Source organism: Semicossyphus pulcher, unplaced genomic scaffold (genome assembly GCF_022749685.1).
Source record: "Semicossyphus pulcher isolate SPU_LCO1_2020_fin unplaced genomic scaffold, fSemPul1.0.p SCAF_17, whole genome shotgun sequence".
NCBI lineage: Eukaryota > Metazoa > Chordata > Actinopteri > Labriformes > Labridae > Semicossyphus > Semicossyphus pulcher.
The window spans coordinates 16,399,208-16,459,634 of record NW_027211681.1 but is presented as its reverse complement, the minus strand read 5'-3'; the positions used below and the strand labels follow the sequence as shown (position 1 = coordinate 16,459,634).

General features: G+C 40.0%; 4 protein-coding genes across 6 annotated transcripts; 3 read left to right on the top strand and 1 right to left on the bottom strand.

Moving 5' to 3' along the window:
- The first annotated feature begins 13,257 nt into the window (after positions 1 to 13,257).
- coro2aa (coronin 2Aa) lies at positions 13,258 to 37,010 on the top strand. The gene is made up of 12 exons (XM_069665914.1): positions 13,258 to 13,572; positions 20,574 to 20,774; positions 25,515 to 25,631; positions 27,187 to 27,336; positions 27,593 to 27,772; positions 28,419 to 28,535; positions 30,169 to 30,273; positions 30,360 to 30,456; positions 32,906 to 33,018; positions 33,131 to 33,221; positions 34,519 to 34,766; positions 36,286 to 37,010. The coding sequence occupies exons 2-12, from the start codon at positions 20,574 to 20,576 to the stop codon at positions 36,433 to 36,435; spliced, it is 1,569 nt and encodes a 522-aa protein (XP_069522015.1). The 5' UTR covers positions 13,258 to 13,572; the 3' UTR covers positions 36,436 to 37,010.
- A 5,803-nt stretch (positions 37,011 to 42,813) lies between these two features.
- anp32b (acidic (leucine-rich) nuclear phosphoprotein 32 family, member B) lies at positions 42,814 to 50,424 on the bottom strand. Of its 2 annotated transcripts, none has more exons than XM_069665449.1 (7): positions 50,216 to 50,424; positions 47,412 to 47,561; positions 47,191 to 47,313; positions 46,082 to 46,274; positions 45,764 to 45,885; positions 45,591 to 45,657; positions 42,814 to 42,997 (listed from the first exon to the last, which is right to left on the bottom strand). In XM_069665449.1, exons 1-7 carry the CDS (start codon positions 50,267 to 50,269, stop codon positions 42,915 to 42,917), a joined length of 792 nt encoding a protein of 263 aa, XP_069521550.1. In that variant the 5' UTR covers positions 50,270 to 50,424; the 3' UTR covers positions 42,814 to 42,914. The 2 variants fall into 2 exon arrangements, with proteins under 2 accessions (XP_069521550.1, XP_069521551.1); XM_069665450.1 differs by having other exon boundaries at positions 42,814 to 42,994.
- Positions 50,425 to 53,587: 3,163 nt separating this feature from the next.
- On the top strand, positions 53,588 to 55,753 carry hemgn (hemogen). 2 transcript variants are annotated; one of them, XM_069666587.1, is made up of 4 exons: positions 53,588 to 53,720; positions 54,113 to 54,191; positions 54,592 to 55,235; positions 55,321 to 55,753. In XM_069666587.1, the coding sequence occupies exons 1-4, from the start codon at positions 53,666 to 53,668 to the stop codon at positions 55,431 to 55,433; spliced, it is 891 nt and encodes a 296-aa protein (XP_069522688.1). In that variant the 5' UTR covers positions 53,588 to 53,665; the 3' UTR covers positions 55,434 to 55,753. The 2 variants fall into 2 exon arrangements, with proteins under 2 accessions (XP_069522688.1, XP_069522687.1); XM_069666586.1 differs by having other exon boundaries at positions 54,113 to 54,203.
- Positions 55,754 to 56,830: 1,077 nt separating this feature from the next.
- On the top strand, positions 56,831 to 60,016 carry trmo (tRNA methyltransferase O). Its single transcript, XM_069666428.1, has 6 exons — positions 56,831 to 56,994; positions 57,242 to 57,411; positions 58,158 to 58,332; positions 58,546 to 58,703; positions 58,927 to 59,481; positions 59,652 to 60,016. The coding sequence occupies exons 1-6, from the start codon at positions 56,906 to 56,908 to the stop codon at positions 59,885 to 59,887; spliced, it is 1,383 nt and encodes a 460-aa protein (XP_069522529.1). The 5' UTR covers positions 56,831 to 56,905; the 3' UTR covers positions 59,888 to 60,016.
- Positions 60,017 to 60,427: the final 411 nt, after the last annotated feature.

Genomic DNA, 60,427 nt, shown 5'->3' with positions numbered 1-60,427 from the left:
GGACGTTAGCAAGCTACCCTGCTAGAGTGACGAAGAAGGCTATCATCATTAACATATAACTTCAGCAAGTTACATTATAACTGTGGACATATATATAACATTGTTTCTTATAACCTTATCTTATAACAGAGCAAGACTCTTGGTCATGTTTTCCACTTATTGAATGTAAATCAATATAAAGCAGAATAAATGTGAATCTTCTCATATTTTATCAGCTGTTACTTTATAAATTGTAACAAGTTACTAAATTGTGTGTACATTAGTCACACTGCTTTAGTAACCAGTAAGAAGAAGATGAAAGTTGAGTGAGACGTTTAACATCCTCCGTTGCTTCACTTTTGGTGGTGGAGAACCGGATGCTCCCACTAAACGATGCCTCATACATGACTTTACCTCCGGAACAAAGCCCACAGGAGCACCACCTCCACAGCCTCCACTCCCCATGTGGTTCATTCATCACTTAACCTGATGAAGAGTTTCCTCCCTGCCCAGCAGGCTGAGTGACTTCATGGTGTTTGTGCCTTTTTACTTTTGAGCCCTTTTTACTGTCAGTGAATCACTAAGCTGTCGGAAGTTTAACAAAATATCTGGGAACTTGTTTAATAATGTTTATTGTTATTTTTTTCTGTCTTTCTGTCATAATGTAAGCTGCTTGTTCTTCCTATTTTCTGTCTTGACTGTTGTGCTGTTAATGTTTACTGTTCTGTCATGAACACAACGAGGTAAATTCTAACTAAATTGTGGCAATAAAGGATAAAATCTTGAATATTCACTGTTCGAAAAATGATTAAAAAAGCCAATCATCAAATTTAAGAAGCAATTGACACTAAAAGATGTACTCAAATGATTTTTCATTATCAGAATAGTGTCTGATTGATGGTTAATTTTCTAGCTCTGTTTTGCCTGATTCAAACCCTCTACTTTTACTACAAGAAACAGCTGATCTGCAATTTTATTTTAACACTCTTAAAGTGCAGCAGACGTTTCAATACATTAATTTAACAGTGTATTTCTATACTTATGAACCACTTTGTAATTGATTCAATTGAGGTAACAACCAAACTGGCTCAAACCAATCGTCCATATTTAAGTGCACAGGCTTTAGGCAACACTCTGCTGGTGGATGTTGAGGATGATTACTGTACATGTCCTGACAATGGTTTGGAAATCCTAAAATGCTCTTATGTAAGCAGAGAGTCTGCACGTGACCGCACAACCTCTCACAGTTATTGTCACACACACACACACACAGGCCGCCTAAAGACCACCAGCCTCCCCCGATAAACCAGCTCCTGCTGCTTCTGTCCCCGCAGGGCAGGTTCATTTACACAGCAGAGCATAATGACTTTTTTCAACAATAGCTTAAAAACCTGTTTGCATTTCCAGTCTTGTTCTGTTACATCACTGTCACTCAGATCAGGTCATCCTGCACGTTTCTGACATGACAGCTGTCCGACTGGTTGGGGGATTATCTGCTGCTGCGCCCACGTGGGGCAAACAGGGAGGGGATTACTTAAAAAAATACACGGAGAGAGAGAGTCTGTGGATTTGCTCTTACGTACGAGTTTTTCAGGCTGCAGGGGACACACACACACACACACACACACACACACACACACACACACACACACACACACACACACAAACTGTAAAAGCCACCAGAAAGAGGAAACATCAGCGCTCCACAAGGACACTGAGGGAAACTAGTGTCTAAAATCTGACACTGCAAGCTTAATTTTTTGCGTCCAACGTGTTTACTTTACATTAAAGTTCACAGACCTGCTGCAAATACATGGGGACCTTTGGAAAAATGTACCCCTGTAATAAAGACATTTTAAGAAACCTCAAATATTCTGGATAACAAAAAATTGGTAGCACATTTTTGACCCTTTCCCCAAGTTATGTCTGTTTACTGTAGGGATGCACGATATTATCGGCACGTTATCGGTATCGGCTGATATTGGCTTAAAAATGAACTCTCGGATATCTGCAAACACGGCGATATCCGCCGATATAATTAACCGATAAAATAATGGGCTGCTGCATACTTGATTAAATGCCCGACCTCGGCGCAATGTCCCCGGCGCGAAGAAGACCTGCGCGCCGCAGCGGGATGACGTCACGTGTGTCTACCTACAGCATGAGAGAGTTAGAAGCCAAAATGTCCGTGGTGTGGAAGTTTTTCAAAGTGTCCGAAATAGATAGCAAAACTGCTATTTGCAATGACTGCTCAGCTTCAGTGATGCGAGGAGGAGCCAAGGCAAAGTCTTTCAACACTACAAACTTGATTAACCATCTCAAGACCCGTCACCCCGACCGTTGTAAGAAATGTGATAAGAGTATCACCATTATACTGTACGCTAATTCCAATACAGAAGAGAGTTGATGATCGGTAATCGGCTAAATGAGTTGTACAATATCGGCATATCGGATATCGGCAAAAAATCCAATATCGTGCATCCCTAGTTTACTGTATGGGAATTTGCTTACTGTATCTCCTTGCTTGTGTTATATGACATAGTACTGTTAATAAATATTCTTAATTAGATTATATAACCCAATTAAAAGTAAAATAGCCAGGTGATTCAAAAATTCATATGCAGTTGTGAAAAAATCTGCACGACAAAGCTAGCTCTCACATTGGCGCACATCAGTCTTTTCATTGTATGAAAAAATAAAAGTAGATCAAACTGAAACAACCTCAGGGTCCCAATTTGGGAATTGGTTGAAAGTGTTGTAATGGTTTATAATGGAATAGAATTTTTAGAGTCTGTGAATATCCTCGAAATGTCTTCTTGGTTTTGAATGTGGTCACTTTTGTTGTTATGTGTTTTTTTGGAGCATGTTCTAAAATTATATTTATATGTTATAATACAGAAATAGTCAAGTTAAATGAGTTCATATACACAGTCTTGCTGCTGAACTTAACAACACTATTGCATGGAAAGTTAGAAGGAAAAATGTAGAATTATAATACAGACAATAATCATGAAAATCTTAAAATGTCATCAGGTCGGCTACAGGATAAGGCAACATGTTTTTGCTACCACTCGTCAAAGCCATATATGAGCTACAAACACTTGCAGAGTGAATTTCCACCATCTGGGAGGATTCATTTTACTTTATGGGCAAGACTGTGTGTCACAAAATGCAGAGGCAAAGTTATCGTCTATTGATTTTTTGCTGATCAAGTGATGAGCGGCTTCAATGTGTTAATTTAAGCAGCAGTGTTTCAGTGTGAGCTCCTGTTATTGTTGCTGGAGTCAGAGGTCTTCATCATGAACAGATGGGTCAGCAGAGTCTGATTCATTATTAATGAAGAGAAGTAGATGGCCTCTTACTCTGAAGTGTGTGTGTGTGTTCACCATATTGATTCCAGAGCCTTAATGTAGCCTTAATGGTTGTACCTCATGAAAAATGCTGTCGGAGCAAATGTATGTTTGTGGTCTGATGAGGCGAGAGGCAATTGTGTACATTTTGTTTATTAGACCCAACTAGTTGCGAGTTGCAGATTGATTTACAAGTGAATTAGAGTAAATGCTTCCAACAACAGAATGTTTACAGGAGCCTTCAAAGGGAGGGACAAAGCAGCTCATGTTATACTGTAAAATACATGTAAGAAGGCCTTCGTTTTGTCCACCACGGGCATAGAAGGAAATATCTCAGCGACCTATTGGATGAATTTATTAAAAACATCATTATTTTGCATTCTGACCGAAAACCTCCGACCGCAAACAAGCCTTATAGTTTGTTCACGGCCAATTTGCAGATGTTAGCATGCTAACACGCTAAAATAAGATAGTAAACATGGCAAATGTCATACCTGCTAAACACCATTATCTTACCTTGTCATGATTGAACTTGGCAGCACGCTGATGTTGGCATTTGGCTTGAAGACAGTGGTGCTAAGCTAAATGCTAATGTCTAAAGGCTGCCTGGCTGTGCCTGCTGAGCTGCTAGCATGGCTGTATACTCTCCAAAAACATAATTACATGTTGAGTAATAACTGAATAGCAGTGTGGTTTTAGTTTTTTTGTTTTTAATTGTGTGCTCCTCAAAGTATTCTAAAATGGTAAACAACGTAAGTTCATACCAGTATTTTAGCATTACAATGAGGGAGCTGGGTAGCATGCTGTTGTTAGCACTTAGCTTAAAGCAACACTGTAGCTGTGTCCTAATTCACAAATCCTCTGTAGACCAGACTCTCATTTCAGTTCAGCCTTAGCGGCCTACACAGCCTACGAATGACGCATCCTTCGTACCCTGCGTCCTTCAAAGGATGCAGCCCCAGAATTGAGACACAGCTTGTATCAAAGTGCAGCCGGACTGAGCTAGCTGAGCTGCCCTTCAGAAGCATCATTTCTTACAGTGCTGTGATGTTAGTAGTGCTGTGTAATTTTAAGCCAGTTTTTGGCTTTTTTTGTGCGCTCCTGAAAGTAGTCTCAAGTGGAGCTAATTTTGCTTGCCGTGAGATGTCCCAGACAAAGCACTTAGGCAATAGCGTGTCAGTGTGCTGCACGTTCTGTGTGTCCAGTATCACGGCACGTTAATGCAGTTAGCTAATGGAGATGATCTGATAAGCAGCGGCCTCCCTGAGCCTGAAAACAGGGCGTGCACTGCAGCAGTACGGTGTCTGTGTATTGTTTACAGAGAGACTGAGCCTATATAAAGGCAAGCTAATCCCCCTGAGTCTCAGAAAGTGAAACTCACCTTGACTGCAGTTACTATGGTTAGGATGGATGGATGGCCTTAGCTGGTGTGGCTCACTGACACTGTTTTATTTCAGGTGATAAGGATCCCTGTGTCTTGTTTGGTCTGCTCCGAGGAACAAGCTCATTGCCTTTGCTGAATAATTAATCGTCCTTCAGCCAATCTGTCATTTAATATTCATTACAAATATTTAACACGTAGTAAATTCTGCAATAAAATGCATCTCTTTGCCATATCAATTCCCGAGGCAGTGCTTCGTGAACTATTTTTAGCACATCAAACCACATATTTTTGCTCTTGGACTTATTTTCCCTCTCGCTTCTTCTCTTTGATGCTGAACATTTTTAATTGTGTCAGGAGCTTGTGCTGCTTGCGGAAGCTGTCGGTGGAGTGGCTCTGCTTAGTTGCAATTAATGCAAGATAACAGAAACCCTCTAGACACTCAGACCTGATATATATATACTCCACCACTATACCATGTGTCACTACCCAAAACTATAAATACCTAAAATGATGTGGGGGTTATTTTTTTTTATGTTTAAGTGTTCCACAGATTCTTAATAGAACACCTCCATATGAAGTGCTTCTATTTTAGTTTGTCTGAAAAATTCTGTTCTGTGCTATGAAGAGACATGCAAAATATTTCACGTCATCCAGTTACTCCTACACATACAGGTGCAGCTGTATATGTGAATAGTTTTTATATATATTATGATATACACTCAACAACCACTTCATTAGGTACACCTGTTCAACTGCTCGTTAATGCAAATATCTTATCAGCCGATTACATACCAGCTACTCAATGCATTTAGGTATGTAGACATGGTCAAGATGATCTGCTGAAGTTCAAACCGAGCATCAGAATTGGGAAGGAAGGTGATTTAAGTGACTTTGAACGTGGAATGGTTGTTGTTGTTGGTGGTAATAGTGTGGGGGATATTTTCTTGGCACACTTTGGGCCCCTTAGTAACAATTGAGCATTGTTTAAAAGCCACAGCCTACCTGAGTATTGTTGCTGACCATGTCCATCCCTTTATGACCTTTACGACCTTATGTCCTTTCACTAATTTCACTCATCTCACCTGAGCATATATATAATTTCCTTTGTTCTCCTCAGTATGCTGGAGACGGCATAGAGCCGATACCCGTACGTCTATGAATGCCGGAGCTTTTGTTTTTCTAGATTTGATTTTCTACCGAGCACCCGAAACGATATTTTGAATCATAGTTTGGAGTTGTGCACGCTTACAATTAGGGATAGACCGATTATCGGCCCGGCCAATTATCGGCACCGATATTCCAGAGTTTGTATTATTCAAAATTTTGACGCCAATATTTTAACTTTTAATGCAAATGAATATCGGCTCCAAATATCGGTTATCGGCCTCCTTGACTACTAATAATCGGTATCGGTATCGGCCCTGAAAAAGCCATATCGGTCTATCTCTACTAACAATGCTGTATTCATCCCTTTATGACCACATCATATCCATCTTCTAATGGCTATTTCCAGCAGGGTTACATGCCATGTCACAAAGCTCAAATCATCTCAAACTGGTTCTTTGAACATGACAATGGGTTCACTGTACCCAAATGGCCTCCACAGTCACCAGATCACGATCCAATAGAGCACCTTTGGGATGAGGTGGAACGGGAGATTTGCATCATGGATGTGCAGCTGACAAATCAGCAGCAACTGTGTGATGCTATCCTGACAATATGGACCACACACTCTGAGCAAAGTTTCCAGCACTTTGTTGAATCTATGCCATGAAGAATGAAGTCGGTTCGGCCGGAGAGTGTATACTTTTCACCACTGCATATGTAGCTATCAAGATATGAAATACCCATTTCTGGAGTTATTTTAAAAGTAGTCACTAAGAGTCAAACAGCAAGTTGGGAAAGCTAACATTAGTTAGCTAGCTAGCTACAGTAAAGATCATAGAATATGGTAGTTATTTCTGCTAGCAAAATCAACATTTACTGGCTGGAAATGACAAACGTGCTTTTTTAAATAAACCAGAGACTTTATAAAAACCTTTGTGTGGTAAATCAAGTGCTGTTCACCATTAACTACCAAATATGGTTGAAATCTTGACTGGCATAGCAACAGTAACTGAGGGTGGGCGGGGCTTAGCAAATGGTCAGTTGCTTTCAAATTACACAGCCCTTAACAGAGAAACCTTCCCAAGAATTTGCAGTCACATATAAGTAACCCTTGTTCACAATGATCAGGAAACTACATGGCTAAAATGAGGTGTGGTTTAACCTCTTCTGGTGGTCTTATTTAAAGTGAAGCTGTCTCTCTCTGATGTAAACGTGCTGGGTGCAAAGCAGTCTCTCTACAGCTCGTCTTCAGGCTGGACTCTCGTACTGTAATCCAATAAAGAAAGAAACTGATTCGGTTTCCAGCTCGTCAAAACCAGACGATGTTTGTAGTCCACCTGGATGCCAGGCATTATGGGTTTTTGTCTGAAAGATTTAATTATTTATGTCTATAATCTTCATAGTGTAGCCTAGTTTATGTCTAAAGCGTTTCTTTGATGTGAATTCAGGGATTATTGGCTGTACAAACTGTCTTCTGCTGCCAAAGTTGATGTCAGCAGGTAGGTACGGCTGTGACATCACTGAATGGGATCTGTTTCAAACAGCTGTGCGAATGCAGATACTGGAGACATGAAAGAACAGGCATGCTAACACGTTTTTCATGTAGCATTTAAGCTAACTGGGAGTTGATCTCACCATCACACGATGTACCTTAGTCATCCATGTGATGAAATGTGCCCATTTGTTTTAAAACGCTGCATACGTCAGCAACATAGTTTTAAAATGACGATTGATTATCTTACCAAATACTTTCTTCCCCACATCACTTCCTGTCTGATTGTCATCACCTCTCTGCCTCTGATTTGTGTTTGCAAGTAGAGGCACTTCCACACAGTGACTGGGATGCCAAAGGTGTAACCCAGTGATTGTATCAGTGTACTCAGTCACACCTTAACCTGTTGAGACACATCAGCTGATCATAATCCAACTTGAAGATAGATTAATCATAGTCATTTTCATTTTGTGTATGACTGTTTGTGTTGCTGTGGTTCTTTTAATAAGCGTTTGCTCAGGCTGTATTATGTGTGTGATTAAGTATTCATAATGTTGATAAAGAATGTGTTTACAGATCAAATGACACTCAGACATGTCTATTCTTGGCTTATCTAATGAATTTAATACCTCAAATATCAAGGTAATTTATTATATGATAAAAATTCTGCGCATCACATATTTTAAATGCTTCGTTTCCTGCCTGAAAAGTAGTAACAGAACCAGCTAAGCTGCACTGTATTGAAATAACATCACCAAAAACATGTAGTTCTCATTACATGAATGTTTCTCATTAGTTTCTGTTGCACAAGTTGCCGAACACAAGGCTCAGCTATGCTTAAAATGTACTCAAGAGCAGGAATTTGTATTTGATTAGATTTTAGATCACCTATTTTTTCCTCCCTTACAAAACTATAACCATCTGTACCTAACTGAATAAACCTTGCTAACTCTACACTGCACTAGCCTTACAGTATATCACTCTTATCATGTGTGAGATGTTCTTGCAGTGTTCTGCAGACCTGCTTATCTGATCAACTTATCAATACATCTATCATGTGAGAAAACAATCAGATGAGCAGTCTTTGAAAGATGCAGAAGAGAGTTATAGGCCCATAAATACAGACAGGGGGACAGCGTATAAAGGAAGGCCTTTATAGATAAATGAAACTGCTGGAGCCACTTTAAGTCCAAATCGCACCAAATTTTTCACACTCTCTCAGGCATCATCTCTTCACATATCCACCAAATGTGGTTCCAATAGCCCAAAGCATTCAAGAGAAAGGACATTTCTTATTATATAAACCATCCCCTCTGCATTTCAGCAAACCTTAAGGGCCAGGTATAACAGAACTGTTTGGATTATCAAAAATCAGAAAAAGTAACTTGTTCGGGGTCGGCCTAGAGAGGTTATGTACCAAAATTTGTGAACAATAGCTCGACATTTGTAGGAGTAGCAGCAAAAAGATTTGGACAAATTTCAAGTGGCCGAAAATCTCAAAAGGGGCGTGGCTTTTAGTGAAAGATTAATTTGGACTTTAGAATTTAAGACTACTGGTTCAAAAGTTATTCTAATAGCGCCATCATCTGGACCTGTTGCACCAAATTAGCCTCTGCACCCCCTTGGGTTGTCATTAATGCACAGGCAAAGTTTGAAGTCGTCCAGATGAATTGTTCACGAGATATACTAATGAAAGACAGGCAGTGAGAGATCTTCCTTTCGTGGTCAGATTGATATAGAAATACATGCCCACATTATGAATTTTATTAAAGCTTTCGCTGACTATCTGACTGTGTGCTGACTTTACAAATCAGTATCTTACCTGTGTTTCTGGGCAGGTGTGGCTCCTCATTTGCACAGTAAAGCAACACAACCAGAGCGTAAAGCAACATGCAAATGAATGATGACTAGAAACAAAAAGGCTTGGCCTTGCTTTTGTCATGTTTTCATATCCAGTGCTGCTCAGTGCAGACATAATGGTGCTATAAAGTGAATGTATTACTACAGCAGGAAGTCATCGCCCTGACGGGTGATTCAGACGGTTATTTGCTCTTTGAATGACGTGTAAATTAATTCGTCTTTATGGTGGTGTCTGTGTACTCTAGCTCCAGATGACTTATTCACTTATCCACTGCACCTGTCCATTCATACTAGAAAAGGACTGCACTCTTTGCCACCACAGTGAAAACCTTGGAAACCTTTACTAGAGCAGTTCAGGCTCCAGAGTGACACACAGGATTTTTCTTGGCACGGAAACCAGGTGTTTTACAGTCAAAACACAGTCAGACAGATAATCGGGAATGACAAAGTGAGGAGGGGAAGGTCATTGTGTCTCTGTGGTGTCAAAGACTTCGGCCTGTTTTCTCACAGCAGCCGGCTATTAGTCTGCGTCTGCGTGTGATCCGTGATTAGAGAGCGCGCCTTGTGGTTTGGGCTCTTTGGAAGGAGTCACAAGCTTTTAGGACTTCTGCCCTGTCCTTATTGATAATTACCACTGACAACGCCAAGGCTGGACCCAGAGCCAAGAGGGAAAATACAGTGTTCAGATACAAGTGGAGCTTTTTGGCTGCCAGAGAAGAGTCTATAAATTAAGGCCGTCGATATGAGGAGTGTATACATAGTGACACTGGCCAATCGATCCACTGGCTGGCTGTCTGGTTGATATCTTTAGCACACATTGCTGCACTGGGATGCTGGCCTGAACGTTATATTGGGAAGCTTGTGTGTGTGTGCCATGTTTGGTTAGAGTATATCAACCTAAACAGGGCTGCCTTTTAAAAGTCGATACCTCGAATAATCATTGAAAGAGATCCCGAGCTGGCTTGCATTTTGCCAGTGAATTTCTGTTTCTTGTTTTTTAACTCCATCTTTGTAAACAGAGGGAAATGCAGGAGATGAAGAGCTGCTTGTTGTAAACATCAACAAACATTAGAATTGTTCTGATACCAATTCTGGCCTCTGATACTGATGAAAAAGTATGTCAGTCACTGGATTTATTAGCTGCTGTAATGTTATTTCAGCTGTGTTTTTTCAACCAATAATTGGCATGTATTTTTTTGCAAGGTATCTGAGGGGTACTCTGTATCGCCCAATACTTAAGTTTAGGTATCCGGGAGGAAGAAATGGTATCAGAACGATGGCATCACCTGTGGCTCAGTGGTCGGTCTCTCAAGAAGGTTTACAGTCACATGTCGAAGTGTCCTAGTGCAAGACACTGAACCCTAAATTGCTCCAGAAGAATGTCCATAAATCCTGATTGGCCTGACTTAGGCCTGAAAGTTAGTGTGAAAGGGTGAATGTGACATGCAATGTATAAGAGTGGTTGGAATACTAGAGAAGCGCTACATAAGTACAGTCCGTTTAACATCTCTACATATTTTACGAGGTTTTAACTGGAAGCCGAATTATCTGCCAATGTCTCCTCCTCCACAAAACAAACAGACCTGGTGATTAAATGCATAAAATCAAGAATAAAACATTTGTAGTTGAAAAATCAGTATTTCGCCAATGCTCTTTGGTGCACACAGGAAGCAGGAGATTCTACAAGCTAAACTAGCTGCTGCTAGCTTGTTTCTAAGCGCTCGGCTTGTTTCAGGTTATTTCCTAGATGTCTACTCCCTTCAAAAACAAACACAACAGGTAATTAAAAGTGATTAAAAACACTGAATACAGCAGTTTCACGCAAAAAATCAGTGTTTCCCTGACGCTTTTCAGAGGGAACATGAGCTGTGAGTCGAGCTTTCACTCGCTTCAGTGCCCTAGCTGTTTAAAATCCTTCATCCAGTTAAATGATGACTATGAAAGTAGTTGACTAGAAATGTTTTAATGTCCCGTTGCATGATGCTGGTTCAAAGTTTACATTATTTAAATTGAATGTGATTTCACTGTCTATTAAGGTTAGAATTTGGTGTGAATTGTTTGTTGCAGCTGACTGAAATGGTCGAGAAAGATTTGTTGTTTCAAACTCCTGCCCTTTGATAAACCAATCTGTCCCAGTTTATGTCCCGTGTGTTATCTCAGAGTCTGAGTGAGTGTGACCGTTGGACTTTGTTGTGTAATTGGGGAGGAGGATGTGATTGTGGAGAGCTTTATCAATAGTGTATATGTGTGTGTGTGTGTGTGTGTGTGTAATGGGTAACTACATTTATACAAGCACTTTTAAATCATAAAACCCTAAAAATAGTTGTTGAGTGTTTCTGTTTACCATGTTTATTCTACCTCATGCTTTTGTTCTTTACTCCTCTACACTTATCAGACACACACCCTTTCTGGTCACTTCACATATCAAGATTTTACACACAAAACATCTGCTCACCTTCTTAAAGTTTGATGCTCCCCATAGATTAAAGTGCACAGATTATTGTGTTATTAGTGTGTTTTATAGTTAAAATGATCTTCCCCTTGACAGCTACATTAGATTGCTGCTTTTATTTATTCATCATTAGAAATAATCAGTAGCTCTAACATTCCTGATGTTTTTACATCATGTTATGTTTAACATCTGAAACACAACAACCTTTGATAAAAGTTGACCTTATAGACCTGCAGCTCACTCAGATCGAAACCCCGCAGCCTCAGGAACATCCATGAGAATCTCAATATTTTACTGCTGGCGTGCAGCGTGCACGTTTGTGCAGTAATGATCGATCCGCCCCTCAGCTACTCTCCCCGATTGACCGCGTGAAGGCCAGTTGTGAGTGGCCTGCTTTTTACACTTATCGACCCGTTAGCCTCTGCTAGCTTCCAGTGCTAATGCTGCGTTACATAATGCCTCAGTTTACTTTGAGTGATTGCACCGCTGTCCAGCTGAAGCCATGTGAAGCGCTGAGTGGGTTTTGTAGCAGCTGATGGGCTTTCTGCCAAACAATCAAACCAATTTAACTTTGAGTGCAGGTTTCCCTCTTTGGTTTTCAGTGTGAGGAGTCTGAGGAGACAAAGAGTGAACTTAGCTGTTATAAAGAGTCTTTAAAAACAGGGTAACAGTCATGCAAATTGCCTTTTTCAAATGTACATTAAAAACTTTTAAGAGTTTTTCAGCTTGGTTGGGGTATAATTCTGAATCATTGTAGTAGCCCTTTAAAGGCCTGCATTTGTGATGTATTATTTCCTCTACTGCACTTTTGTTTTCTCTTTTTTAAACCTGGAGCAGCGCAACATTGCAGAGTCATAGCACAGAAAGTCCATCCATCCATTATCTATACAGCTTATCCTGGTCAGGGTCGCGGGGGGCTGGAGTCTATCCCAGCTGTCATTGGGTGAGAGGCGGGGGTACACCCTGGACTGATCGGCAGTCAATCACAGGGCTGACACATAGAGACAGACAACCTTTCATGCTCACATTCACACCTACGGGCAATTTAGAGTCACCAATGAGCCTAACGAGCATGACGAAGAAGCCGGAGTACCCTGAGGGAACCGACGCATGCACGGGGAGAACATGCAAGTATTTAACTGATTCTGTATAGATTTCACAAGCTGTTTAGATGCATGTCTTCACCAACAAATTGAACTGACTCTGTGTTTAAAAAGTGCCACACCAGTAAACGTGCCATGCCTTGGATAAACTTCCATCACACTATCCAGGAAGAGCCTTTTAAAATCAAGGAGAGAGACGCAGAAGAGATGAGGTTCATAAGCTTTGAATTCAGTAAAAAGACACATCTGCTGAGGAGGAAATGTATTATTGAGCAACAAAGGTGAAGGAGAGCGTCTCCTCCTTCTCCTTAAAGATCCAACGAGAAATCCTGATTGAGCAAACTGTGGAGGAGCGACGAGAGGGAGCGGCACTCTGAGGAGGAGAGAGAGTGATTACCTGCTCTCTCTCTCTCTCTTTCTCTCTCTCTCTCTCTTTGCAGTCACCTCCCTCTCAGGGAGTGTACGCACTCCTGCGCTCTCCCCCTGCTTGTTCACACACGCACCGGGCTTCATGCTGCACACACACCCACCCTGCGTCTCCTCCTGACCGTCTGTGTGGACTGAACACATCAAAGAAGAAGAAGAAGAAGAAGCAGGCACAAGATTTAAGAGTTCGGACAGACTGTGTGTGTGTGCGTGTGTGTGTGTTTGTGTGCATGTGTGTGTGTTTGATCCATGTGCTTGGGATAAAGCAAGAGAAGTTCATTTTCTGAGTGGAGTTTTTTTTTTGTTTTGGGTCTTTTGGACTATTTTTTGTCTTGACGTTCAGAGGCAGAGACTTGAAAACTTTTTCTCACTCAGGACCCTCGTCTTCTTCTCGTGCAGGTGACGACTCACTCGACAGGGTGAGTGCTGCTGAACTCCCACTCGGACTCTCTCTCTCTCTCTCTCTCTCTCTTACTCAATCCCACACTCTTTCTGTTCTCTTCCGTATCGTCTCTGCGTGGATTTCTTTCATGTCCTGCTCCCTCGGATCTGTCTCTGCAGCTCTGCTATTGATCCTTTTCTCTTTTACACCTCTGTCCGCAAACTTCCCTCTCTGGTGAGTGTGCGTGTGTGTGAGCTCACTTTTTCCCCCGGGGGGGATTCAAAGTCAGCATGCATGTGCTCGAGACAGGCTCGAACAAGATGAAACCAAACTCTCTCCTCCAACAAGCTCTTTCCTGATTTAGTGCATATCTGAAAACCTCTTTATAAAAACTTTTCCTGCACAGCTTCACGTTCATCCTACTTGGCTTCTTCTCCTTTCAGTTAATTATCCTGTTGCTCAAACTTGGACGCGCAGCCGCTCATTCGCTGCCATAAGCGTGGAAGTATTTTCTATTTTTCGCTGATGAGAGAAAAAAAAAATGTCAATATGAAACTGTAGCCGTTTCACAACGAGGAAAATGACATCATCATCCATCGTCCCAGTCGAGTCATCTCTGGCCGCAGAGGCTATTTCTGGTGGCGTCCAGCCTTCAAGACACCAACATCCACTGAAATATGTCTGTGTGGTTTCAATTGCAGTCTGTTTGAGGTCTTTTCATTAAGCCTGGTATCCTGTCGAGGTTTCTATACGTATGTAAGAGCATGCAGTCACATCTGTGGAAGTAAAAATGATGCTCAAACCTTAATACTGTAGCATCTAGCATCCCAAAGTTACTACTGAGTGCTCTGTCAGATTATCAGGCCTGTTTACTTTTCTTTGATCAGATATTTCCACCCAGCCTCCACTGTTGTGTTAGTGTCTGTTTACAGCGAGGTTCTCTGTGTACAAGTAGGTCCAGGATTTGCTTCTTATTGTCTTGCAAATGACTTATGCATGTTCTTCAGTCGCTAATGGACACAGGAGTTGTGTGCTCTCGTCTATGGTGAGCTAATAGAAGAGCTCTTAAAGCTAACCCAGAGATTTAATGCGATACCTGCTCGCCATGAAGCTTCAATAGATGCTCAGTTTTATTTTCTTTGTAGTGTCTGATTCATCTTTGCACGTTTAAAGGATCCTTTGGGTTTGTTCCAACTTTTTCTTTATCTGGGAATGCAGCAAAGGTCTGTCAGAAATGCACGTGCTTGAGTGATTATACAGATTTTTAAACACACCTCACATTCGCCAAACTTATTTCACAGAGAAAATAAAGCGAACTGTAAATCTTAGTTTCAGCTTTACTGTACTGTATTCAGCTGAACAGTGTTCCTGTGCGTTGAGGGATTGTTCCCAACATGTCAGCTGCATTTGTCTGAACTGTCAGCCTGTTAAGAGCCTGTCGGTTTGTTTGATGTCTTGTGTTTCTTGCTCCCTTTGACTTAGTAGTAGTAAAGTCGCCGTGTTTCCACATCTCAGCAGCTACTTTCATGGACACAATGTGCCGATAGCTCATCGAGCTGAAGGCCATACTCCAAAAGACAAAAGTAAATCAGAACAATCCTTTTGTTACAGCTTCAAATCCAGTCCTACCAGACTTTATAGTTACGTCTATTTTAGTGATCTATGTTGGCGTCTTTAGTCTTATGTTGTCGTTAAAAATAGATTAAAAAAGAAACTTCGATTTGGATTTTTCAGCTATCTTACTGATCACGGCGTTCAGATTCAGAGATGCTGCCAAGGGACAGAGAAGGTCAGTAAGAACCTGATATTGACTCTCTAAAATCAGGCGGCTGTGGCTCAGTGGGAGAGCGGGTCGTCTCCCAATCAGAAGGTTGTCGGTTCGATCCCCAGCTCCTGAAGTCTCCTTGGGCGAGACACTAAACCTCAAATTGCTCCCGAATGATTGATGATGACAGTGATTGGAGTTTGGCACTTTGCATAGCAGCCTCTGCCAACAGTGCGTGACAGGGTGAATGTGGCATGTTGTATAAAAGCGCTTTCAGTGGTCTGAAGCGGACTAGAAAAGTGCAGTCCATTTACCAAAACAACCCAATATTTTGTGGATTTTTTTTCAAACACATCATGCTGTGTCCAATCCAGTAGCAAAGTTTATGTCCCACCACGAGTCTACTGTTTACTCTCATATCCTCCACAGCCGGCCAAACAGACTCCCATTCACGTTAATCATTAATTCACTCTTGTCTGTGCATGAAATCATGTGCATGTACAACAGCCTCATAGAAAGACTGTTGTGAGACAATCTGATGACCTGAATGTACAAAAGTTCAGCTTCAAAAAGTGCTGTTAAAACTTGGCCTGTGCAAAACTGAAAGTAAAATCTGATTTTATGTTTGCTTGGCACTGTGTGGATGTCTGTACTGTTACACCTTTAATTTACAGTTAATTCAAGCTGAAGCTGAATGTCTCCACACTCACCTACATGCCTTTAAGTAGCAATGTAGCAGCTATTGGATTACCTGTTTGGCTGTTATCCTGTTACGAGACAGAGCTTGTAAGCTGTCTTCTGTGTGTGATATCAGAGGGACGTGTGTCTCATTCAGACACACACTCAATAGTCTTGTGTACACACACAACTCTTACCACACTGCCACGGCATGTGTTCACACCTGTACATTCCTCTTCTTGTATTTCACCTGGAGCGTTTACAAAACATTACATCTTATCCCATCTGCAGATTGAGAGGGCGGGGCTGCTGCACGCTTGGTTTTAGATGAGGTTTGGTGTTGGGAGGCTGTCACTGGTGGGACAAAAGAGGGACAAAAGTCCTTGCAGACACTTGGTTGGAGGTATTGATAGTAGAGCGGTGAAAGTGTCAGGATTATAGGTTTCTTTCTGCTCATACCTTTCGGCCCAATGCTGCTTAAGTAACCGATATCTTGACACAAGTAGGTAAACTTTGAACTCCCTCCTCTCCACCAGCACTCAAGAGAGAGGAGTGGCTGCTAGCATACAGGTTTATGAGTTATGAGGTGCTTAAAAGACAGCCTGTAGGTGAGGAATAGGTGAATATGTACGCTTTGCACATATATATATACAAGTACAGACCCACACAACTCTACCCGAGCAAACCAGATGTACAGTATATCTTTTTAAAGTCATATCTGTGTTTTCAGTTTAGTTTTATGACTGCTTTTACAGCCCCCTTATTGCAGCTGCTGCTGTGACTCACTGGTCACGGACTAAAATAAATTTCCCTCTGACAAAAAACGACTGCATCTTATTTAAACAAAAAAAAAACATAAAGGCTGTCACAGAAGCCTTGTTTATAAAACAGTTTTTTCCCGCTGTCAGTAAACGTGCCTGGCTCTCTCTTGATCAGCAGGAAGCGGGTGTAAAAATAGCCGGAATAGTGTTTTTCGTCATCAGTTCTGTGACAGGCCGCCCACCATGCAGCCTGCTGTGTACCTGCTGCAAAACGCAGCAGAAAGGAAGCTGCCAATGGCCTGATTACAACCTGCTTTGGATGTGACAAGACGTCTTAGCTCTCTGCCCTGGAAGCTTCTCCCTCTGGTCTTGTAAGCCTCAGCAACACATGAATGCTGATTATAACGACCCAGATGTGCTTCGGTTTATAAGACCATGTAGCTTACTGAGCAGTTCAGTCCCTCCTTAAACAAGTTGAAATTTTGATCAAATGTAGAAATTGAAAGCAAGTTGCTGATCATTTCTTCTCAATAAGAACAGAAGTTGAAACCACTCTGCCTCTATGGGTTTTAAAGACTTATATCATATGTGGCAAAATCAGATACCATGAGGAAGTTGCCTTTTGAATATTGGTTTTGTTACTGTAGAGAAGAGCAGGTAGCATTTCATTTAAAAGGGCTGATAATGATCAAGAATGTATTTGTGTGGCTTTGCATTGCAACACAGGCGTTATCAGAGATGTTTGACTTTGCACAATGGGAAGAACTGACTTTACAGAAAATCACTACGTAGGAATGTGAGTCCAAAGGATGTAAAGAGGCTGTCCCTCTGTGGACCTGAAACTATTTGATTCATCGATAATCAACAATGCAAGCGGATGGTGCTGAAAAAGCCGTGAATACCTACGTCTTTGTTGATCCCCTGACTGTTCCTCTAGCGCTACCATGAGGTTGATATTTAGTGTTTTGAGTTAAAGTTTCACACATGTTAACCACCAAATACATCTAACTTTTGCCTTATCAATTCCATCATCGGTTCAAATTTCAATTTTTAAAATACTTTGGCTTATGACCAAATATCTGTCGTCTTAGTGCTAATAGGGTAGGCCTATTTAGCGTGCTGTCGAGCTAGCATAAAAATGGTAGAAGTCATACTTGTGAATCATTACAACGTTGTTGCTTTGGCTTATGACCAAAACTGGTGTTATTTTAGTGCCAATAGTGTAGGTTAGCCTGCTAGCATGCTAAACATTATACTTGCTAATCGTAATGTTGGCTTATGACCAAATCTGGTGTAATTTTAGTGCTATTAGCATATGTTAGCCTGCTATCCTGCTAGTATGAGCGTCATACTTGCGAAGAATTACAATGTTGGTGTTTCTCAAAATAAGCATGTTAGTGTGCTGTTAGCGTTTAGCTTAATGCACCACTTTGCCTAAGTACAGCCTGAGCAGCTAGCATAAGTGTTGACTTGTAGTCTTTAAAGCAATGGTTTGTTAGCTTCTCAAATGGGAAAATTGGCTGTTTTTCTTCGTCTATTGTTGGTCTGACAAAATGAGCAGTTTGAAGATATGTTCTTGGTCTGTGTCAAATGTAGTTAGCAGAATAATGTCAACATTAGGAGATACTAGAACTCAGCCTCTTGGAAAGATCATGTTGCACTTTTCCCATGAGCCCAAGGCATGATAAGACAATTTCATTACAGGCAAGAACAATGATAATTAAGCCGAATTAGATCATTGGTGGTTGCAGCTCTATGTCTGGCTGGTTATCAGCCTGTGGAGAAGCTTTTTAATTAAAAGAGAAATGATTCAAATGGTATTCACTCCATTTTGTTAGCATTTTGAGCGTGTGTGAAAGTGTTCTTTTGCCCTAGCTAAAAACGCTGACAAGCTAACTGTTGGAACACTCCAAGTGAAGCTGTCAGGATTGATGTGACTGATGATGTCTTGGAGGCATTCAGACTCTTAAACACCTGAGAAGTTTAATGAAGCTCCTCTTTAGGTGGGGAAACATTCCAGTGTGACAGCATCAAGCTCTTTGTGACGGCCTCGGGGTAGAAGGTGAGAGGTGGAAGAGTACACCGAGTTACGATCCCAGCCCGTGCTTTTCTATCACTCTGAAATTCTCCTTCTATATTTATTTTCTTCAACCACATTTCCTCCTTCTGTCCGTTTCATCCCTGCTCAGTGTCAGTGCTGCAGTCACACCTGCATCATGCTGTCTGAAATGTAGTTATTTTTCCTTCATTCACTGTGCTGTCACTCTCATTAAGCCATCATCTCAAAGGTCGACACGCATAAATCAAGAGAATGATGTCATTGTTTTTGAGGATAGGAAATGTTTTAGGTGATTTTAGGTGTTATTTTGTTGTCTTACTTGCCCTATTTTCATCTCCACTTCTTTTCTCTCTCTCTCTGTCTTCTGTGAGTAGTTGTTTGCGTCCATTTTTTTTTTTTTGCGCGTTAACATCTTGTCCATCAACCTCCTCCGCCCCTAATTCATAAGTAATGACCATGCAGCAGGCAGGCAGCGAGCCAGACAGAGTAGGAGAGCAGACATGTTGGCTGGCCAGGCCTGGTCCCAGAGGACCAGAGCCACTTATCTCTCACAATAATGACATATACATCGACTGGTTTAAGAAAAGCTGCTAAAAAGGGACTCTGGATTTGGGAAGGCTCACAGGTTTTCCTCTCCCTTTTTATTTACTGTTACATAAGTCAGTCATTGAAAGTTGTTTTGTGGGGCTGGTGGAGAATTATTAAACAAAGACTAAAAAGATACATTTTGATTTAAACAAGCCTATCTATTTGTAACACATGCATTATTACATCATGACTTTTAATATTGTCATTTACAACATGTAAAATTATGACAAAGAATAAGCTGTAAGGCAATAACCAACATGTTTCATAGATCTTTGTATGAAACCAAAATTAAGTCAGTTTCCTTAACGTGTTTTAAAACTATTTACTCAACTCTTTTGAAAATTAAGCCCCAGCCCTGCCAGACTTCCAAAGGGTTTTGCTTCTGAGTTGTTTAAGCATATTCTCATCACTCTGTGGCACGAGAGGAGAAGAATAATTAGAATTTTTTTAAAAAGGGTGGGGAACAAGCAAAACTCACGATCGAATCATAGATAATGGCAATAAAAGTGGGACTAAGATATTACCCTGTGGGACGCCACATGACATTGTCGAAAAAAAACACAAATATCTAAGATCTATAATGAAAATTTGGGTTTAAAAGTTTAAATCTTAAACACTGGGCTGTAGATATTTTATTTGCATTTGTCCCTGTTTTTAAATAGAGTAATCATCCATCCATCCATCCATCCATTATCTATACCGCTTATCCTGTTCAGGGTCATGGGGGGCTGGAGCCTATCCCAGCTGTCATTGGGCGAAGGGCGGGGTTACACCCTGGACTGGTCGCCAGTCAATCGCAGGGCCCACACATAGAGACAGACAACCTTTCGCACTCACACCCACACATACGGGCAATTTAGAGTCACCAATTAACCTTACGAGCATGTTTTTGGACTGTGGGAGGAAGCTGGAGACCCTGGACAGCTTAATTAATTATGGTAATAAATGGTGATAAATATGTTAATATTTTCTAGGGATTAACAGATTAAGTAAATACCATGAATATAAGGGAGAAGGTGGAGGGAATGCTGCTCATGTTTTGCAAAACGGATCACCGTTACTCTTCTCTGTTGCCTGAAAAAGGAGCTGGAGTATAAAAAGCGCCATCACCATAACTGTGAGAAATGATTCTCCTTGACTGACCTCCCTCTCTTCTCCCTCCCTCCTGCTTCTCTCTCCTCTCTCAGATGACATGGCGTCCTCAGTACCGCAGCTCCAAGTTCCGCCACGTGTTCGGTAAGTCCGCCACCAAGGAGAGCTGCTACGATGGTGTGCCAATCACACGCAGCGTGCAGGACAACAACTTCTGTGCTGTCAACCCTCGTTTCCTGGCAGTCATCACCGAGTGTGCCGGGGGAGGGGCCTTCCTGGTCCTGTCAGTCCATCATGTGAGTGTGTCTTTCTCATGGCAGGTTTTAAAGGACTGAAGTCGGGTTTTTAAAGTGGGATAGTGAAGGGTAATGAGATATATTTCTTTTATATATACTCTGAATTTCTCTTACAAGGCAGTAAAAGGGGAGAATAGTGATTCTTCAGACCTCTTAGGCTCCACTTTTTGGGATGGATGGATCAGTTCGACACCAACCAAGGCCGCTTTATTAAGTACGCCTTTAAAATCTTGGACATTACTTTATAATAGCTCTGCTATGAATTCTTATTTTACACAGCTTTTACCTTTTTAGTTTTTGTGCAATTCATTCACTGAACTATTATAATAAAGGCATAATAAATGTGTAAGATAAGACAAATAAGACATATAATTCCAGAGGATTCGGGAGACAAGATTATATATATACATAGATAATAGTAGATAACACGCGGACTTCTGCAGTGAGACAACGTACCTCTAACTTGGAGCTGGCCTTTGCTCACGGTGTCCCATTTAAAGATAGTAAAATGAATGAATGGCGTTCACAGTTGGAGGTGTGTCGTGACGTGTACAGGTGTGTAAGCAGTTAGTAAATGGTATCAATCTATTGCAGTAGGGATGTAGTAGTGATGAGAGATCACTAAAACTTTAGTTATATAACATAAAATTACATTTCAAACAAAAGACGACAAAGCAAGAAGCCTGTGTTAGATTGACAAAGTGTCTAAACTGGTTGTTGTGCGGATGACTCACAGTACTGAAAATGACATTGTTAAGACGAACGCTACTGATTGCTTACACTGAATGAAAATTGAGTCAGATTATCAGTCATTGTTCAAGTTTGATCTAAGGGGAAAAGAGAGGTAGATTTCCTCACACCACATTCACCTCAACAGTGTATTTTGAGCTTGTTAATGGCTCTTAACAAGAGCTTTAAGTTGTAATCTTTCAGTTTTGTTCTCTTTGGCCGCACCTATGGTGATAAACGGTAATTGCGAGAGCACACTTCCCAGATATCCAGACAGTGTTGCATGTGTGACGTCCACAGTCGGCTCCGGTTGTAACTCTTGAATTTCCTCGCTGATGGTCGCTTTCCTTTTTAGACTGTTTGCCTTCATCTGAGCGTCGACTTTGTTTCTTTTTCTTTGGATTTTCACTTATTTTTGAAGTTGTATCTGTAGTCCGATCTTTTCTTTGTTTGTTCAGCCATAGTAGATTACTGTTTACTCACAACACTTGCAGAGACCGGAAAAGCAGCCGCTTAGCTCCGCCTACCCTCTCTGACAGACCAACCACTGCTGGGTGATGGAAAACGTGTCACTAACTGGGTGCCGCTTGTGATTTTTTCTGCGAAAGTCGCACCAGATGATGTTTTCTAGAGGTCTCTCTCTAGAGAGCTCACCCTTTAACCTGATACACTTTCTCAGGAGAGCCTGCCTCAAAGCAAAATGACTTATGGGCCTTGTAGTTCATTATAATAAATCTTTTTGCTTAATGACAGCTCTGCAAAAAGAACTGAGCTAATGAGCATGTTGCTTCATGTTTCTTCCAGCTGGCTACGTAGCAGGCGAAATACTGTACATCAGGAGACATTTAGCTGGAGGTAGCTTTGACACAAGCTGTGTGCTTTCATAGTGGCAGTTCAAGTTCTCGATCTGGTTTCTCTCTCTCTCTTTGCTCCTGCTCTCACTGCACACCTGGTAAAGACAGCTCTGCTCTCAGATTATAAATAGGACAGCAGCACTGGAGCCAAAAGAATCTCTGAAAAGCAGGAAACCCCCGACAGCTCTGTTACCACAGCCTAAACATCGCATGTGGTCTTTTCTCCCCTCCTCAATATTCTGCCTTATCGCCCCCCTTTCCAACCTCAAACTAAACATGATCAATCAAACACTCTTCCAGACACTATTTATGCCTATTATCACATTTAGTGGTGTAATCAGTACCAACAGTGATCTCTCATGTAAACTCAGCCGGACCTCCTCACTTGTGCGCTTGTTAAATCTACAGTCCCGGAGCGATTCATCAAGCTCTCCCTCCTTTCTCCCTCTCTCCCCGTCCGTCTCCATCTTTATAAAACGTCTCTGTGAATTATCACCACCCTCCTGGCATGGGCAGGGATTGCATACAAGCTTAGGAATGACATAACTCATCTTTTGACCCTCCTCTCTTCCCCTCCTTTTAATGTCTCGAGGAGGTGAAACTTCAGCACTCCCCTCCTCCCTCTGTCGCCTTTAGATCCCACCTGTGTGTCTGCGCTTACAGTAAAGCTATTGTTCTATGGAGAAAGTAGTTAACATACATAAATACGGGAACAATACATGCTATGTCCTACTGTAGGTCTGCTGGAAGCATAGGTAATGGTTACATCACCTCACCTACACAGTAATCCAGCCTGCAGGCGTGTGTGTGTCAGCAGGAGGAAGGTTCTGTTCATACAAACAGCATAATTAGGAGTCGTGTTGAGGCAGAAAATCTTCAGTGACTTCTCCCTTGTAACAGGATCATCGAATACCAGAGCGTGTGTCATAAACGCTTAGTGTAATTCCACCCTCAGTTTGAGCAGCTTCATGTCAATGTCATGCAGAGTTTTTACTGTTCTTAAGGATACGCATTTTCACCTGAGCAGATGACATGTCCTGTTCAGATAAGGGCATAATAAGCAGGTTCAACAATTTAAAGAATCATAACATTATCCCTCTCAATTATGACCTATGACAAAAATGTGTGTCTGCATCTGCATTTATTTTCTTAACCTTTGCATGTTTGTCCCGTGCTCATAACAGCATGCAAGTCCGGACTCAAAAATTAAGCAACCAGGTTTAAACGCAGTCTTTCCTGTCAGAGAGGACACAGCGAGCAGGTTGAAGCATATTTTCACCTTCATTTAAACAAAATTCTGCAACTCCTGCAAGGTTGTGTGGAGGTGTTTGTGTGTTAATTTGTGTGCTAGAACGAAACTGCTGTGAAACGTTTTTATGATGCAAGTCCTCTTTAAAGACACCAGTACAGGGTCGCTGTTTAGCTCAGTTGGTAGAGCAGGCGCCCCATGTACAGAGGCTACAGTCCTACGGTTTGACTCCCCTGGTCTGCTGATCATTTGGTGCATGTCATCCCCTACTCTCTACTCCCAACATTTCCTGTCTATCTTCAGCTGTCCTACAAATAAAGCCAAAAAAATAATCAAAAAAAAAAAAAAAAAAAAAAAAGACACCAGTACAAATCAAGTGTTTAACCTTGTAAACATCTCCATGTGGTGTTTTTCATGAGCTACAAGACATATCAGGATAACATAAGCAGTCATCGTCTGCTTTTAAACTGCATCGTACCAAGGACAGGCTGAACAAGACGTTTTCAGATTGGCAGGTTTGAGATGTCACAAACCTAAGGAGCCAATCCCGTTAATGGAGGGGGTGACGCTATGCTTATCATTATGTGTAACCTATGGCAACCACTTCGGAGACGCGCGAGCCAGCTGTAACCGTCATCGTAATGTTTGCAAACTTACTACTGACTACTAACATTAACGTTACTACTGCTAATTACTACATTTCAAGCTAGCTAATTTTAACAAGTTGCCACCAAGCGATTGCAGAGACGTGTTTTGTTTTCAGCTGTAATTTTTTATGAAAGAATAAACATAGTAAATAGTGGGCATGGACTATGCAGATTCAGGAGTTTTTAATGAGGGAGAAGGAGGAGATGCCTTGAGAGGATTTTTACAAGGTAATTCAACGTATTTTGTAAAAAAGAAAAAACATCAGACACAAAATATTGTTTCAAGCAGAGCATTTTATACGTTTTAAAACATGACTGGAGCTCGTCTTTAAGGTCGTCATTGTTCTATCGTAGATGCATAGTACTATTAAAATTAGTAGGAAACTAGTTACAGCAGCCAAGTTACAGAAACATGAATAAATTATTTACTAAGAAGCAAAGCTACGGTGCCCTGGTTTAGCTCAGTTGGTAGAGCAGGCGCCCCATGTACAGAGGCTTAAGAGTGCTTTTTAACTAGGGCCACATGTATTGGATAATAGCACACAATAATATACTACTCAGTAGTAGTTCAAGTCAAGTACACTACATTATATGCTTAATGCCAAGGTGCTGGATTGTACTTGGCTTTTATGAAACCTGAGTGATGACATAAGACACACCTCAGAAAGAAAAAAATACATCTGTGTAGCAAACAGTTCTGAAAAGATTGAAGGTAAAGATTTTAAATTTAGGAAATCGTCTTGATGATTTACCCTGCTGTTCTGTGAAGCATTAGGCAGGTGGCTGTTCAACATGAGCCTGTTTCTGCTTTGAAGTTTTTCCTGCCACTGTTGCCAAATGTTGCAAAGTACTGTCTCATGGTGGATTCATTTTGGGTCTCTGTCTAAATAATATGAAAGAGAACGGTCTAGACCTGCTGTTTTTGTAAAGTGTCTTGAGATAACTTTGGCTATGATTTTGCGCTATACAAATAAAGTTTGATTGATTGAACAAACCAGATATAACGTGTAAACTAGTAAGATTAGACGTAGGCTACTAGTAGGCCCATTTCATTACCTTTAGACAGAGCTAGGCATGCTGTTTCCCACTGCTTCTGTTCTTTATGCTAAGCTAAGCTAACTGGCTGTTATAGCTGCATATTTAGCGTACAATGGTGTCAATCTTCTCAGAAAGAAAGCAAGTATGTGTTTCCTAAAACTTTTACTGTAACCCAGTAATAAACATATGTTAATTAACATGTTCCGTGTTGTATTTTCTTCAGACAGGTAAAGTAGACCCTCACCACCCAAAGGTGTCGGGCCACAGAGGAAACGTGTTGGACATCAAATGGAATCCCTTCAACGACTACTGCATCGCCTCCTGCTCCGAGGACACCACGGTTTGTTCTCACTAAGTACATTTTCAGAATGGTTCACTGACTTGTTATCATTTCTCCTGGAATACAAGCATGTGGCAGCAGGGAGATAATTTTATTGCCTCGCCGTTTAGCCTTCAAAAAGAGCGAGAAGTCATTCCACACATTCCTCAGCTCTGAGCTGGCAGAAACGCTCAGAACAAACCTGAACACAGGAAGAGAAAGGAAAAGTCGACAGGTTTTACCTCCTGAGAACAGCTTTACTAAGTGTGCCCTGGGGCTGTGTTTATCTATTCTCAACAAAAGTTTTATTTTTGTGATTTTTTTTATTGGCTGTTTTAGTTAGATTTGGAGCACGGATGTGAATGAAATAAACCCTGTATATGAATATATTCAAGAAGACGAACTTAAAATGTTGAAGGAAAAGTTTTCATTGCAGAAATGTTTCCTCTGTGTGTTTGCAATGTGGTTATTACTTAAGCAATATCACACATGAGGTTGTGACGTTCTGAATATCATCACGGCTGTGATTTGGTCGTAGGCACAAGGCCGCAGATAATCACAGCCGTGCTGATATTCAGTACAACAGTTATACAAGCAGCAAATAGTAGTAAACAGTTATAATCACCCACAGCTCCACTAACTCAACTAGTTTCTCAACTTAACTGAAAGTGGATTTTTGTTGCCAAGCAACGCAAACATTCTCCTGCACTCTGTGTCTACAGGTTACCACACTGTTTTTTATCATTTACATTTATCTGTTTGTTTTAATGTATCATCAAGCAGTGAAATAAGAGTCTGCTGTGTGATCAATGTAGACATACACAGTCTGCTGTTATGTTAATTACCAGTATTCAGAACAGCTGGCTGAGGCCGAGTGATACACAGAGTGAAAATTCCCAGTGATGTTATTCTATCTATCAGCACTCATGGAATTCCTCTTGTCCAATCAGATTACTGGGTCGGAACTGACTGTTGTATAATTATGCATAATGAAAGAATCACGTTTCTACTGTTTCAGGTGGTCGAGGTTGAGTTCATTTTCATTTCTTTTTTGTTTTTTTTGCAATAAATGCTAATTTACATAATGTATTAATTCACAGGTTTTATTATCAATTAATTAATTGATTGTTTGGTTTGTAAAAATTCCGCTAACAATCAGAAATGCCGTCACAGTTATCCAGACCCGAAAGAAGAAAAAACACCTTCACATTATTGTTTTGTCTAATTAATAGCACCACCTTTAAAATGTATAAATTGAATTAATTAAAATATTTTAACTAAAATCAGCGAATCAAATTTGAGAAGCTGAAACTATGAAATATTTTTACATGAAAAATGATAAATAGATTATCAAAATAGTTGCTACAGATTAATCAGATATTAATTTATCTGCATTTGTTATTTTCATGTGTTTATTTTAATTATCCAAAGCTGCTCTGCATTTGAAACATTTCACTCTGAATTGCAGTGGAGCAGAATTTTAAGTTGCATGACGGAGAAAAACCCTCAAGCACATGTTTGAGAAACTTGTACTTAAAGTAAGTTACATTATATCGCTGTTCACGTGTGTCCGCAGGTGAAAGTGTGGGAGATCCCTCCTCATGGCGTGCTGAAGAACCTGACAGTACCGTGGAAGGAGCTCCAGGGTCACAGCCGCAGAGTGGGCCTCATAGAGTGGCACCCGACCGCTAACAACATCCTGCTTAGCACGGCCTATGACTACCAGGTAACACACACGCGCACACACACTGACCTTAGCACAGCCACAGAAAAACAACACAAGCTTTAAAGTAGGAGAACTGAGGATACACTGTCACATAAACTTTAAGTGATTACAATGCAGGCAAACCGGTCACAGCAGGTTACAGGCGCCTGCTTCTTGTCAACAAACGATGATGAAGGTCGCTCGTGGATTCACTGCAAATCGATGATTATTTCTCCTTTTGTATCAATATTTATTTTTGTGTCTTTCACTCCTGCAGGTGATGATCTGGAACCTGGACTGTCCTGAGCAGGTGATAAAGAACCCGGTGAGGACAATCAGCTTCCACACAGACGTAGTTCTCTCCATGTCTTTCAGCACAGACGGCAGCCTGTTAGCCACCACCTGCAAGGACAGGAAGGTCCGACTCATCGAGCCGCGCTCAGGAAACCTGCTGCAGGTACGGCTTTGTGAGTGTGTTGTTGTGTTTTAAAACAATTCTGCTGTTAAATTTGAGAATTTTTGTGCTCTTATTTTGAAAGGCTCACATTTCAATGCAAAGAAAAACATTTTGGATTTGGAAAAAATTATCTATCAGTGTTTATAGATTAAAAAAAATAATGATAATTTATATATATATTGATAATACAAAAATCTAGCACCATCATTGTGTACCTTAACCTTTTATTGCCTTTTAAACTCGTCTTTTAAACGTACTTTAAACTACAATGAGCATGAATGAACTTCAAAAGAAAACACCCATAGGCCTAAGCTGTAGTGTAAATAGCATCTCAGCCGATGTTGCATACGCTGGAGTTCCCTGCTCCTTTTCCCCTCCCAGCTCAGACTCTCATCCAGCACCTCACAGCCAAAACTGACACCTCTGTCCTCTGCAGTACCCAGCATAACTCCACAGACCTCTGGGTCATCACACTTTACATTAGTCTGCGCTCACTGCGCTCGCCTGCCAAACAAGCAGGAAGGTCAGAACAACAACATGTAGTGTTGGGCTCTCATTGTCAAGAATCTCTCTATGCCTTTTTAGGTTTTATACTTTAAATACTAAATGTTTAGAATAAAGAAGGATTGTTTTTGTGTGTTTGCAGGAAGGAAACTGCAAGACTCACAAAGCCACCAAGGTGCTGATGCTGGGAAACCTGAAGATGCTCCTCACGACAGGCACGTCGCGCTGGAATCATCGGCAGATGTCTCTGTGGGATCAGGTGAGAGCAGCAGCAGAGAAACTGAAACATGCACAACATGTCGTTTGTGATAAAATAATCTCTTCTTAGAGGCACACTTACTGGCTGTATCTGCTCTTCCATCCAGTTGTGATGGTCCTAATCTGTGAATAGAGGTGGATCAGGTATCAAAATGTAGAAGTTCAGTCATGTGACGACACGTACCATCTACAGTTTTCAGGTATTTGAAGTGGCACTTTGGGTCATGTGATGAGTCCTCAACAAGCTCCATTCATTGATGAAGGCGATGGTTGCATTCCAAAACCTATTCTTCCGTACTGTTTAGTAAACCAGAAGAAGATTTAGTAGGTCACATTACATGTGCTGTATGTCAATCAGTCTATCACTTATCCATCCATCCATCCATCCACTATCTATACCGCTTAGCCTGGTCAGGGTTGCGGGGGGGCTGGAGCCTGTCCCAGCTGTCATTGGGCGAGAGGCGGGGTACAAACTGGACTGATCGCCGGTCAATCACAGGGCTGTCAATCACTCAATTAATCAATATTTATACAGTGCCAAATCACACCAAAAGTTATCTCATGACACTTTACATAAAGAGTACAGTCTGGTCCTGCTCGTCTTGTAAAGTGTCTTGAGATAACTTTGGTTGTGATTTGGCGCTATACAAACACATTCTGATTGATTGATAGTTGTACTATTTGTTATATAATTTAGAGAGACCATATTAATCCACAATGAGCAAGCAATTGGCAACAGTGCCTAGAAAAACTTCCTCTTCACAGGCGGAAACCTCGAGCAGAACCAGACTCATTGACGAGCAGCCATCTGTAGCGACCGGCTGTTTTTCTTTTTGCATTGCTGTCAAATGCAGCATGCAAAAAATCCTAAGAAGTCCCACTACATCAGGTCACATTTTGCCGTAAAATGTGATGTATTTAAATTGCTTGTTATATTTTTCCACTGAAAAACACATAGATATCCACTTTACTCTCAGATATGACAAAATAAGAGCATCAAATCCTCACAACAGGGAAGCTGCTCCCAGAGAATGTTTGCCAGTGTATGAACACACGTCTTAACATCATTAAAGCCTCTAAGCATAAGTAAGGAGTTATTATAAAGACAAAAACTGAGAGAGGAGGAGGAAAGTCGGATATTTTGGACCTTAATAAGTGGAAAAATTATGTTAAAAAAAAACACAGAATAGAAACAATATATAGGACACAAAATCTCTTCCAAACATGCTACTCCTTCCCGACCTCTCTCACACACAACTCTGCCATCTAGTGGACAGACTGATGGATGCGTTCAACCACCTGGCAGTAAAGCTCCCATTAAAGATCTCCTGTGTTAAAGCAGATCCAGAGGTGTTTTATTCCTCATTATGTCACTGCCAAGTCCTGGGATCAATCACACCTCTCAGCCTGTTGTAACAGTCGGCTCGTGTGTTTTTGATGTGCGAGTGTGTATCGTTGGGGGGGGATTACGCCAGAGCACGGATTAGGGATTGAGCACTCAGTGTTTTTAATTCAGCGCTGGAGAGTGCTTCTTATGTAGAAGTGGACTTAAATGACTTAAGTGTTTTGATTTGAGGGATTTTGTTGAACATGTTGTTTTTTTAATATAATTTTGTTGATCTTTGTGTTTGCAGGACGATCTGTCCGTGCCTTTGTTACAAGAGAACCTGGATGGTTCGTCGGGAGTCCTTTTTCCCTTCTACGACCCTGACACACACATGCTCTACATCGCCGGGAAGGTAAAAGCAGCCACAAAGTGTGCACACATTTATACACAAAATACTTTTTTATATTGTTGTTACAAATACTTGACTGTCTTTGTCAGGGGGACGGAAATATTAGATACTACGAGATCAGCTCGGAAAAACCATATATCCACTTCCTAACAGAGTACCGCTCCCACCTACCTCAGAAAGGAATGGGTGAGAAATACACACACTCTATGATACTATATGCTTTGCTTCTAATTCGTTGCTTGAATGTGTGTAAAATGTGGCCGTTGTTCGCTGTTTTGAAGCTCTGCCTGCCCTCTGGCCGTGCTCACTCGCCTGCACCTGTAAGCAAAGCTGCTGTGCAAATAAGCCTGCGATATTTGAATAGCAAAACCAGCTGATAAAAGCTAAGTTATAGATCATGTAAAGTGACAAACAGCAAGAGCTTTTAGCCTGCAGACAAGTATGGACTCGTGGTTTACTATTTGAATTCAACACAAGGACATTGCTGAATGGAAATCCTTTAGAAACAAGATTTTTCTGATTAATTTTGCTGAGCAGCAGCAGCTCTTTTATCGAGCTACAGAGATACAGCTGAGATACAAGACACACTGTTCCATCTGCAGGAAGCTAGCACTGTGTAGCACTTTACAGACTGCTCATACTACGAAAAGATTGTCTTTTTGTAAACTAATCAACTCAGTATACAACTACAACTTTAGTGCAGTCTGGCAGTCAAAAGATGTATTACCTCCTTAAGAAGGTAATGTACTAATTAATTATATTCCATATCATATGTACATATAGGGGGCTGCATGGTGGTGCAGTGGTTAGTAGCCTCACAGCTAGAAGGTCACCGGTTCAAACCCCGGTTTGGGCAAGGTGGGCCTTTCTGTGTGGAGTTTGCATGTTCTCCTCGTGCATGCGTGGGTTCCCTCCAGGGTCTCCGGCTTCCTCCCACAGTCCAAAGACATGCTTGTAAGGTTAATTGGTGACCCTAAATTGCCCATAGGTGTGGGTGTGAGTGCGAAAGGTTGTCTGTCTCTATGTGTCAGCCCTGTGATTGACTGGCGACCAGTCCAGGGTGTACACCGCCTCCAGCCCCCCGCGACCCTAAACAGGATAAGCGGTATAGATAATGGATGGATAGATGTATATACAGTAATATAACATACTGTATTTATTTGACACATTTTATATTGCAGCTTATTTATACTGTACTATTTCATACTGCTAAATGTTGCTGCTATTACCCATACAATGTCACTTTAGATTGTCACTTATGTCACTTTTGTATACCACACGTATAAACCTCTTATTTTATTTTGATCTATTCCTCTTTCTATTTGTATTTGCCCTCTTGCTACTTGCCTTTGTGCCATTGCAACAACTGAATTTCTCCTCTGGGGATCAATAAAGTATCTTTATTCTTATCTTATCCTAATAATTCATAATATACTGTATACTTTGTTCAAACAGGTAGTCAAACTGAGATCAGATTTTCTTTTTCTCAAGAGACACCTGTGTACAGAAAGCATACTGTTTAAGAATAGACAGATGCACATATCGTATAATGCACAGACACATTTTACATTCCCATATTAAATCCCCTGTGGGGACTTTTCTGATGGTTATGAAACAGACTGAAATAAATTCAGATTACTCTATATGACCTACAAAAGTAAACCAGGCCATCAGCGACAAGATTGATTATTTCTATATAGTTATTTTTTATGCTTGAAACTGCTGGCGGGGGGGAAGGTGTCAGACAATGCGATTAACTGCCTTTGTTTACATTTTCCAGGGCAGACATTCAAAGTGAGTGATACATATGACTGTTAAAGAAAACATGATAAAATTTCTTAACAAATTTGATATCAAAAATCAAGACTTAAGCATGTAAGTACAACATGTATGTACAACATCAGCAAAGCAATAAGAGGTACAGCTTTGTCCACAGGGGGCGCCAAAATCTACACAAACTGAAAGCTCCTCACAGCAGCTTTAAAAAATGTTTAATTTAATTTAATGATATTTGTGTAGCACTCGCCATACAGAGGTAAACTCAGTGTGCTTTACAGTGAAACAGTAAAACTTTGCAATTATGCAGCATAAAGTTTGAACTCACATTTTACACCTTAAGTGTAAGCATTAGGTATAGATAATTGAAAATGTTCTTTGACCTTACATAGGTAAATTTTAATGTTTCACTCAAATGTATTAAGAGAGCAGAGGTAACTTATAAATAAACAATTCATTGTGATGGCTCATAAATTTTTCGTCAGGTGGGCATTTTAAATGTTAAAAAGCCTGTAAATCTTTACTGCACACCCTGAACCTGTTCTCAGCGTGGGTGTGGCCCTGTGCAGTATTTTACCTGCATTAGCACCAGTGCAACATGAACGTGTATGTGTGCATGATTAATAGCTGGTTCAGGTTACACTTTTTAGAATATAATGCAAAATGAATTGCATTACACTCTTTTGTGTCACAATGTAATAACAGCACATGTTACCTTTAGTTATGTACTGTACAGTCCCGAACAATTCTACCTTATTTCCATCATTCAGCACACTTTTACAGTAAAGTTTCTGCACTTGCTTTGCATCTAAATATGTGTGTTCCCTATTTAACAGAGTTAAACTGTCTCTGTCTGCAGGTGTGATGCCAAAGAGAGGTCTGGACGTGAGCTCCTGTGAGGTGTTCAGGTTCTACAAACTGGTGACAATCAAGAGCTTAATCGAGCCTCTTTCCATGATCGTGCCCCGCAGGGTGAGAGTGCAACGATACACACAAGACAAAAAAGAATAGCATCAGGCAATATAGAAGTAATGCATCGGTTAGTACACATCTGTCTGACTGTGTTCTGTCTGTGTGTTTTTAGTCGGAGTCGTACCAAGAAGACATCTATCCAATGACAGCTGGTAACAAACCTGCTCTGACTGCAGAGGAATGGCTCAGCGGCATCAATAAAGGTCAGATTTAATGTGTGTGTGTGTGTGTGTGTGTGTGTGTGTGTGTGACATTTATATATGTTAGTGTGGGGCTGGGGGACAAACAAAATCATAATCAGGGTTCAAATTTACCAGAAAAGAACAAAAATATAAGAACGGGTGAGGTGAAAGAAGAGGTTTATTTTTCTAGTATTCATACCTCAAATTAATAAACAAACTGATATCATGTACATTAAACTTAGCCACTATTACATGTTACATTGAGCCGAACTTTTCATGTGTAAAACAATAATTTTTATCACTAATATCAGTCAAAGAATTTCCATCAATATGATATTCAATAAATGATTATATCACAGGATCTCATGTAGGGAAGGTTGCTTTTGAAATGTTACATGTTACAGATTACCAAACACATTGTCAAGAGTTAAAACTTATGTTACTTTTTCAACAACATTATCAACCGTATGTACATTAATACATTTGAAGTTTTCACTGCTTTTCTAACAGATGTTTTAAACCCTAAAATAACGCTGAAATGTCCTTAAAACATAAACAAGCTTTACACAGTGGATGTACAGTCATGTTAAAGCCCTATTACTTAAGGAAAGTGTTGTTAAATTTTCCAGCAATGAAAGTTGTCTTGTTCAACAACATGGTCACCCCCCCTTGACGTGGTTCACTGGTTGCAGGCATGGCAGACTCAGCTTGCCGATCTCAATAGGCATTGATTTGATTGACAGATGAGAGGCAATACAAATAAGAACAGGTAAACCAATTCAAAACAAAGCTCAAAGCGCATTATGTCCTATAAATGGAGCTCATACAAATGCAATATAAGTCATATTTCCTTCAATGGTGTTGTACCCAAATTTGTCCTGACGCCTGTGCTGACCGATGTTGTCAAAATACATGCAAAGAGAAGTGCTTCCTGCTCGGTAACAAGATACAAAGCAACAGTATATGTTACAAATCAGTCACTATAATTCAATTACACATTTTTTTGTAACAGAAAAGAAACACTATAATTGTAATTTGATCATAAAAAGCCATTACACATAAGTAGTTACTCCCCAACGCTGTTTTTTAACTGTATTCTGTGTTCCTTGTTTAATTTTAATACCATGTTTTTTTTCCCATAATAAAATATCCCATAATAATCCCATAATTTATTTTTCTATTCTCACTCTTAGTCTGTAGCATGTAGTAACAGTGGTGTAGTAAAGTAAATCAGAGGGTTAATGTAGCTGTAAAGGTTGGTCTGATTTGAACTTCTTCATATAGTGTCAGGTACTTACATTCCTAACTCCGTCTTTAGGCCCTGTGCTGATGTCTCTGAAGCCTGGAAGTCAAGAGGCAGAGTCGTACTCGGAGATGACCAAGGGGCTGGACTCTCGCAGGTCTCAGAGCAGACCCGGCATGCTGCAGCTGTCGTACATTCAGGACCAACTGGGAAACAAAGACGCCAAGGAGGGCGGAGGACACACCGAGGATGACAAGAGTCGGACACCTGTCAGCAACGGAGATGACCTCGCACTCTGCTCTCCACCCAGGACGGAGAATGAGGTACTGAAGGATTTATTGCTGCTATCTTTAGGGCAATTATTTTTTTTGTTCTTCGTAAGTCCAACAGAGGAATTCCAAATCTAGCCTTAATTTCTGTTACATAAATACACTAAGTCTTGAAATGATATTCAGTTTGAACCATGAGGAATTGAGACTGAGATTGGTTCTAACAACAAACCAAAAAATAAATTGAGTTACACATAAAAAGAGTTGAATATATAGTTTAAGTAACTCAAGATAAAAACATAAATGAGTAATCCCTTTAATTAAGCTTGAGTAGTTTCAGAGCTCAAATAGGCTCCAGATAAAAGATGAACATAAAGTTGTTACTTGTTATTGTCAGTAAATCCCATAAGAAGACCACAATCAATAATGTAGTAATCACACTTTAAGTATTGTCTGTTTATCTAAAGACTAATGTTTTATTCTTCCCTGCCTTCGATCTCCATTGTTGTCCACAAACTGTTAAAACAAGTCAAAGAGGGTGACTCTTTTCTTCATTACAAGAAGCACTGTTTTATTCCGGGTTGACTTTTTATTCCTGTTTAATGTTTGGTAAAAACTACAGTACACAGCGATTTTGGGAAGAGGTTTTTAATAAATGAAACCTTACATTTTCTGCAAAGTTTTTAAAGATATACATCTTTAATAGAAATAAAAGGTCAAGGCTGGGGTGCTGGTTTACCTCAGAGGCTAAAGTGCACCATGTATAGAGGCACAGCCCTCAACGCAGCGGCCCCGGGTTCAACCCTGACCCTTGGCCCTTTGCTGCATGTCTCTCTCTCCTCTCTCTCCTCCGTCCAACTATATCAACTGTCCTACTCAAAAAAAGGCACTTCTTTTTGGCTGACCGCTGGGGTCAGCCCTACACATGGGTCTGTATGTGACTGACTGAGTTACTGACTGACTGACTGAGTGAGTGATGGTACTTTCACAGCCGTAGAGAGAGAGAGAGAGTTGCGACATTGCAATGACAGATCATGGACCACTGACGCCACCCTTTCTCTATACGGCTCTGGATACTTTGTTCGGGGAGTAGGCGGGGCTGCTGGTCCGCTGCTGGTCCGCTGCTGGTCCGCTGCTGGTCCGCTGCTCGTCCGCTGCTCGTCCGCTGCTCGTCCGCTGCTCGTCCGCTGCTCGTCCGCTGTCCTCACCTACGTTCGAAGCGCGCACCTGCTTTTAAACACGTTGTCATCGGCCTCATAAGGACAGTCCTTGAAACACATTGCCCACAAAAGCGCACATTGACCTGATGCAATCAGCCACATACTCGGTTTTGACCTAGTTAGATGTGTATCAATATAGTTTTATCCTTTTATATTGTCAAGAACACTATAATAATTATAGGTGATCAAATCTAACATATAAACATCAACTCGCATCTAGATTTTGCCTTCTGGACATTAAGAGGGAACAGTTGAGACAATCAAACTGAAGCCAAATAGTAGACAGAGGACAGAAAATTGATTTTCATATTTATTCAAATGCATATCTTGTGTCTGTTTCTTTTTGTCCACAGCTGCGTCTGAAGTTCCACAAGCAGCAGGAGGAGATCCGACGGTTGAGGGAGCTTCTTAACCAGAGGGACGTGCGAGTCAAACAGCTGGAGCTGGAGATTAAGAACATCAAAAACTCGCAGTCTCAGAGCTCACTTTCAGGCTTGCCGTGACCTGCTGACTCACCTTTCACCTCCACATGGAACACATGCATTACTGTACAAAAACCTCCATTTCAAACCACCACTCACCTCTTAGGGTCCTGACTCACTTCTTATTCCTTAATGAGCCCCCAACATACCCACTGCACAGGGGTGATTTTAACCTCAATAATGTGTTGTTCTTTTTCAATCTGTTCTGTACACACACAAGATGCACATATTCTTAGTTGGTGTATATACACTTTAACACTGACTCTTTGCACCCGTTGACCTTCTTTACCCAGTTTCTTTTTTACGCTTCACAGCTATGCAACTTTATTGTAATTTGTAGCTTTTTTATGCTCTTTGTAGCTGAGAGAATTAAAGGATGCTTGTGCCTGCCCTGACTGATTGATGTGACCGTCTGTGTGTTGTTTGAAAGTTGTTGCAGGGCAGAGGCAGACATCCTGTGTGATTGTACGCTGACTTTTTTTTTTTTTCATCCAACCCCCAAATATTTAAACTACTGTAAACGGAGACTGTGGCTGTGATGTTTTAATGTATGCCTGATTGAATGAAAGTGATCTCAATGAATGAAAAAATATCAAAATCCCAGCTGTGTTTTTGCTTTCCTTTGAGCTGCTTTTGCTTTTATTGTTTTTGAATAACTGGAAAATTGGTAAAAAATCGATTCGTTTCACAGCAGCTACTGTGCAAGTCAGTTATGTAACTGATGCCACGTAGCACATTTTTATCTTCATTTTTATATTTATTTCCAAATACAGTCAAAGAAAATACATTAAATACTTGAATTTGCGATTAGAAGTTTGGAAAAAACAGCACACTAACAGTTTTTTTTCCTGATGTCAAATCACTGTGAAGAAACAATTTCAAGCCATAGTTGAGTCCTGCCATACTTAGCTTAGCGGGTTAGCTTGTGTTATGCTAGCTTTCTGTTCTGAATGTATTTTCCTGAAGAAGATTGCTTTCTGTAAAAACCTGAAACATCACACTGGAGCTCTCCGTTTGTCTTTTAAGCTTAAACACAGTCTGTGACTGTAGTAAATGGTGAAATTTGAGCACTTGCTTGAGTGATAACATGAGGTAGCAACGGAGCTATTTGAAATACATTGGAGGATCTACATTTAGATTTTATACCATGGTGGCTGTTCCTACAGTATCTTGGCCGTATTAGACAGTAAAACTATAAGTTTCCTGATTTTATTAAGGCCTGGGATTATTTATTATTGTTTATCTTTTCCATCTGTTGGCATGTTTTTGCCCAAAAAGTCATGAAACTTGTAACACGCGTCAGGCCTGGTGAAAAATTTGATATTTTATGGGTCTCAAACATGGGCGCGGAAAATTGACTCGATAGCGCCACCTAGGAGTTTTCAAAGTTAAAGCCCCCTCCTTTCACCTTGTCTTGGATTTCTGAAATTTAGTGGGCAGATGTGTCATGCCGAGATCTACAAAAAAGCCTCTTGGGGCCATGCCCTAACTCCAACAGGAAATAAGCCATTTTGAATAATTTAGCAAAAATGAGTGTAATTCTGGCCTTTTCCAGGGGTCATGCTTATTAACTCTCTGGCGTTCATCCAATCCGGCTGAATTTTGTATAAGACAAAAACAAAACCTCTTATCTGGTTATTATAGATAAATATATTGTGGCGTCTATTTATATTGCAAAGTTAATTAATTGTAGTACAAAAATTGTAGGATTTTAATATTACCAAATATTTCCACGAAAGACCTAAAATAGTTGAATGGTGCCAAAGTAACTATTGAGCAGTTTATGTTTATCGAATCTGGAGCATTAAACCCTCCTCATGAGCAGAAACACTTTGTAAGCGGGTTGACCTTTAAGTCAAGATCCTTTTTGTAAACAGGTGTTTGCAAGTTCAGGACAGAACTGTTGAGCTACATTTCAAGCAAATGGGGCTGAGTAATCCTAGTGCAGAAAGGTATATTTAGAGCATTTGTTTTTTAGAAGATGGACAGCCATTCCCAGTGTGATGTTTCAGCGTTGACAGAAACCCTCTGTGTGAGATTATAGTCTGTATGAGGCTGGTGGAACAGAGGTTTGCTCAACAGATCTTCATCTCAAATATAAACATTTTACTTTAACATTACAAGGAAATCATAAATATTTTTTAATGCTTGGCTATGATCTGTTAATGCAACTGCAAAGACCTAAATGACTGTAAAATGTACACAAATTTACATTGAACAGTTAGTTATCTTAATGGCATATATAAATGTGTTTTCCCTCAGGGTATATCTGTATGGTGTTCATATTTTGACCCAGAGCAGTCAGACTAGTTTCTCATTTTTGTTGCTTTAGGAATTGGGGAAGTTGATTTTGAAGTGCACTTTTCTTTAAACAAACTAAAAGAGAATGCATTCTTTTGGCTCTCGTCTTCATTTGGATATTTTATAAGATAGGCTTGTAAATGTGCATAGATGTCACAGAACTTCTTGCAGATATTAATGCAATACAAATAATATAGCTTTTGATCTTAAGATAACCAACCAGATACAGTTCAAATTAGCATGCACTCCTGTATTCATGTAGTCAGAGAAACAAGCAGCACAATGATATTCTAGATTTGGGTTACATTTCATGGCCACTTTTCAAAGATGTAACACATAGAAACTGCTACACCAACCCACACTAAATTAGAAACACTGGCCTCAATACAATTTTTGAACTTTTGACCTCTGGCGGGACAGTTCTAGCACAGCTTCATCTCTGGTGGACTTTTGTCCAGGAACAGCAGCGTCCTGGTCGGTGTAAACTCAAACCACCAGTGCTGCCGGTTTTTTTTCGTTGTCCAGCAGACTTGCTCAGGGGGATGTTTTGGCTGTTTGTTGAAATCACGACAGTTTAAGGTGGCAGGTTGTACGTACTCCAGTTTAGCTTCCTTTCCGACACAGATCTAAATCATGCCCATATGTCACATCAGATTTAATTCAAAGATGTCACTTCAAATGTAATTCAAAGGGATGTAATTCAAATGGATATTTTCACATCCAAAATTTTTATAATTATTTTGTCTCTATAAAGTCTGCCTGAAAAGGCAAATGAAAACAGGGTTGTTATACAGTATCTGTCTGCCAAATTGTGCATGTAAAGAACATTTATTGGTTAGTTTGGGAATTCGATTCTTGGAGCAGATATATTTACTGTATATTGCTAGCTAAATAACAATAGCAGCTGCCATGTTTAAACTCATTACTTCAGCACTTTTTTTATAGGGACTGAACGGTTAACAGCATTATGACACTTTGCTCACTATTGCGCCGTTTCACTACCTTTGCGCCCATAAGATGGAAGCCCAAATGATTAAATATTAGATCAATAAAAATGACCACATGAAATAAAAGTCTTGTGAAGATATTGTGTAAAATATATAAACAAACCAACGATTTGTGAATAATGAAAGAAATTCTAAAAGATTCATAACTGAACTAGGATTTCAGATAACCACAACAACCACTGCCAAATGCCTGTTAACTGCTTTTAGCTAGAGCAACAACAATGCTAACACTTTCCAAAGTCAAGCAGCTAGATGCTACAACTTAAAATGAACAAGGCACTCGGACAGTAACTCAACCTGTTCGATAAACAAGGCTGCGCATGCTTCCTAGCTAGCTTAATAGGCTCGCTTTTAATTACTCAGCATTTAAGTACATGTTAGCATTTTAAGCTAGCTCCTTTTGGTTTAAGCAACCGTAGGGAAAGTGTATTTTGTTTCTTACATTATGTTGTGTGTCTTTCTGAAGAACATATTTGAAATCAAAGTTCTGCCTTAGTAGCTGAATTAGCTAACTATTAGCTAGCTATTTGCTATTAAGGCTGCATTCTCACTTTGATACCGAGAACTCTGGTAATACAGGACCAAGTAAGACTAGATAGATAAAACCTCTAAATGCTTGGGTAATTATTTTTACTTACTCATTTGTAAGAGGAACAATGGTATTTTTATTCTTTCATAGTTGCATAGTACCACTTTCATATTTTGTTTTAATTGTTCTTACGAGTACTCAGCCTCAACTAAATTGCATTATGGGAAACGTATGAATCAGCATTTTATAGACTCATATTAGGGACCAAAAACTGGATATTTTGACCTCTGCAGAGTGTTGTCTGAGACTCTTTTAAGTACAATACTAAATTGAATTGTATTCCAAATATGTAGTTTCGGTTAAATGAAACTATTTAAAAGCCAAGGTATGACACCCAAACAACATAATAACTTCACTGCCAGCTAGATCAACAAATACTTATATTTCTAGATTTTTGTCGAGATGTACACAGCATGGAGAGAATCTTGTCTTCATAAACCTTTTTTTTTTTCTATCAATGAATCTTGTCAACGTTGTGGTACAGTGATGTCTGCTTTGCTGAAACATGTAAAAGATGACATTTTTCTGTTCTCCAATATGAATGTGGCCAACACATTGTCCTCAAAAATGTCTCCACAAGCCAAATCAATATTAATTCCAGAGACCTCATGGTATTAAACCTTGCACACTCTGACATCCCCTAATGTTATACTGGAGCAATAATGTAGCTACAGAGTCATCTGTAGCATTCACTGTCTGAACATGTCGGATTTAATAAACCATTTCATTCAAGGGTTGTTTCTGGGATCATATGAGCCTCACTGTGCCTGCTCTAGATGCATTTTAATGCAATTATTGTGATGTCATTAAATTGTCAATGTTATCCTGTTTCCCTTGAAATTGTTTCTAAAATATGTATAAAAAAACACTGTATATAACTAAATCACATAAAATATAATGAACCATTTTTGGATAGTTGGCTTACAGACCCTGTATGATCCTCGGTTAACTGCTGACTGTTTGGAGTCTCTGAGGCTATATATGTGGACAGACAACATTTTTCATTAGACATGGTTGATTGGCTTGTGTTTAAAAGTCAAACGTGGCTCTGGGAGAAACAGCAGGAGCCTGAGGAACATCAGCAGCTACAAACTTAAAAAAAATGTTTATTGCTGCTCAAAAACACAGAAATGCAGCTGAGCTCCGTTTGTAGGGCTTAATTTGAAAAAATAAAGATGTTTCAGACCAGTGAACTCCATCTCAGGGTTACATTCCTGTTTCTGTTGAGTGAAAAACAAGTGCATTTGACGAATGACACTCACAGAATGTACATTATACTTTAGGCTACATTAACCTCACATAGAAAACGCTTTAAGATAGTTTTCATAGTCTGTTTTAAATCAATACTCACATTCCCATAAGTGCATTCAAGGCTGTTGGTCCTTGTTAACTACTGATTCCTAATAGGAGGGTCAGACCTCTCAAGAATTCACAATGGGTTATTAAATAGCCAAAAAGATGGCAAACATAAAAAAGCATACTATACAACATACAAAAAATAATTATCCTTATATGAAACTTGGCTGTCTTGAGTTTGTATTTGGAGAGTTTCCACTTCCTATGATTGTCTTCGTCAAAAATGGGTTGCTTTGTAGTACTAACAGAGGGGATTCCTATTTAGACCAACTTTGAAGGACACATGCTTTGTTAGTTTACTCAGACTGCCGAGGCCTAAGCAATATAAGCTGCAGGTGAGCTTCAGAGAGTAGATTTCACAGAATGAAAAACTTACATTGTTCTCACATGACTCACATGACTCATGGCAAGTAAGAGAAGTAGTAGTTATTACAGTGACTTTATACTATTTCCAAATACAAATTTAAATGTGAATATCAAGGTGGACTCTTAAAATAGAATAGCCTTTTCTGTGGACTACATACTGAACCCAGCAGTAAGAAGAGCATGGTGAGAGAATAGCAGCGACCATGTGGCCATCATTTCATCCCTTTAAGTTAATTTTGGGACACCAGAAAAGCAAGGCAGGACGAGAGGAAAAGCACAAAATGTTAACATTTTATTTACAAAGTTGTTTTTTGTCATACAGAAAGTAAAAATGTAGCTACAACCTTGATTTGTGCAACAGGCAGCCACACTAAAAATCATGGCTTGCTGGTTGCACAGCTGCTATAGCAATAATTTTATTGGGAAAAAAATAAGGAACAGAAACAAAAAAATAAAAGTCAAAAAAGAGAAATAATAAACGCAACAACAAAAAATAATTAATCCAACAAAATATTAAAAGCACAGACCCAAAACTAGATACCAGTCCCAAAGTCCTCACACGGGAATACATAAAGAGGGATCGACAGTGAAATTGTGGAATGCTGAGTGCTGGGCTGCCTGAGAACCTCGGGGGGCCGTGGGGTGGGTGAGGTGGAGGGTGTTTGGTGGCTCTCAGTTCCATGGGGGGAGAAAAAAGGGGGAGGGTAGGGGCAGCTCCACTGGGCCCACCCATCCGGTACAGTCTTGCCCCATAAAAAGAGCTCAGAGCTGGGGGGGGTAGACGTGGATTACAAAGGCGGTGCGAGTTGTAGGAGGGCGGACGTTCGGGTTTGTGGGGGAGGAAGGGGTAACTCGGTAGGCTCTCGTTTTCAGTTTTGCTCTTAATCGTCGTCTTCATCGTCGTCGTCGTCGTCCTCATCCTCTGGGTCTCGCTTTCTCTTCTCGCCTTTGCCAGTTTCTGCTTCTGGGGGCAATAAGAAAATCCGTGTCATGTGGTGTCAAGAGTGCCATGGCCATGAAACTTCAATCACAGCAAATCAACCAGACTCAGTCTAGTCCTTTAGTCACACATATTCACATATATATATCAGTTTGTGTTTAACATATATTACAAATCCCCCGGCTTCTTTACATAGCATTTACTATTATAAACAACTCTTTCAGCATTATCAGAGGCAGCCTCTAGAGGGATCTCCTGGAGTGTAGTCTTTAAGAATGGTCACTATCATGTTCTGCTGTCTCTTAGTGTTATAATCCTACACGATTAGTCAAAATAATCAGTCTCAGAAACGTACATTCAGTATGTACATTTTTTAGGATTTAAGTGGAGGAGCTGTGTAATGAATGGTCTGTTATGGGTTATCTATATTTTAGTCGCTTGATTAGATCCTGTGGACTTTTTAGAAGGTCTCATATTATCCCATTATGCTTTTATCAGTCATTATCAACTTAAAAATGGCCCCCATATACACCGATCAGCCACAAAATTATCACCACCTGCTACTGTAGCTCTTCTGTTGGATCTCACGGATCGTGGACGACCTGACGGGCAGGCCACAGTTTGTGAAGCTACAGAGCTGTGTGCCTACCCCTCAGGGAACTGTTGTCTCTCCCTTCCTCTTCACCACAAACACATCGGGGCCCGTATTCATAAAGCTTCCAAGTACAAAGAGTTGCTCCTAGTGAAGAAATTCTAAGAAAATTCTTATTCTAAGAAAAATTCTAAGAAAATTCTTAGAATTGTGACGTTTTCTAAGAATTTCCCCTTAAAGTTAAGACTAGATCCTGGTAGAGCTAAAAGTTATTCAGAAAGCATCTCAGCCCTTAAGAGAGCTCCTTAGGTGAGAAACTGTTAGGAGGACTTTCAAGAGGCTTAAGAGTTTCTTAAGCAGAGAAGAAAATGGCGGAAAGACGGAGAGATAGGAGAAAAGTTCTCAAAACACTGAATAACAGTGAGCTAATTAGCCTTAATAGCCTACAGAGTGGATCGTGCAGGGATCATGTTTGTGGTAGATCTCATTAGAGATGCGACGCAACAACGCGATGTTGCCAGAAGTGAAAGTGATCACAACATTAAAATATTTGGCAGCTGGAAAAATGCAAAGTGCAGCAGTGATGACTTGGGTCTGTCGCAACCGTCAGTCAGCAGAGTGATCACAATTAAAGGGAATAGGCATGGGTATAGCAGGCTTGGGTATGGGACGCACATCCGTATTATTGCACGGGCATATTTTAATTCTGCATCTAAGTTAACTTAGCAGATACAAGTAAGAGGTGAACCATCTCACCTGTGCTTGCAGATTCCCGTTTGGGTGCTGCAGTCTCCCCTCTCACGTTAGACTTTAACACAGAGCCTACCACTGCTTTTCGCACTAGTGTGCACAACCAGAGGGAAAGATGCATTTATCTGCTGCGCTACATTTTCCCATGCCTGCCTCTTGGTTTGAGCTGTAAAACCGGGGCTGAATGTATGTCCTAATATGTTTGTTTGTTTATCAACTACTTGAGATAAAAGTAAACCCTTCCTCCATCCCCGCTGTTCCACAGAAAGATGCACGAGGTCTTTCCTACCTACCTCAATCAGGCTCTAACACACCTGTATGCCACTGATCGGGACTAAATATCTTTGCACTATTCGCCTGAATACTTGAACCTGTCCACATATATTTACATATACTTGGCTGTGTTATGTGTGATATTATCTATATTATATTATTATATATATCCTATCCTCTTGTATTATATCTTACTATATCTATAAATATAAATCTTCTTCTTCTTATTATTACTTTATATATGTTTCTCGTGCCTTATCTTTCTCATGTAGTATTGTACATACAGTCCTACATCCATATTGGTCTCTTGTTATATGCTCTTGTATTAGTTAATATTTTTCATTTTAATGTTGAATGTTAAAAGCTGCTATAACAGTCTTATTTCCCCTCAAGGATAAATAAAGTACTCTATTGAACCGGCGGGCCAGCCTTCGCTCACCATGTGCATCGATGAGCCTTGGCTGCCTATGACCCTATCGCCCGTTTTCCGGTTTTACTTCCTTGGACCGCTTGTGGTAGGTACTGATCACTGCAGACCGGGAACACCCCACAAGAGCTGCAGCTTTGGAAATGCTCTGACCCAGTCGTCTAGTCATCACAATTTGGCCCCTGTCAAAGTCGCTCACATCTTTACGCTTGCCCATTTTTCCTGCTTAGAGGACAAAATGTTCACTTGCTGCCTGACATATCCCATCCAGTGACAGGGGCCATTGTAACTAGATAATGTTATTCACTTCACCTGTCAGTGGTCATAATGTTATGGCTCATCGGTGTATGTACATGTACCCAACATTATACGCCAATGTTTCCTGTACTTCATTCTTTGAGTTAAAATGTGTCCGACCTACTTAGACATACAAAAAACATGAATAAACTCTTGACCTTGTGGAGAGTTTGGGGTTTTGATATCGTTATGGTTTACTGTAATGAAGTACGTTTTTAGGTGCTTTGTGTTTGAATGCATCTGATGTGAAGGGGCAAGTTGGAGGAAAAAGTACATACCATCATCCTCTTCATCGTCATCATCATCGTCTTCATCCACTTCGCCATCCTGACCGAAATCTTCCTCCTTGGATAACAAATGAGTACAAGGTATTAAAAAAGAGACAAAGTGCCCGGCCTCCTTGCAAGAAAAAAAAGTCAGCAGCAATGTGTTAACATTTTTTTTTGGTTACCTCATCTTCTCCACTGACTTCATCATCATCCTCTTCTCCTTCTACCTCCTCTTCGTCTTCCTCATCCTCCTCTTCGTCAAAGTCCTCCTCCTCGCCATCCTCATCTTCCTCCTCCTCTCCATCTGCAATATAAAAGCAACAACAATCAGTCAAACAAAATCAAGCAGTTACCCCGACTGTTAGAAACAAATTAAACTGTGTTGCCATGAAAAGTATTATTCTCTACTCATGTAGCAGTATCTTATTTTATACTCTATTTGGAAGCAGAGATGTGGACAAAAAGGTTATCATCACAGCAGAAGGACCAGAACTTCCTACCTTCATCTTCATCATCGTCTACGCCGTCTCCGTCAACCTCTCCGTCAGAGTCAGAGGCTTCCCTGTCCTCCATGTCGTAACCATCCAGGTAGGTGAGCTGGGGCAACAGCTTGAACACGCTCTCTCTGTAGTCGTTCAGGTTCGTCACTTCACAGTTGAACAGGTCCAAACTCTTCAGATTATCCAGCTTTTTCTGTTGAGAAAATGCAGTCACGTACTGTGATGAGAAACTGCTGCTTGTCCTGTCTTGAGGTAATAAATGCCAATGTCTGTGTAACGTACATGAGGTTAGGTAATACAACATAAAAAAAAGAGTACGGTCTAGACCTGTTCTTTTTGTAAAGTATCTTGAGATAACTTTGGTTATGATTTGGCGCAACACAAATAAAATTTGACTAACTGATTGATAATACGCAATGTGAAAAAAAAAAAATCTGTGGATGAACCCTTTATTGCATTAGGTCACTCCAAGCTAAACTGCTTTGTGCCAATGTTGCATTTATAATATTTTTCCATCAGTTTGATTAATATCTTTGAAATATTAGGTACTTCATTCTTTAAATTAGACAAAAAAAAAAAAAGACATCTGGTTAGTTCATCTTTAAAAGGTTCAGTTTCTTTACTGGATTCTAAGAAATGTCTACTGGATCACAAAGAACATAGAAATTTCTTGCAGCCTGAACTAGGGGATCCTGTATATATTTTGCTTAAGAACCTCCCAAACATTTTTGTTCTTTTCGTTTAATTCTGTTAAGTACATAATGCCATAAAACAACAACAGCTTGAATAATTAGAACCAGATATAACAAAAGCAGCACTGAAATTAGACATAAATGTGTTATTTGTATGTTACAGGTTAAAACAGTATTAGTGACATCAAATTAACTGTTACCACATAGATATTGGTGCAGCTGTGTGCATTACAGTTGTAAGTATTCTTAATGTTTTGTTTATTTAAAATAAATGTAGGTCAACATGAGGTAAGACAACTAAAAGCCTAAAATCTGCACCAACCTAACTCTAAAAATACACATTATATAGTCATGCAAATACATATGTGTGTTGAGCTTTGATTGTAAATGGCCTCTAACAAATAGGAAAATACAAACCAATGGTTCCAATGTGCTGATGTCTTTCAATTTGTTGCCACTCAGGTTTAGATGTGTGAGGTTGGGTAGTTTCTCTGCTAAAACATCAAGGCCGCCACTGATTCTGTTGTCACTCAACTCCAGCTGAAAAAAAAAATAAATAGAAGGAAACAAGTTATTATATATCTGACACTTGTCACATAGTTTTTACACAGTGGTAGGAAGGTGAAACATATAAATACCTTTTTGAGTTTTCCTAGTTTAGGCAGGTTGGAGACTGAGATTAAGCCAACATTTATCAAACTGAGGAACTCCAGGTTGACAAACTCAGCTGTGAGGCCTTCGATTTTTCCTTCAAACGATCGACAATTGTCAAGGACAAGTTCTCGTACCTGAAATGAAGAAAAGTAGGCTGTATCACATAAGAAAATTTCATCTCTGCATCTTAATCTCTAAGAAGTGAAAATAATACCCTTACTTCATGCTTTTAACCTGTGCACTCTCTGGGCAACATTTCGCTCATTCCTGAAAAACCTTTTCAATTTAAAAAATGATATTTCTTCATATTTAGCATTTTATTATTAGTTTTATATTGTGTGTTGCATTTGTATTTATTCTCTGTATTCGCTCCCAAACCTTAATACTTTTCTCTGTTTGTTGTATGTACCATCAGACATCCAAAATGCTGGTAATTCAATAAACCTGAAGCCTATCTTAAGTATTATCTATAATATCTATACAGACATTAGATAATTAAAGTCTATTCTAAAAACAGATACAATTTATAATGTTACTGATGCCAAAAATGTGCCAGCTGTCTTTTGTGAAAAATGTAAAAAATGTATTTGTTATTTTTGACAACAAAAACATAAAGAAAACAAGCAGGAAAATAAATAACCGTAACGTGTTTAATAGGCGATGTTGCTGTTTAGTAAAATATAACTCGACTTTGTGTTAAGCCATTAACATTTAGTAACGTTATTTTCGGTGAAATATTAGAAAAACAAGTCTGAAGGCGGAGTTAGTTTGAGTCGGTTTAAGCTAACACTGGTTGCGCAATTCAGTGTTGAGACACAAACGTTGCAAAAAAAGTTGTTGTCAAACGTCAAAGATCCCGATTTCTCAAGTAAAACACCGGAATGGATACTGTGTCTTCATCTACAAACACTTTAAGCCATTGTGTGCTTAATTTGTCGGGGAACGACAGTTAATAAATTGATTTCTTTGAAACGAGGAAGAGTACAGCAGTAGCTTCCCATGGCCTGCTGATGCAGTCACTAATGACAAATGCAATGATTTTTGTGAGCTAGCTTGCTACAGGCTAGCCATTGCCCCTTTTAAACGCTGCCGTGCGGTAGAGGAGCAGCTCGAGAGGTCTGTCTGCCCGCCATTAGCCAACCCAACAGCAACGGAAAGGATTGCGAATACACCCTTAGAAAAGACGTTCTTTTTCCGTTAAACCAGCTTTCATTTGGGGAAGTGGAATATTCTTGTCGTCGAGCGAACGACCGTTAATGCCAGTTTGTTACAGGGTACAACGCCGTTTTCAGGTCGAAGTGGCGAAGGAAATATGTTGAGAACGGAAATTTAGTAAAAACAAAGATGGAGACGGTTCCTTTCTCTCAAAGCTTCAAAGACGACAGAATGACAACATGGCGATTCCTGAGATACAGTATGCAGTTCTCTAAACACATCGACGGCAAGAAGTGCTGTTTCGAACGAGTAATTAGCGTTAATTAAGCATTATCTTTGTAATTTTTCGATGTTAAATTAGTTTTATGTCGTGCATGGGTCGAGAGGAAACGCCGACCGTCGAGTTTTTGGCTGCCCACGCATCAGGCGCGGTGCACCGGATCTCTGTGTCATTCAAGCAGGCTGGCTCGGTTCATGAAGCCGTTGGCCGACAAAATCTACCCGTTTAGTTGCAAACAACATCAAGTTTAGATTTAATAGCGGTTACTGGCAGGAACAATCGATGTGTTTGGTGTTTTTAGTTCATAAATTGGTACATTTTGTTGTCTTTGGCCAGTGTAGCGAAGGGGGTAATATGGCGGGAACAAAAATACCAAGTTAGGAGGCTGCTGTCTGAATCATTGCGACTGGGACTCACCAGACTTCATTAAATAAGTATGCAATGTTTAGATGAAGAGTACATGCAATGATATGTAAGGGTAACGTAGCTGCTTTACATGTGTGCGAGTTATTTTGGGGAATTAACTGCTGCCTTTAAAACTTGTGAATCGCAACAGCTTAAACACGGCTTTAAAGAAATTACGATTACAGGGGTAGTTGTTTTTTGTTATAGTTTTAGTATACATCAACTGGCTTGGGTAGAGCAACATTGTCTTCACGTTAAATGGTCAAGGTATGGATGACTCGTGAATCAAGTGACTGTTTTTTGTTGTCGCTGCTGAATCTGGCCATTTGATATTAATGTACTCTACAGAAATTTCAAGACATAACTCGTGATTGGCGATGACCCGTTAACATGTTATAAAAACTCGTTATTATGCACAAACGTTTTGGAAGTTTTAAAGAGCATTTGTATTAAAAAGCGCCCCATTTTAGCAGTTATGCTAGCAGCAAACATGGCTTCCAAGGTCTGTATTAAATATACCTCTCTGTGAATGCCAAACGCGGCGCAGGAAGCACATTTTCTTTCATATCAGCGTGAAAAGAAGTTTACTAATTGTGCTACAAAGGTGGGCTCGAGCTGTATGGTGTGTGCACCACTGACCGAGGAGGCTGCGAAACGGTTAAAGCACTGCAATAATGCCAGCAAGCTGAGGACTCGCCGTTTCAAAGTAACGATTGAATATAGCTTTTCTCGTCTCGTTGCCCCTATACGCCCAGTCCATAACAGTATAAAGGATTAAGCTTGTTGTGCGAGTGTTTTCCGCCCTATTATAAACGAGAAACACAATCTAAAGCCCATGTGGTCACCATTACGCTAGCCACACAGGTCACTCGCAAAGCAAAAAAGTAGCAAGCTGGCTAGCAAGGCTAGCAAGAAAACTAAGGGTTGGTTTTAAAAAGCACGACTCACATCAGACGGTGTCCTGTTTCTTAGCTCCAAGTGGATCCTCTTTTTCATGTCCATCTTGCCCTATGAAAGTTAAACTTTTCTCGCTTGGGTTTTGCTGGGATCTTCAGTCCAAAGGCAGAGATGCCCTAATGGAGGGAGAATATAGGACTGTATAATGAACTGAGCCAAACGCTAAGTTAGTCGGAGAGAGGAGAAACCATGGAGGGAAACGGGACTGAAACAAAATATATGCTCAACAGCGCCATCTGTGTCCAGAAACGCCCATCGCCTCTATGAAGGCATTGCAGTCACAAAACATGACGCTGCCCCGAAACAGTGCTGTGGTGCAATTTATTTCTGCAAGGAAAGTACTGTACCATGTTTAGTGGAGACAAGAGCCTTTTGTCTGAAAAGCCAGTTTTATTTAATGGAGGAATGCAGAATACATGTGTACAGTTTACCGACAAAACAGCATTAGTATACCAAGTAGACATCTATAAAGTAGGTCATACTGTGAGCTTTGCTTATCAGTAAGACTTGATTAAGTTTCATAGTTTGAAAACATGCCCACCTTTGATTTAATTGTAGTTTTATTGTTATTGTATCATATCCAATGTATAAGTAAGGGAAATATATATCATCAAAAAGAAACACTGTTTTGAGGATTCCTCAAACCTGTTGCCCACCAAAGCAAGAATTCCTCCTTTGTTTGGCCAATGCATGATTTTAACTGTATCCCATTCAGTGCTGAATGTATAAGTCTTGTGGCAATTTTGATCAATAAACTGGATTATGGATAAATTGTGTTGTGTTTTTGCTTCATAAATGTCGTTTTTTAAAACTCATTTTGGGGCACATTGCAAGAAAAGGAGGGGTGGGTTTATTTGGTTTGCAGTAAAGAGAGCATTGTATATGGTGCAGGGCACCCCCTCTAACCCCACCCCCACTTTACTTCCTGAGACACCAGAGCCCACAAGTAGAAGTCTGCTGAATGTGATTTGTTGATTTTACATCTTGAAATCTGAATCAGCAACTTTATTCTTGATTTTTATGAGATTATGGATTGGTTTTAAGGGATACTTTGTAGTTTTGTAAAGATAAAACACAAATTAAGACTAAATGACTAATGCTGCATATTAACTACTCAAACACATTATCCATGTAGTCTTTTTTTGTCTTTGGTATTTTGCAGTGTGCACAAAGAGTAGCCTATATGCATCCCAACAGTTTTAAAATCAGTGATTGGTAGTTAAAAGTGTACACCAGAAGATGGCACTGTAATATCTACTTTGAATTCCTCAAACCCGAGTTTCATTGTCAACAGTAAGGGTGTTTGTGTGTGTGTGTGTGTGTGTGTGTGTGTGAGAGAGAGAGAGAGAGAGAGAGAGAGAGTGGCAGACTCTTCTCCTTTCGTTAGTACAGAACAATAATTGTAATTTGGAAAGATTTGCATACGTAGCAGCAGCCCATTGTTGGGTCTGTTTGACTTTTTAACCCTCTGAAGATCTTCAAGGTTTGGTGACTATTTGCGCGTCAGTTTTATTAGAATTTAAGTGTAGCAGAAAAAGGAGGGTATAAACCTTGCCGTTGTATGGCGTTACAAAATGAGGTTTTCCCCACAGACCAAACAGGTTAAATAGGCCTATATGTCCCACAGCTACTTGTTTTAAAAGAATTACATGAACCAAACGGATTGACATGCAGTTCTTCTACTATGACTTTAGAGTGTGTGCATGAATCACTCCTTCAAAACTGTCATGAGAGAATTTAACCAAAAAGAGCCCCTTCACGTTTCCCCTACAGTGCTGGAGGCAATTGGCGGTTGAGTGTTATTTACTCTTCTGGATGGTGTCTTTTCTCTGAGTGGCTCAAACACACACATCAGGGCACAATGTGCTGCGAGGAGATTGAGAACACACCCCAACTGGGCAGCTCTCCATGTGTGAGATAAGATGGGTATGCCCCCTTCTCCGGTCAAAGAAGGATTTCTAGTTTTACGTGAAGGGTTGTTTAACATAGGGCTCTGACCCAAGAACTTCACAACACATTGCTTAAAAGAAAAGATAGAATAAGTATGAATAAATACAGTGTTTTAAGCATGTTAATCATAGTATAGTATAGATAGTATTTATGGCTTTACATATTAATATATTTTACCTTATAGTACATCTTATATTTCGTACTTAATGATACTATATTAGGGTATTATGTCTATATGTTATACTACTTTATTTCATTTGAATCATATTGCTTTATAAATACAAAGTGGTGCACAATCTGCTGGCGCTTTTGCCTTTTAACTTTGTCTGCAGTTCCTCAGGTATAGTTTCTTTTTTAACCTTCATAATTCATTCTGTTTAAATATATTCCTCTTTTTATGTCTTTTGTTACTTTTTGTATTTATCTGCACCTGTCTGTGAAGGTTCTCAGTCACCCAGTTCATGGTAATTCTAAGCTTAATCCAAAAGGCAACTCTATTTATCTGCACTTATTTCTTATCTTGTACTTCTGCAACAACCAAATTTCTCCTCTGGGAATTGGTATATGCTTATCCTACCTTGTGTTTATTGATAATTATATTCTTTTTATTTATTCAGAAATGCTTATTTATATTACATCCAGTGCTTTGTTTTAAGTGTTAAAGCTGCTGTGAATTTTGGTTTGTGTTGATTTTAGCGCCCCCTGTGGACAAAGACGTACCTCTTATCTTTATGCTGATTTTGTCCTGTACATACCACCATAAAAGGGGTGATTTAAAAAAAAAGAAAAATTCACCCTGCTTTCTACAGTCATATGTATCACTCACAGATGTAAACAAAGGCAGCATGCAGTTTACCGCTTCGTCTGACACCTGCCTCCCGCCAGCGGTTTCAGACATTAAAAATAACTATATAGAAATAATCTTGTTGTCGATGGTCTGGTTTGCTTTTGTTAGTCATATAGAGTAATAACAATTCATTTCAGTCTGCTGCTCCTTTAGAGAGAGCTTTAAATTGTATTTCACCATCCAACAATATTTGGTGATTAAGACATTGACATTATGCTTTACTATCAGCTTCAGGCCTGCGCATAAACATGCATGCAAAAAATACATAAGTCCTTTCTACTTACTTTACAGTCTGTTTAATTAACACATTTCACACCAATGATTGCTGCTTAACTTAAGTCTAAGAAGCCTCTTCTATATGTATTTCCTCCTTTACCACACATCACACACTGCCCACACACTAACTTGCTCCAGTCTCTCTCTCTCTCTCTCTCTCTCTCTCTCTCGCTGTGCGCTGTGCCAACTCCTCCAGCTTTACAAATATGATAAGACCATAGCTCCAAGAACTCTTCCAGCACTACGGTAATGGTTAACCAGATAATTCATTTAGGGGTGGGAATAGAAAACAGTCAGAAGCTATTCTGTGTTCTTTTCTGTGCCTTCCCGCCGTCAGTGACTTGAATTTATTCAAAGCAGGACTCAGAATGGAGGAGACTTCTCAACAAGAGTCGGAATATAAAAATCCCGACGAGGACCAAGGTTAACTTTTACATTTTTTTCTCTCTTTTTTTTAAGTTGAGTGATTCAGCATTTCCATGCTAGAAAGTTCAGTGAGCCAGTTATTCATTTGCATACTGTGTGGAGTTTTAACATTAAACTTTGACAGAAATATCCTCATCATCTTAGCTGCATTACTACAAAAACAGATAAGCTTAGTCAATCTGTGTAACTGTACTTTCAATGTTATAGTAGAAATGTTGCGGTCAAGGACTTGCACTGCTCAGCAGGAAGAAAGAAAAGTCTGTAAACAACATCATTTATACGCCATCAGACATGATTGCCAGTCATGTGTACAGCACACAGCTCTGTATATCTTTGATTTCATACTGCTCTTGTTGGAACGGTTTCTCTGCATGGGACTCTGTTTACAGGAGGGATCGGTCGACGGTTGCGGGATAGAGATCTTCTGAAGAAGAGGAAGGCTGAAGCAGAAGCCAAGGAGACTAACCAGTGGGTTTTTGGGTAAATTTATACAAAAGCACAGTCAATGTTAGTGCTGTGACCTACATTTACAGATGTTCAGTTGGAGCTAAAGGTTTAGCAGTTAAGACAAATTCAAGTAAACCAGTGAAATAGTGTGTATTGAAATAGAGTAAGTAAGGGTTTATTAACAAAGCATGCCTCATATAAAAGACTGTACTTTACATTGTGAAAACATTATCAGCTGCTTATCACTCATCTGTTTTATATTGAATGTGGAGCAAGAGGAAACCAAAGGTTGCATGCTCTGGTGTTTCTATTGACGCCCCAGATCCAGGTCAAGGACTTTGTACTATTAGCTTTGCCAGAGTATCACAAAGAGTTCTATCAATGTCCACTGTTGTTGATTACAGTAGTTGTGTTCTGTCAGGGTGGAGAGCCAAAGGAAGAGACCAAGAGCTGAGAACAAGAGCGGTGCGAAGAGGAGAGGGAGGCCCAGGAAAGCAGAGACCACTGAGGAGATATCTGTCATTCAGGAAGAGGCTGTAGCACCTCAGGAAGCTCTCTCAGCAGTGCCTGAACCTGCCGAGGTCATTGCAGATCAAACATCAGGCTCTCTGGAATCACAACCAGCCTCTGTCCTCGCTGCTCCTGCTCCTTTGCCATTGTTTGGATCCATCCAAAGCCCCATCTTTGCTCCATCTCTGACCTCTCCAGCTCCAATTAATCCGACTCCAGCCCTCGTTTCACCCTCAGTTCCTGCTCCCTCTCCCGCCAAAGTTCTAGATACGGCGCCAATCCCTGTCCAAGATTTGGCTCCAGCTCCAGCTCAAGCTTCAGCTTCGGCTCTGGATGCTGTTCCAGTCCCAGTACCAGACCCAGACCCAGACCCAACCCCAACCCAAGACCCTGTTCTTGCTGCAGCTCCTGCTCCTCCCGCACCTCCTCCCCGGGTGGAGACCCTCTATGTAGGAACACAAGGCAAGGAGGCCCCTAACCAGGTCCTGATTGAGGACCTGGGCCCAGATGAGGAGGAAGACATCTCTCAATCTCAAGAAAAAGGAGATGATGAAGGTAATAAAGAGGAAACTTAGACTGCAACAGTTTTCATCTGTCTTCAAATGTGTCAAAATATTGACTGTCTGTCTCTCTTTTTTAGACCTGAATGGGACACCGTCGTTCATCACACCTGAGCAAAACAAAATGTTCTCAGTTCGAACCGTGTCCTCGCAGCCTCCTCCACAAGAGTACCTCCCTGGAAATTCGTTTTAATTGTGCCTCTGTTCAGAAAACCAGGCTACATCCTTCTCTGTCACACTTTGTATCTGTGTGTAGTTTTGGTTAGCCTGCAGCCTGTTGGTTAAAGAGAACAAACATGTTGGTCTTATGCATCGCCTAATTGACAAATCTATGAATTCAGACCGAACCTACACGTGTGCTTATTTATTCTGGTTTGTGCTTCACTGTGAAGCTCATGAAATGTATTTTTTATTTTGCATTCAGTAATAAGCAAATTTTGCCTCCTCACATTTAAATATAAATAATATAATTCACTGGAATGGATGTCTTTGTAATTGTGGATTTATTTGATTGAATTTTGTAAAAGTTGTTTTTCACCTAATAAAATACACCGCTTATAATCACCTGCTATCTATCTGTGGCACTTTTAAGTGTAAATGGTAAATGATCCATGATTAAATACAACGAATTACAGTAATTCATGGAAATTCTATCCTTTATAAGGCTTTATAAGGGATATATATGCAGGAATAACTAACTATATTCTTAGAATAAAGCAATTTTTTTTTGCTGGCCAGTAAAATTAAGAAGTGTATATACATCGTATCCATGGTAAATATTATGGTGGAACAAGTATTTAATTCCTTCCACAGCACCACACAGTTAAAATGCTCCATTATAACAACTAAAAGTCCTTCTTTCCAGATTGGTATTATCAGCAAAAACATTTAAGGTATCAAAATAAAGGTGCTCATTATGCAGCAGAATGGCCAATAACAAAGTAACATTATTATATATTATTTTATTTGATTATCATAACTGATGCATTAACAGGTAGGCAGCATATTTATGTTGTTGCTGCTGAGGTGACAGATAACAATATATTGTAATATCTAAAAAGATATTATATTTAAAATTTGAATTTGTGGAGTAACAAGTTATTGTCAGATAAATGGATTCCCCCCCTGAAATGTAGTAGAGTAAAAGTGCAAAAAGAAGTACTTGATACAATATTTTTCTACCACTGACTGTACAGTATAATGTTGTGTACTCTTTTGTGCAACCCACTCGTTCTGTGTTGAGAAATAAAGCTTTGTTTAAAAAAAACGGTAAAAGATCAGCGTGACTTTGCTCCGGCCTGCCCTCTGCTGATCTAAAACAAGCATTACTAGTGCATATTCATCAATGTCTTCTGCAGCCTACCTGCGTCATTTTTTAGCTGCAAGTTTTGCTTTTAAAAATCATGAACGTCACATAGTCAATATTTAGAACTGACATATCCTTAAAAGTCTTCACTGCCAACATAAGTCTCCGCTGCTCAAGTGGGTTTAATGTTGTCACGTGACACAGGAAGTCCTGAATGTACTTCCGCATAGGTAGACTCCCACATGTTTCATCAGGACCTTTTACTCTCGTTTTGCGGCAGTTTGTTGCTGTTCATCAGAGAGTTATAAGCTACTTTATTAAGAGGTGTCTAGCCTCTCTGTCATCTTTATATCGCTAAGATGAGTCCTCTGTGTGATAATTGCGGTGACCACGTTAATAAACTTAATCAGCAGGTTTCTGTGATGAGGAAAGAAATCAAAAACCTAAGGTATGTTGACAACATCGCAGCTAGCAAGAAAGCGTGGTTATGGACAGTTAAACCATGTCACTCTCCATTAGATACAATGGATTTTGTGCCTGTCATCTCCATGTAATATCATATACAATACTTCTTTTTCTTTGTTGCATTGCATCAGTCGTTTGTATTCTTGTAGATTTCCCTTTCATAACTTTTAATCAGGATATCTACTGACATGGTATTTACTTTACTACATGTGTGTGCCCTTCTTTAACAGGCAGATGTTGGACAGTGCAATAAGAGCTCATCGCAAACACCTGACATCCATTCAGTCTGCTGTGTCAAAGATTGAACTCTGTGAACCCGATAAAGTCCAGACAACAACAACATCATCACCACCACAACCACCATCTTCATCAGAATCACCACAGGCTGCATTAGAGCAAGGTATTTACTATTAGTACTATTGTACAGTAACCAGAACATACTCAAAGAAATACATCTACAGAATATCCCACCATATTTTCTTTATGGTGTTGTTGAAGTTTATATTGCTGTATAAAAGCTTTATTGTTACTAAAGGAACATTATGTGCCAAAAATGCTCAGTATAAATATGCTTTTACAGGCAGGAGACCAACATTGAAAATGTTTCTTCAGTATAACTCTGTATATAATCAGAAAAAGAACTTTTAAGTGCAGAAACATGTATACTAATTTTATAGATAATATATAATTCGATTATTATTACTCATTTTTCTAGCGAGCCAAAATAACCCATAGTGCGAAATGACTTATTCTCAGTGCTTGTTGGTGGAAAGGAAAGCAGCAAATCTTCACAAGGAAGTGCAAAGCTAGAACTATGAAATGATTTGCCTTTTTGTATGAGAACGTACTGATCCACTTCAAATTATCCAATCATTTTATTTGTCAACCAACAGATAAATCTGGTGTTGGTGTGCTCAGTTGTTTCTCTAGATCTTTTGAGAATTTTAAATTTGTAAATAACAGTTTATTCGATAAGCTCTTCATGTTTTGCTATTTAAAAATCTTAACTTGTAAAGTTAGTTATATATAGTATAGCTGTCAAATAATTCTAGTTTTCCTCTAAAATGTAGCAGAGTAGTAGTTGAAAGTGGCATTAAAAAATATTATAATTTTAGTAGTAGTAATTATAACTGTGTAACTTTCCAGGAAACATCCAGACAGTCCCCATTGGTTACATTAGTTCCTGCTTCTCTGTGAAGAACGGGACCCCCAGACAGCCCACCATTTGTGGCCCCTCAAGGGCAGAGCTGCGAATCGAGCAGAGTGTCTTCAATAACCCTGAGCACGCTCTGGTGGGCCTGGAGCAATACTCCCATGTCTGGTATGTCACACACAGTGTATGTACTGTACGTTTGCTCCTAATTTCACAGCTTAGTCCATGGTTTGGGGTTACTGTTACTCACACAACAAAAAGTGTCTGTAATTATCAACACACTGAGTAGCTGTGTCTTCAGTATGTTAAATGAGGATTTTTTTTATGTATTCACTGTTTATTTCACACCATCTGTGTGTTTGCTCTGTTTGGTCTTCACAGGATCATCTTCCTCTTTCACAAAAATGGGCACCTGAGTTACAAAGCTAAAGTGAAGCCTCCCCGACTCAACGGCGAGAGAGTCGGAGTGTACTCGACACGCAGTCCACACCGACCAAATGCCTTGGGCCTAACTCTGGCTAAACTTGACAAAATTGTAGGTGAGTGTATATAACAAACTTTTTAATTTATTACTAATTGTGAGTACTGGGTATGGATGAAAGGATCATTTAAACTTTAAATGTTAGTCTAAACACATTAATACATTGTTGTTTTTATCCACAATCAGTAAAATGTTCAGCTGTCAAATATAACCTCAGCCACAGAAACAAGTCATTGTCTCTCCCTGATTTCAACAAATACATTCCCTGTTTACTTTTCTAGGTGATACAATACATCTGTCAGACATTGACATGATTGATGGCACCCCTGTCCTGGACATCAAACCTTACATCCCTGAGTACGACTCCCCTCACACCAGGAGGGACTCAGAGCCTTATGATTTAAAGACAGACCAACCACAGAAAACTGCTGTTTCACTTAATGAGACAACAGAGATTTTAAACTGCCATGAAGACTCAACAGAAACAGATGCTCTCAGAAGAGAGAAGTCTGAGGCCGATATTCCACTCGCAGATTCCTCTAGAGTCTCTGTTCAGTGTTCCTTCCCGAAAGACCTCCACAGTGTCCTGGAGGAGGTGAAAACCTTTGTGACACAAGGTGAACTTTGCCAGCTGAGTTGTGAAAGCAAAGATTGTGTTTCAGTCTCTCCAAAAACCAAACCAACAGAGTTGACTGTGGACCGCCCCTGCTATGGAGAAGAGACCTACAGCACCATCGCTGGCTGGATCAGAGAGCCTCCTGTTGGCAGCCTGAAGGTTCGCTTTACCACGCTTGCTGAGAGGGAGCTAGCAGAATTCCTTCCTGCCCACTTTTCAGGTAAGCCAAACTTACAGTGAGAGTTTAACAACAAGAAAAAGAAGTGAGTGAGTGCTGTTGTGTTTTTCTCCACAAGAGGGCGCTGTTGTCAAAGCAATGAATATGAAAGCAGTCAGTCAAAACATAACAGAGAGCTTCCACTGGGAAAACTAACATTATATGTCACACAGGAGCCTCTGAGAGTGACAGACCCAAGTTTAAGTTCCTGCGCAGTACAGAGGAGGCTGCTGTCGCCATCAGAGGGGTTCTGTCAGCAGACCCTCGCTCAGTCTACAGGAGGACACGCTGCAGAGACAGGCTCTTCTTTTTCACCCTGGACACTGCTGATATCACCTGCTGGTTTGGACGAGGCTTTGCTGAGGTACTGCAGGTCCGACCTGTTGAGCAACACGCCGCCTCGAAATGAGACACTGTTTAGGTAAAAGCTTCAAAGCTTGAAAGACTCCGTTTTTGTGTGCACAGAGAACAAAAGAGAGCTTTCTTTATTGATAAATGTGTATTTCTTTAACATATGGAAAACTGTATGAGTTGAGTAAATAAAATGTATCTTAAACACTAATGCTTTGTCATTTTTATCACATACAGGAAACTTGTTAAGGTGCAGAAAGGGTAGATTATAAAAATGTTTTCTCCATCTGTTTGTAATGTCTATCTCCTCATCCAGAAAAATGATCTGACAATGAGTGATTTTATATTTGTTGGAAATTATCCTCTTTACTGTCACATCTTGCCCCATCCATCTTGATTTGAAAAGTTGTTTACACATTGATTTTTGGTTATCACTTTTCTTTACTGGTGTTATCAGGTAGCAGGTTTTAAGGGGTGGCAAACAGACAAAGAAAAACATTTATAGTTTAGCTATTTTAACATCTTAAAAAACTGTTGAGAAAAAGCTATTTAAGTTCATTTCTAAACAATGTATTGACATGACTCCTTCAGCTGAATT

Bases quoted from the DNA above. Each gene is read 5' to 3' on its own strand.
- hemgn (XM_069666586.1), top strand. From the start codon at position 53,666: ATGGAGGAGACTTCTCAACAAGAGTCGGAATATAAAAATCCCGACGAG. The intron at 53,721-54,112 runs GTTAACTTTTAC...CTCTGTTTACAG, and splicing joins AAATCCCGACGAGGACCAAG to GAGGGATCGGTCGACGGTTG. The intron at 54,204-54,591 runs GTAAATTTATAC...GTGTTCTGTCAG, and splicing joins ACTAACCAGTGGGTTTTTGG to GGTGGAGAGCCAAAGGAAGA.
- trmo (XM_069666428.1), top strand. From the start codon at position 56,906: ATGAGTCCTCTGTGTGATAATTGCGGTGACCACGTTAATAAACTTAAT. The intron at 56,995-57,241 runs GTATGTTGACAA...CTTCTTTAACAG, and splicing joins AAAGAAATCAAAAACCTAAG to GCAGATGTTGGACAGTGCAA. The intron at 59,482-59,651 runs GTAAGCCAAACT...TATGTCACACAG, and splicing joins CCTTCCTGCCCACTTTTCAG to GAGCCTCTGAGAGTGACAGA.
- coro2aa (XM_069665914.1), top strand. From the start codon at position 20,574: ATGACATGGCGTCCTCAGTACCGCAGCTCCAAGTTCCGCCACGTGTTC. The intron at 25,632-27,186 runs GTTTGTTCTCAC...GTGTGTCCGCAG, and splicing joins CCTGCTCCGAGGACACCACG to GTGAAAGTGTGGGAGATCCC. The intron at 30,457-32,905 runs GTGAGAAATACA...CTCTGTCTGCAG, and splicing joins CCTACCTCAGAAAGGAATGG to GTGTGATGCCAAAGAGAGGT.
- anp32b (XM_069665449.1), bottom strand. From the start codon at position 50,269: ATGGACATGAAAAAGAGGATCCACTTGGAGCTAAGAAACAGGACACCG. The intron at 47,314-47,411 runs GTATTTATATGT...TTTTTTTTTCAG, and splicing joins AACTAGGAAAACTCAAAAAG to CTGGAGTTGAGTGACAACAG. The intron at 45,886-46,081 runs GTAGGAAGTTCT...TTTATATTGCAG, and splicing joins AGACGATGATGAAGATGAAG to ATGGAGAGGAGGAGGAAGAT.